Genomic DNA, 72,089 nt, shown 5'->3' on the forward strand with positions numbered 1-72,089 from the left:
TCTAATTTAAGGACATGTGTTCACATACACGTGGCTTTTCAGCTAATTCCTGCTCAGTCATGCAGTTCATAAGAGCTTCTCTTCACATCCTGTGGGGTAACTCCCACGTGAGCAGGTTTGGTCAGCCACGGTAAAATATGGTATCACAGCGACCCTGTTACGCTGTCAATTAATCACAGGCATTAATTACAGTGTCACTGGCTGAGCAAAGAGCTGGGTGTACCAACCAGCACCGTTCAGCTTTGAGGGGCAGGGGGAACAGAGCAAAATAACACAGTAAGGTCTAACTGAGGAAAACACTGACTTGTTTTCCCCAAACTGGCAAGTTCTTATTTGGATGCTCGTTCCTGCCTAAGGTCAATATTTAATGAAATGAATAGAGCAATTCTATAAATGCAGCTTCTTGAGCATCCCAAACGCTACATCTATTTGTGAAGTACTGGCAAAGGATATTTAAAGTACTTACAACTATTCAGTGATAGAAGTCCCTGCAGTAGCAAGCTGTTTGCTTCTATAACTGCCATGTGGAGAATCAAAGACTAAGCAGAGCTTTCCCTGCCTTCAAAGGTTTATGATCACACTTATTTCTCATTTTGACAGAATTTTATACAGTAGATGGCGTGTGCACTGTGTATTTTGGGAAATGAAAGCAATTACTTCTTTCATAAACATCAAGGAGAATGTGATTACTTAAGCACACCTGCAGGTGATGTTTTCAATCCCTGATGCCAGCAGTTACAAAGATGCTCTAATCACCTGCAGGAAAAGCAAAACAAACAAAAGCACAGCAGAAAGAGCCTATTTCTGGTTTAACCCATGGAGCTGAGATCAGCCAAAGCAAGCTGTGTGATGTGACAGGAAAGGCCCGATGCTGGGGTAGGGGTAGTCTCAGTGAAGTTACTGGGGTTTGCAAGTTAATTTGGATCCAACATGCTCTTTGTTAACAACCTGTCCCAGAATCCTCAGAGGTAAGAAAAATAACCTGATTACAGATGGGATTGGATGCTGTGGTATCTGTTACAACATCTGTTTACCTGTTCTGTAACATTTCCTGGGTTAAAGGAAGACCACACATGTTCAGTCTGGGCAGGTTGTCTGTATTGGTTTTGCCAATCTTGGTATTTTCTTCAGAATTTACGTTTGCATGTCGCTACAAAGATTTGTGGTCTTATCCACCATATTGCTAATTTACTGGCAGTATTTACATTTGGGACTGTGTGCTTAACTAGTGCCATGAAATAGTATTGCAAGGGCTGCCTGAGTCATGCTCATAGCTAACAGAAGCCTTAGTTTGCTTTTTATTTTGTGATTTTTCTTCCTCTTTAAATCATTTTTTTGCGATTTCTGTGTCTTTGCACTGTGATGCTGCCGAAGTTTGGAATAGAGGTTTGTGCACTGATTTAGTCTGTTCTGACAAAAGGTCTGCAGTTCATTTTGATTCAGCAGTTGTTAAATTTTAAGCAGGCTGTCGTCTTAACATCCCTAAAAGCTACCCTAAAGCTTAAATAATTTTAAATTAAAAAAAAAAAAAAAGAGAAGAATTTTACAGAATATCCCCAGTTTTTAACAAAATAGAAGCTAGATATGATCCATCCTTTCTTATTACTGCTCTAACCAACTGAGTCAACAACCAAGAAGGAGTTAAAACTTAGTAGCACACACTCTTTTGGAAAAAAGCATAGGGAGGAAGGTTGTGGTACCTGATTTGTTTATTTTTGCAGCTGAGGTCTTTCCCTCGGACTTGCCAGAGCAGTGCTCAGTGTGCAGAAGGCTCATTTCCAGTGGCAGGCAGCTGTGCTCTGAGCTCTATTTAGTTTGTGTTGTGATGGATGAGTTGAGCAGGAGACATGAAGAGTGAATTAACAGCTTTAGTGAACACACAGCTTGTCTCCCCGTTGCCTTTCCACTCAGTGTTACTTTGCTGTCACAACTCCCTCGGGTCGCTGCTCTCTCCTTGTGTCTCCTGCCTTGTCTGTATTGCTGGGTTCCTTTTCTATTTTTTTTTTTTTCTTTCCCTGTTTTCTTTCCTTTTTTTCCCAAGCTAGTTTGCTCAAAGCAGTCAGGCATCATCGCTTCTGCTGCTTATGGTCTGGGTGGAATCTCACTTCCCAGCCACTGTTCTCAGCTAAGACCTCAGGAATCCAGTAATGCCCCCATGGATGAACAGCTGGAGGGAAAGGCACCTCCCAACACCTTTTCCAGCTCTGTTTGTCCTAAAAGGTGGCTGAAGGAGGTCGGTAATGCCTTCTGCTTGCTGTTCTTCCTGTTGCAGAAAAAAGTGACTGCCGTGCAGAGAAATGTCCTGTTGGATTTCTGTTGTGGTTTAACCAGCAATGCAGCCACTCACTCCCCCCCACACCGTAGGAATCAGGGAGACAACTGGGAGCATAAAAGCCAAGGCTCTGTGTGAGCACTGCTGAGCAATAACCAAAACATCTCTACCTTATCGACACTGTGTTCAGCACAAACCCAAAACACAGCCCCACACCAGCCACAGTGAAGAGAAACAACTCTCCCCTGGCCAAAAGCAGCACAATTTTTGTTTCTCTCTTTTTCTTTCTGTGTACTACTTCAACCTTCCCTGTACGAGGTGGTTCTGAGTGAATTACATCACCCCTAACTTGAGATTTGTAGAACTGGAAGTTCTGACTTCTAGTCTTATATTGTTTTGGTTTGGTTTTGGTTTTGTTTGGTTTTTTTTTTTGTTTGGTTTTGGTTTTTTGTTTTTGGTTTTGTGTTGTGTTGTTTTGTTTTGTTTTGTTTTTTAAAGTGTTGAATACCAAAGAAGCGTAAGGCTAACCTGGGCCCTGATATATTCTGTGATTTCTTCCCCAGTGCAAGGCCAGGCAGCCTGTATTTATGAATACTCACAGCTGTTTTCCTGCTTATTCTTAGATATCCTCACGAATGAATGCACTGTAGGCTGATGCATTCTTGACTTGTACTATGGCAAAAAATGACACTTTGCTTAATTTTCTTAACCCTTGAGTGTCTGGGGATGAAATGTAATCCCCCTCCTTCTTTTATTCGTCCCACATCTTGAGAATACATTTCCTTTTCTTTCTGCAACATCCTTCTATTTAATGTTCTGTAAGAATAATCACCATTTTCACTCTTCTGCAGTTTTCTGTTATTATTCCTCCATAGATGAACAATTCCCAGGCGGCTCTGAGGCTTCCCAAGTCTTCCTCAGGTTTTTTTTTTTTTATATCTTAGCCTGGGTTAAAACTTATCTAATGTGATGGGATGACCTTGGCTGGATGCCACGTGCCCACCAAGCTGCTCTATCACTCTCCCTTCTCAGCTGGACTGGGGAGAGAAAATGAGATGGAACACGACTCATAGGTTGAGGTATGGCAGTATCACCTAAAATTGCGACCTAATTATGTTTTACCTTCTGAATTTTAGTGTATTAAATGGCTTTAAATACTTCATTCTTCTCAGTACTATCTGTCAACTGCTCCTTATTGGCTTAGTGGACAAGCATTCTCTCAAAATTCCTCGAGCTACTACTGTACTCAATAGGATGTGAGGTGTTGCTTGATAAGAACTCCTTTACATCCTCCAGGATAACAAAAACATTATTTTTTTTCCTAATGAAAACTAAACTAATAATGTATTTGGGAGCCAAGCTTAAAAAGACCAAATATACCAATATTAATGAGAAAAAGAGATAATTTGCAGTTTTTATGCATGATGTAGAAATGTATGTATGTAGACTAAATTAATATCTGGAAAATAATTCTGTAGCTGTGTGATGTGTCAGTTTTGGAAACGTGGTGGGATTCAATTCCCCTAAATAAGATTTGCGTGGAAGCAGAGGTGGGCTCTGATATTTTTAATTCATTTGTAGACATTGACATGCAGTACAGAATCCTAAAAGATGAGAACTAAAGTACCACTTTATGCTAAGCATAAGGGTTTACCTGAGGAATGAGGGTGTATCTGAGGCTACAGCAAATGAAACATTGGTTAAATTTTATTATTGCCTGGCAGGGCTTGGGTGTCAATTTAATAACGAAGCAGTGAAGTAAACAGAAACTACCAGTAATGTCTGTGAGGGAGAAGTTGTACAGCCATCTAATTTTCTCATTAGTGATGCAATTCCTCTTGTCTTTTACTGAGTCATTTTTGCTTCAGCTGAGGGGTGTGCCTCTACATGCACATGTGGTTAGGCTGGAAAGAGAGCAAATGCATCATTAACAACCCGAAATAGAGAGGATCATTTTTGGCAGTCATTTGTGAAGTGACCAAATCTTATGAGCGTCGCCTGCTTGTATAAGATGGTCTTATGTAGTAGTTGAAATACTAAGAATGAACTGGTTTTCGTTTCATTTTTTTTTTAATAAGTCTCACACGAGACAGTGATCAAAATAAAGTTATACATATATACATATATAATGTAATATTTATATAATATATAATAGAGTTATAGTCCTACCATTTTCAAAATCTTTGTGGTTAAGGCAAAAAGATATTAAAAAATGAACTTTCAGGTCTTGCTTTTTTCCCCCCTGGTTTTTAAAGAAGCAGAATAGATAGATGGCTTATATTTATTTTTTTGTTTCTTCTTTTTACAGCACTGGAGAGATGTCCATATCTTCAAAGCAGTAGTGTTCTCTCTTCCAACTATCAGTGCAAGCTTTGTGAATTGATTTTGTGAACGTGGAAGATGTTTGTCCAACTCGTTCTTGAAGGCCCCCAAGGATGAGCACTCCACAGCTTCCCAGGGCAATTTAATCTAGTGCTTTCCTACCCTTCCTGTTAAAGAATTTCTTTCCATCATGTTTCATATAAATTTCTCTTCTTGCAGTTTAAGCTCTTTGTTTCTTTCCCCAACCACCACAAACATTGGAAAAGAGATTATTTGCTCTGTCTTGCAGCAGCCTTGAACACTGTTATTTCAGTTCTCCCTTCCTCAGTCTCATTTTTGTTTCTGGCTGGATAACAGCATTTCAATTAGGCTCTTCTTGTGTCTCTGCCAGTCTGGTTTTCCTCTCCTGCCTTTCTCAGAAGTCTTCCTAATGGTTTTCCTTCCATGCCCTGCACCCAAAGTGGGATGCTGTTCTCCAGCCAGTGTGCCACCAGCAGATGAAGGGCTGTGGGGTGCCTGCACTCCTGACAATGTTCCAGTGAGGTGTTTGCTTTTTTTCATAACCAATTACACGGCTGATTCGTGCTCAGCTGGAGCTGGAGGTCCATTGCAACCACCGAGACCTATTACGAAAAACAGCAGGTCTAACCCTGACTAATCACTCCCTATTTTGAATTTGCGTTGCTGATTAATCCTACCTACTTTTTGTTTTGTCAAGAGAGGCTTAGGGTGTGTTTGGCATCTACCAGAGGGTTGAGGTGGGGAAGAATAAACTCGCTTAGGCAAGATCATACAAGTAGTCTGGGGAGGAAGCAGGAAGCTTTTCTCATCTGCAGAGTCTGCTCCCTGATTTTAGTGGAAAAATCATAGGACTGAGCACTGAAAACATGGCAGGTTCTCCGTCTGACTCATTTTCACTGGTTTTGTGGACCTCACTAATGAGACAAGGAGGAGTCTTTGCAAGCCTTCTGTTAGAATTTGCTGCGTGTTTGCTCTCCACGTGGCATTGTTTACAACTGCCCTCTGAAACAACAACAAAAAAAATAGAGTTGTTCATTTTGCAACGTGTAAATGCTGTGGGGATTGGTTGCTTAGCAGGCAGGCAGACAGACCACCAGCCTGCTGGACAGCAGAGCTTTGTATTTCATCTTCTCCTGAGTTTAACAGTCATTCTACTCTGCTTTTGTTAATGACCAAAGCAGACAGGCATGCAGAGCCAGCCCTTGGCATTCATCATGCTCCTCTCCAGCTACACGTGAAGGAGGAGAGAGGAAATATGGAAATACAAAAAAAAAATTGCTAAACTAACTCAAGGCTGGTTGGGCCCAGGGTTTTCCAACGGAATTTCCCCAAAGGATATTTCAGATGATTGTAGTCAAACACTTTGTAACTGGCTGTTTCACTGATTTGTCTGATGGTACCAAAATCCTTTAGGGAATCTGAGCAGTTATCTGAATGTGAGCTGCTGATTTTAAAAACACAGTGCTTAAAATGAGAGTTGCAAACAAGGAAAAGGAGTTGGTAATAAGTGAGAAAATTGGTGTGAGGGGGGGTGAGGTGGACATAAAGCAGAAATGCAGTCTGCTGGGTAGGACTCTTCAGCATATACAAATTTATTGTCTTTGGTGGTGTGGTTTAAAATGTTTAGCTGGACTCTGATGCTGGTGGTTAGAAACATGCTGGTTGTTACTAGAAGAGACAAATGCACACTATTGTATTCTCTTCTGGTTTCTAAATGGCACCCATCATTGTGGTTACCAACTTCTTTCAACACTTAGAATACATTTTGAAGCATTTTCTAGCTTTATCTGTACAGTTACAAGTGGTTTCAGTTATACCTTCTGCTGTTGTCTTCTCCCAGAATACACGTGTGCTGGGTTTACAGGGTTTTATTTGGTTTCTGGTCTAGAAAATAGCTCCTCTTCCAAGTAAACCATTAATTTAAATGTTGCCTGGGTTACATATGACCTTTGGGGTAGATGTGCTTGGGGTTAGAGTGCAAGTTGAAGTGACCACTCAGGTACTTTGCAGTTTCTTTTCTTCCATATGTTGAGATGGGGCTTGGACTTGGCTTTTTGGGGGCTAAAAAACATCCCTGAGTATAAAAACATGCAGTTGGGTAAACGAGCAGATCTATTCCGCTACTAGAAGGATGAATCTTAATCTTGTTTCATCCTTCCATTAAAAAAATAGCACATGTTCGTGCTGTATTTATCACGCTAACAGATGAGGAAGCACTATAGGACCTGAATCTACTTTAAATGGTCAACTGGAAGTTGCTAATTAGGACCTGGAGTAGGAGATCCTATCAAAGAAAAATGCTTTATGAGGTGGACCTCTGGGATAGGTGGGACATAAAAAGGAGGGAGGGAACTTAGTAATTTGGGAAAGGTTTTCCTCCTGGGAGCTGAATAAGTCAAGAAAGTAATATTCTCTTGTAAAGGATGGGGCACAAAATGCACAAGAAAGAATGTAGCCTGCTTGATATGTACAGTAATTTTCTTGCTATTTTCAGTATTGGAAAAGCCTCAGCTGGACTCCTCTGGCACTGCAGTTCAAGAGGACGTGGAGCAGCTGGAAAGAGCACAAAGAGAGAAGCATCAAGAGTAATTAGAGGTCTCAGATGTGACCAAGGAGGTAAGAGCTAATCAAGTTACATGGTTCAGCTTCTAGAAGAGAAGACTTTGGGCAATTGCAGGAATAATCCTCAAGCACGCAGGAAGTAGAAGTGAGCTGTAAAAAGGACAGAAATAGTCTTTGTTAAAAGCCTATATTTTATTTAATAGGAAGTTCTGGTCTTATACTGGATGAAGAAGGTTAAACAATAGGGAGAACAGTGAGGATAATGAAATATTGGAGTTTTTGGCTTCAGGGCAAATATGTTAGGCAATTATCTGTCACAAATGATCATTACAGATGATCCTACCTAGGGCAGGGAGAGCAGCCAGATGACTTCTTGAGGTACTTTCTTTCCATGATTTCATGTTGAGGTTGTGCTCAGTAATGCATGTTTGGATCTGATCCATCAGTCTAGTCTGAGGGTCACATTTCAGGACAAGATTTTAAAAAGAACTTTGAAAAATTTTGGTGGAATTTAGGTGCCTACCTCCCTTTTTATCCTTTGGAAAATCCCAGCCTGTAAAAGTACTTTTCATCCAGACAAAGTTAGATAATTTTCTGTATGTTGATATTTAAATCCGCTGGCTAAATCAGCATTTCCCTGAAATGTTTCTGCTTGCTCCAACATGCTCTTGTATGTTAACTTATTATTTTTCTGGATGAATCATGCTGAGAACATTCAACATATCAAACTGGGTATAAAAATGTGCAGTCAGAATGTGAGCTAATCAACAGCAGCTTTTATATTTCTTCATGCAAAAAGGACAATTTCCAGATCTCCCAACTGGCTCTGGGTAACCCAAATATCAGAGCAAACAATAAACTGGCCCAGCCAGCAGACAGCCCCATGGGAAGCAGAGATTTGGCAAAGATTGACTGATCTAGCATGAAAACAGATTTTTAAATGAATAAAGTAAAGAACATGGTGAAATTCTGTTGATTCTTTCTTATGAGCTGTTGCATAATGCCTGTCCTTTTTACTTCATCCGTGCTCTCAAGGCAAAATGTTGGGACTTTTGTGTTGAAAATATTTTCAGAAATATTCGTGAAGGATTTTCCTCACTCAAAACTTGCAGTTAAATATCCTCCTTGATGAACACTTCTCTCTCTGTTCTGCTGGGCACACAAACTAAATGAGGTTAAGCTGTGTATGGATTCTGGTGTCTTGACTTCTCTGGATGTTCACCTAAATCAAGCTGTAAGCAGTTTAAAAAAAAGCATCTGTCTTCTTGAAGCAGAGTGTGTCTTCATCTGCTTCTTGACTCCCAGCCTTTCAGAATATAGCTCTTTTCTGCTTTTCCTTTGGGTGTCTTCCAGCCCCACTGTATTTTCCATTTCACCTCCTTCAGCAGTGTGACTGAGCACCTCTTGAGGATTAATCTGTGACACAGTCAGTTCATTTGAGTTGATAATTTCTGAGAGTTCTACAGCTGGACTCATAGTTTTCACTTTCCTTTCATCCTGTTTTTAACTCCCCCCATTGGAATGGTTCAAGGAAATGAACACAAACTAAAATCTACGTGTTGTTTTACTTGGAAGGCTTAATGGGAGGTATTGATCTATGTGTCTGCTCTGTTTTTACAATTAGAAAGTTATTCTGAGTTCTGTGCAGAACTGCCCTTATGGATGCAAAGCTGAAGATACTGGGCAATTACTATTTCAAGTAGAAAGCAATGTCTTCTGAGCAGTTCTGAAACATCACACATATGAGCTTTCCTCTTTCTGCCATCCAGATTCTCTTTTAATGAAGGAATTATCTTGGTGGTCATCACTCATGTTCTTAAGATGCATTTCCTCCCAGAAGCTGCTTTTATATTCTGTTTTAGGCTTTCTGGCATGTTAATTCATCAGGAATTAAGTGTGTTTTCCTTATCCATATCTATAAATCTGATCATTTTAAGTAGTTGCTTCTCATGTTTCTTAATCAATCAGGTACGTGCTGTATTCTTAACCTGAATGAAAATTTACCGACTGCTTTTGGGTTTGGGTCTGGAAAGACACTCAGAGGGTTTGGCTTTTCCTGTTACAGCTAATGAAGAAAGGTCCTGCCTGTTTAAAGTCAGCATTAAATGCTTATTGGCTTGAATATATCAAGAAAGTTTGTGTATTAAAGGACTTTCCAGGTTGTTCAGAGCCAGAAGTGGTTTCAGTTAGCATGCGATAGAGTTGGCTTTTCATGTAGGCTGCTGTGAGGTAAAGGAGGAGACTGAGCAATGTGTGAAATGTGGTCTATTTGTTCTTCCAGAAAGGGCTCAAAATAGCAATTTGTGTTTTGGAGGTGAAGTGTGAAGAGGTTATCTGGCTGACCTGGGGTCACACAGGGTGTCTCCAGCAGGGCTACAAAACAGTTCTCTGTCTTTCAGTGTGATGCTGCAGCCAAGGATGTATGAAACAGCAGTGAACCCTGAAGTGACCTCTATTACAAACCTAAATTCTTATGTACATTTATCTTTTTCTGAGTTTTCGTAGGCTTCTCTCCCCATACTCAGGGGGTATTTTTTTTCGTAGGAATCCATACACTAAAAAGAAAAAAGGATGCATTTAACTTTGAATGCTTATTAATGCAGAAATCCAGACTTCTGAATCTTGGGTATGAAAGGTATCAAAGTGAATATATTCAACAAGAACTTGACCACCTTTTCCCTAAAGTTTGATGTCAGAAAAGTCTAAAACTAAAAGAGAGACCCCCTGTAACTCCCCTATGGCCAGTCTTGCAAGGATGCAACCACAGCAGGGACCGGCTGAGGTGCGAGCCCTGAGATTGTCTGTGACAGAGTTATCAGATTCTGGTTTTCTCCATTAACCTTTGATCTCCAAATTCCTGTGTTGGAAGTCCAGCTGTAGCAAGGCAACATCGTTTGATAACGCAAAGGAAATCCAAGGGAAGTTGAAACTGCACTCCCAGCTGTCGTCACCTTGTTTGCCGAAGGTGTGTGGTGATGGTCAAGGGGCAGGCGTGGAAAACACGATGAAGATTTTTTTTTTCCCAAGGAAAAGCTAAGCATGAGAATAAGGGGGATGTGTCTAATACTCCACTGGTTTTAGGTAATTTTAGAGTCCCCTGATTTTTATAAAAAAAAATTGTTTTGTAATTCCCATTCCTCCAACTTGAGTGAGGTGAGAACACAGATCTGAGTAATTGGTTTTCCAGAAATTTTCTGAAGTATTAAGAACAGCAGTAACATTTTTCAGAAAGTGTCAATACCCTGCAGTATTGTTTGGGAGAGGATGTGCCAGTCTCGAGAACTCCTTTCATGTTACTGCTCTTTCATCAAAGCTTCTCATTATCCAACAGTTCTGATCAGCATGCCATCAACTTTATTTTCTTCTCTTTAAATGCCGTTGCATTTGATGCTGGAATTAATGTACAGTGCCACTAAAGCTCTCCTGATTTCAAAAAAGCAGCTCTCATTTTTGGATGAAGATGTTCTTACAGTTATGTCAAGTTTTGTAGACATCTGCACAGCAATCACAAAAGCAGGGGGATTGGAGAGATCAGATTAAACCCCAGAAGCTGCAGTTAAAACTCACTACCATTGAGGGGAGGGTCTCTAGTGGTCCATTATTCTCTGCATCTGCCCTTTTATGCTTGGGGAGTTTGGAGTTTGCTGAATGGTGTGCCCTGCACCTCGGGAATGAGCAGCATTCCGGAATGACAGCCCAAGCACCTCGCCCCTTATCTCCCGTGTTTGTCCCTTATCACTGTGTCAATTGTCAGCACTGCTAGTCTGGCTCATGTTTTAGATGGCCTCTGGACCTCTGGCTCTTTGAGTTGACACACGGGCAAATACGATGCCTCTGGTAGAGTTTTGCACACCTGGGATCTGGGAGAGAGGAAAATCGTAGGGTCTGGGTGCAAGGGAGTGAAATCAGTTTAATTTTATTTTTTTTCTTCATCAAGAGTTCTTTTTACTCTGTATGAAAACGAATGGAAGTATATATTTAAGCTTTAGCTCTGAACAAACCTGCCCAAGAAACCTCTAGTAAAGATTGCATGAAAGTAAGCTGATGAGCTTGTTTTCTCTTCATGTTTCTTTAGCACGGAACTGATTTCTGGATTTTTATTTCTCTGGGTGAGGTCTGATAATTTCCTCGAATTGGAGGTGAAGGTGTTAACATTGCCTTTCAAGTGTAACCAAATCTGCACCTCTGAGGTAGCCTGCTTTCCTCCAAGTCAAAAGGAATGAATCATTTAACAGCTGCTGGTTTTTTCTTTTACCATCTGCTCCATCTTAGGTGAAGAGTTTCAGTATTTTGTTCCGTATTGCTCAGACAAATTCTTGTATTTGTTCAAGTTCCTGTACTGGAGTGAACTGTGTTCCATTCAAACACGTCAGTTTGTGTGACAGTGTTTGAAAATAAATACTTTAAAGATATTTCTGACTGTTTTGAGGCATGCAGTATTCAGGTCTGTTGAGGGTGTTGTATCACTGACAGTTGTCTTCCGGGGCCATAAAATATTTCAGTGATGCTACTGCATGGAGAGGTGGGAAATAGTCGTGTTTTGGAATGATACAGTAAGACAGATCTGATTTTAAAGGATAATTTAAAAACAATTTCTCAGTGATAGCTGTAGAGGATATCTTCTGCTTAGGCATGGTGCTATCAAACGTGCCAAAGCTTTTCTGCTGCTTTTCTTGTTTGAAAATGGAGATTAAAAAGCATGGTGTGGCTGAAGTTCTCTTTGTAATACGCTGTGAAACACGGCAAGGGTTTTGTGGGTTTGGTGGGGTTTTTTTTTTCTTATTTGGGGTTTTTTTGGTTCCACTCCCCCCGCCCTCCCCAACTTTTTATTACTCCGTGGTTCTCACCTGTTAGAACTAGTCATTTAAAGAAAGGAAATTGCTCAAAAACACAACTTAAACTGGGTCTTTAAATGAGCCAATTTCAGTGTTGAGAAAGCGAATCTTGAAATATTTTCTCTTCTTGAAAACCAAGAAGACAAAACCACCACACAAATGAGTTTCGAGACAGAATTTATCTATCTATTTATTTATTTATTTATGTTAAAGCACTTCTTTTCCCCCAAATTACTCCATGGGAGAGTCAGTTGATTGTTATTGCTTCAGGGAACTTAAGGTAAAAACACTGAGGTTGTTTTAATGATCTTGTTGTTTAAATATAGAACAACAGAACCATATATTTTTGCATACTGTCCCAAGGAAGTTTTGATGTATTGTGAAGAGCAAGGTTATTACAATTAATTTCATTGGAATTTTGCTTTATTACAACAGTTTTTTGAAACTATGTTTAGCCAAGCAGGAACCATCATAAATTTTCATCAAGTTTAATTAAACTCCATTATGTTTGTTTCTCCTTGCTGTATTAATTTTTCCAACAGATAGTATATATAGATAAATATAAAAATATTTATGCTGTATCTATATATAGACATGCAGATGTTATCAGCAGACATAATTTAAATTTCTGGAAGAGTTCTGGTAAATAATTAACACATGTGTAATTATTACCACCCAGGTAAAAACATAAGAAATGTTACTGAAAACTACTGGACAGGTTGTTCTATGCTGTAGTAGCCTTATATATGCAGTTTTGTCCTCTGATGACAGCTGCATATCACATATATATAACACATATCACTGCCCATACTGCTGACTGCTATGTCCTTTTCTGATGATAAATTACCTAAAGGTAGGAGTGGTTGCAGAGATCCAAATGGCACTTCAGCAGGGGGGTTTGTAAGGGCAGTGAATGCCCTCCAGTGGCAGAAAAATAGGGCTGGATCATCGTTTTCCATGGTTGTTATGGAATTGGTGTTCACAGTTTCAAGTTCAATCTGTAGACTGAACCATTAGGGAGCATCCCTGTCTCTTGACTTGCAGTGCACAAAGAGATTTTTGTTCCATCTTTTTAGCTTGTTTTGGTGCACCTAGTGCCCAGTCTGCTCTCTCAGTGTGGGCCAGCAGCCTGGAAGTTGAAAACTGGCCCAGCCTATTTTCACTCTGAGCTGCCACGGAGTTTAAACATTTGGAAACTCTATTACCATGTGCATCTTTAAACCAAAATTAAGTGCTTTTCTTTTTTTCCTTTTTTTTTTTTTTTTTTTCCCTTCTTTTTTGCCATGTGAAGCTCAGTCCTCAAGGGAAAGTGCCGGATTCTGCACCTGGGATGGGACAACCCTGGATGTACAGACAGACTGGGGGCTGAGACGCTGGAAAGCGGTGCCACGGAAAGGGACCTGGATATCCTGGTCAAAGGCAAGTTGAACATGAATCATCCAAACCCTTCCAGGCTTGACTGCTCTGTGGTGAGAAGACAGGGGCCTTGACCAAGGGTTTTCCAGTTGTCTTTGACAACGTTTCCTTCTGGGGTTTAATCCCAGCCAGCAACAAAGCACCACACAGTGATTCACTCAATCCCCCACCAGCAGGGTCAGGGAGACAATCAGAAGCATAAAAGCTAGGAAAGCTGTGGGTTGGGATAAAGACAGTTTATTAGAGAAAGCAAAAGAATGAATTCTACTCCAGCCAAAATCAGCACACCGTTTTATTTGTGACTTTTAAAGTGAGCCTTTCAAACAAAAAGTGATACCCTGAGCTCCAAAGTAAGCTCCAGAGTTTGGGTGATCCAGCAGTTGTCCCTTTGGAGAAGAGATCAAACCGTGCTGCACATGCAATGTGAATATTGGCACAAGTAAAAGAAGTAATTTGTACTTTAAATGACCCTGGATGTTTTCTCTGGAAACACTGCTTTTCCAGAAAGAGTCTTCTGGGTTCATCATTATTTGGTGACAGCCCAGGAAGGAGAGAGAGATCAGAAATGGGTGTGGCTGGTTTGCTATAGAAGTTTACTACAAGTTATTTAGCATTTTCCACATCTCCTTGGGCACCTCTGTATAATCAAGCACACAGAAGTTTTCTGTTTATTGATGCACTGCTCATGAGGCTTTTACTTAAAATATCTATAGGATAATTCCATTAATAGTCTTCCTATCACTTATGCTGGTTCTCAGCTACAGTAAGAGGCTTGATTTCCTTCCTTATTTTGGCAGGTCACTGATTTTACACTTCTTCAATACTTTGTTCAGTTCAGCAAGCAAATACAGAGGACATTTTTTTTTTATTTATTCTACAGAATGCAATAATCTATTGGGTTAAATAAATTGATTACAAGACATATGAAGTAAAAGCACTGGTCACCCTCCTTTTGATTTAGATGACCTAGCAAAGTTGATAAAAACACTAAGAATTGTATAGGCATAATCAGAGATAAAAAAAGGTGTGTTTTTTTTTTTTTTAAATAACTTATTATTACTTTTTTCTTTCTTTATCTTGGGGGCTAGTATTACAAGCACTTATAACATACATAAATGTATATATGAAGACAAAGGATACCATGAGCAATTCAAGGGCAGAAGAAGGAAAGGAAAACATATTTTTCTGCCTTTTTTTTTTTTTTTTTAGGTTGATTTCCAAAGACGATTTCCACCTTGATCCAAATGATGTCTGTCTGCTGTTGAAGGGTGTTGCATCAGAAGTCTTGGGCAGAGACGTTGCTCGCAGGAACGCGCTAACAGAGCAGCCCAAAGGTAAGCTCTCAGTTTTCAAGCACAAGTTACAACAGTCTGTTCATTCATTCTTCACAGCTCAAACAGTGTAATTGTCCAAGAAGTAACTCCTGTTGACTTTCCTGTTGCAAACCCGTGTTCTCAAACTCCGTCGGTCAATATTGCCTTGTACGCTTGTGTGTACTGACAGGGGGGCGGGCTGGGAGATGTGAGTGCGTGTTGACACAGTGCTGCTGGGAGGAAAAGGTACACATCTGCTGGGAGAGTCGTGTTTAACCAGAGGAGTGGCATTTGACATCATGACTTGTTTGAAATCAAGTGCTGCAGCTGATTCGTTCAAACGGCACCGTGTGAGATCATCACCCCTGTTCCCTGTCTTTGCCTTGCTTGGTCCCAGCAACCCCAAACTAAGGGCTCCTCCTCCAGCATCCACCTCCTGGGCAGAAGGATGTCCTCTCACTGCTGAGACAACACCACAGAGTGCTACAGGTGTCCTTAAATATATTATATCCTTGTATTTCCCGCAGTGGGGATCGCTGGGATCAGTGAAGTCTGAGCGAGTTCAAGTGAGTGTTTATCTGCACATCTAGCCAGCTTCAGGACTGTGCTGAGGACCCTGCTGCCAAAGGTTGTGTTGACCCAGAAAGGAACTGGAGTAGATCCAAACTCCTTTGAATCCAGCTCTCTGATGTATCCAAATTAACAGGGCAGCTGCAGCAATGGTGAGTTTTGAACACAAGGTTTTTTATTCTTGGTTTAATATCTGTGCTTGACACTGTGACACCCATCTCTTGCACAGTTTTGTGGTTTATGGTGTTTCTCTTGCCCTTTACTGCACAGTGTTATGACTCTTGGGTCAGTGTCTGTAGAGAAGGGTATGCAGAAGATCTCGAGCAGTAAGAGGAGGACTTGTTTCTCTTTTCCTTTTCTTTTCCTTTTCTTTTCCTCTCTTCCCCTCTCCTCCCTTCCCCTCCCCTTTCCCCTTTTTCCTTTCCCCTTTTTTTTTCCCCCTTTTTCCTTTTCCCTCTTCCCTTTTCCCTCTTCCCTTTAATATTCTGAAACATGTCCTGGAAAGGAAAGGAATCCATGAGCTCACGCCACTTCTATGTTCAACAGCTCTGTTTGAGAGAGCACTTTCCCCCCTCCAGGAAGGGGGATGAGGGATGTGTTTATGGGTAAGGATGGCTGTGCACGGCAGCAGAAAATGTGAGCTCATCACATCTTTCCTTTCTTAAACAAGGGCCTAAAAATACTTCCAAAATCCCTCTCTGGGAGACACAGAATACAACTCCTTGGCCACACAAGAGCTGAGTGGAGCTGTGCCTCTGTCCAAAATGCTTTCAGATTTATAGGCCATGTGGACGAAAATACTTGGAAGGAAAAAGGAGGTTTTCAAGGATTATTGATTCTTTGCCTTATTCTGGACAGATAAACCCATGTGTAAGAAGAGAATAGAAATGTGTTTACTCAGATGAGACATTTGACGTGACAGGCAGAGCCAAACTCACCCTACATGCTGTCCAATCTCTGTTTAGAATTAAGATCTGTGATATAGGTAGTAGCTGGATTCTAGAAGTTGAGCAGAGGGTTTTCAGCCACAAACATAGTGTTGATTGTACATCGGGTTTGTGTGGGTAGTCTGACCCTTTTCCAGTTAAACTGCCACAGCTCATGGAGGTTTTACAGGGATTAGATTTGTCATTTGTATGTTCTGTTCAAAGCTGCAGGCTTTGTTATATCTTAACTGTTTGTTAAGTACACAGGACAACCCTGAATGGATCCAGGTTAATAATATTTACAAATGTTTGTAACTGACAATAATGACTTCATATCTGTGTGCAGGATGTTACATGTGAGGTTAGATACAAGCCAAAACCAGTAATCAGTTCCAAAACAGCTTTTAATAAAGAGAAATTTTTGAATTAAAGTGTTTAGAAAAGTGTAGAATAAAGGCAGAAAATCTTTTTCCTATTAACAAATGATATAAATCAGAAGATATAAGTAAGTTGAAATCTTCAATCAATTTTTATATAGAAAATATTGCAGTTAAAGCACAACACTACTGGAATATAGGTATTAACTCTTCCTCAGCTTTTCTCTCTTTTATAGTAAAGAGGAAAAGGAGGCACTGAAAAATTAAATGACCCCTAAAAAAAGTTTTGTTACACTATGAGTTCATGCCATAACTTTGATAAAAACACTTCACTATTTAATAAAGAGGAATTCAGTGTGGCATCTGAATACAGGGAAAAAACCCACACTGCTCTGGCTGCAGTAAGTTGTACGTAACATAATCTCTAATCAGAATCCAGAGCAGAGGAAAAAACATCCTGTATACCTTTTGGAGGTGTTCTCTTTTATTTGGAGTAATAAAAATGGATTTGTTGCCTCTCTCTGTCATGTGCAAAGTCTGTAACTACCTCTTGTGCTTTGTGGTTTCTAGTCACCAAGACCTCAGGTCTGTGCACAGCATCTGATGGGATTCCTGACCCTACCTGTGACCTCTACACTGAGATTTATTTATCATCCTGATGCAGAGAAACATTAATAGGATGCATTCTCTGGTAAGTTAAGTCTATCATTTCTGAGCTTATGGACTTGGAAATGTAAGAGAAAAATATTTGTGGCTGTGATGGTCATGACATGTAGAGCAGGATATAGAGAATATGACATCTGTTCAATGAGATCATGTATTATATAGTGCAGTCCTACCTTGAAAGGTGTGTATTTAAAACCCACAGCACTGGGTTGTTTATTTTGATGGTGAATTTTAGTTATGATTTATTTTTCTCGTGCTGCCTTCCAAGCTTTCTGGGGAGGGCAGGTGTGTATATGTGGAGGCAAAGGAAGGCATTGTGACATCCAGTCAGCCCAGCAAAGTGACAATCTTCCAAGCCACTTTGCACACTGATTTTAAAAAGGCAAATAAACTGACAGAGGTGGCAATTCCATTTATAGAGCCACAGACCAGGGCACGGGTAGATTTTAAATTGTTATGAACAACACATCTCTTAGCTTATAGAACTCAAAAATATATTTATGATAGAATCACAGAATGCTTTGGGTTGGAAAGGACCTTAAAGATAATCTTGAAGGTCAGGGAGACCTTCCACTATCGCAGGTTGCTCCACCCAAGCTGGCCTTGAACACTTCCAGGGACAGGGCATCCACAGATTCTCTGGGCAACCTGTACCAGGGCCTCACCACTCTCACAGTAAAGAATTTCTTCCTAATATCTAATCAAAACGTCCCCTCTGTCAGTTTAAAGCCATCCCCCTTGTTGAATGACAAGCCCTTATCAAAAGTGATGTTAATTCCTGAAGACTCAATGGTTCAATGTCATCGTTGTTGTTGTCATCGAGGTTAGACAATCTACATTTTGTTGCTTCTAGTCCCTCTTCAGGACCCCCTTCCTGAGGAGCCTGAGCCTGGACAGGACCACATCCCAGTCTGCATAGGCCCCTTCCAGGTGACGTGTCACCTCCGAGCCCGAGGGGTAGCTCCGGCGCCCGTGGAGCACGCGCCAGTTATCAAATGTCACGATGTCACCTGGAAAGAGATGGCACGAAGGTCAGCCACTGAAAGTTAGGAAATCACTGAATTAAGGCTGGAATGCCCATTTAATTTTTCTCCCTTGTGATAAATCTCTCATTAAATAACAGCACAGTCTTTCTTTGCTTCTCCCCGTTCCCTCTACCACCACTTTGGTGCATGAGTCGACAGGATGAATGTCACTAATGGGATGTAAGGTGCTTTGTTTCACTGGATCTTCCACATTATTTTATTGCATCTTTCCTCATAGACATTTTAAAGACATTAATTTTATAGGCATTAATTTCCCCACAGACATTTTAAAGACACGTCACAGTACGAGGCAGTCAGATACACTCATGAATTTACTTTCCTAACATCTCTTGAGAGACAAGGGACTATTCATATCTTTATTTTATAGCTGGGGAATGAAAGAAGAGATATATTTCCCATCTGTGGTGCTATTGATATATTAATTTCCATTACTGTATGTATATAAAATATAGTTTTGGATGCAGCATAAAGATACGCTGGATTAATCATCAGAAAGACTCTTTTCTCCTGCTATTTTTACTTCTTTATAATGTAACAATGGCAAAAGAAATCTATGAGATGGGCATAAGACTGCAGCATGAAATAAAACAGTCGATAGGAGGACTGAAATTTCCTCTCAGTTCTGGTGCTAACAGTGCTCAAATGTTTTGACAGCTGGGAAAAAAAGATGTGAAAAACTGTCGAGAGGAGAAGCAACTTACTGACCTGGTTCCAGCTTGTAAGTAAACTTGTGTTCTGCACTGTTTAATAAATCATTAAATTCCTTTAGAGCTGCATAGAATGGCCTCACTTTTTCAGCTGGGATGTCAAACACGGAGTCTCTTGTTGCATTGTTATAATTGATGCGAACTGCTTGGCCTCTGGAATCTATGCTGTGAGACAGAGGCCAGGAAAAAAGGCAAGGAAGGGGAAAAGGAAAGAGGAAGGGGAGGGGAAAAAGAAAGGAAAAGGTATTCTGTTATTACTGAAACATTGTAACATGGTTAAACAACAACTGAGCTTCTAATTACCACTGCTCCTTGCAAATAAGTGGTACAATGCACAGAACAAGTCATACATTGACAAAAAAAACCAAAAAACCAAAAAAAACCCCCACCAAAACAAAAACCCCACCAAAATCCAAAACTACAGACCCAGTTAAACCAGTGTTTTCCCACAAGGTGGCAGGAGCAGACCTTCTTCTACCGGAATGCAACCCACAACACAACAGAGATTTTCTTTTTAGGTCTTGTTAGGTCTTGTTTAGGTCTACTCACTCTATAATCCTTTGTTTACCGTGCACAGCAAAATCACAGTAGTCCACCCCAACGTCAGTATAGTCTACAGCAGTAGAGGACAGGATCTGATACGCCTCAGGATTTTGTTTCTTCATCTTGTTGCATACATGGAATCCATCTACCACTTCACTTTCACCTCCTGCAGCCGTTTGCTTTATACAGTGGAGAAACTGAACCTGGAATAAATTAACGGCTCATTTTAAAAAGTAATTAGCTTGCATATTTAACAGCTCATTAGTATCAGTTCCCTCATAGCTGTGGTTCTTTTTTTTTTTTTTTTTGAGTTGTTATTGTTTTTTTCCCAGTGAAAGCCTGAAGTTCCCATTTACTGCAGCTTCACAACACTCTGCCACCACTACCACAAGGGAAGAAAATTAAAGCAGCATGTTCATAAATCCATCCCCTTTGGGATAGGCTCTAATGGTTGCAACCTGTAAGTCAGTGGCAAAGTGGTCTTGCTTTTTCCTTTGAGTCCCTCTTTGTGGCAGTCACACAGTTCTAAATGCATTGCTGTCTTATGTCAAAAAGCAGGATTAGCTTTGGCCTGCAAAAAAGATGGAGCAGAAAGCCTAAATTGGGCTCCAGGTTGCACTGGTGGAAGCCTGAGCTTCTTTTTGCTGACACAAGCAGCAAAACTCCCCTAGGAAATCCTAAAACAATTTTTATGGGACAGTTCTGAAACTAATCACCATCCATTTAAGCACAGCTCTCCACGTATTTGTAATAAACACGTTTAAGGAATTCAAATATTGCGTAATAGCTGGATATATAAAGAAAACTGCACATTTGGGACAATGTCCATAAACAATTCGATGTACTTTAATACTTTTATTTACTTACAAGCATGTTTGAATGAGAAATGCTACGTTCTTTTTCCCATGTTTCATAGTAGAGTGTGAGCTTTGGCACAGACAGGACAATGAGATAATTCACATCTGCTCTCTATTAATGAAGGGCTGTTCCATTCTTACTCTACATCAACAGTATCTAAATGATGAAAAGGTAATTTAGTGTGAAGTATTTAGAACTCACCTGCGGGTAAATCACACTGGCTTTGTCTTTGAGCACAGAAACAACAAAGTACTCCCCAGCAAGAGAAGGGCAAGTTTTATAGCTGCAAGCTTTTCCAGCATTGTCTTCGTTTCTTTTTACCTGTTCCTACTACTTTCCAGTTCTCTGGAATTATGTGAATTATGTAGATTACACTTTGATGAGACAGAGACTGGGTGAAAACATTTTTTTTATGGTTGTCCAGTTTTAAAGAATGGCCCTTTTTTTTTTTGGTCTGTTATGAAAGGGCAAACAAGTGTCTATCTTGTATCAATTCACAGAAAACAGAGTATACCATCTTAATATTTCTTCCACTATTCCCCTCCTGAACTGAACAGATGACTCCTAAAATGTCACAACTATAGCATTTAGACACCTAACTTATACAATATAATGAAAGCAGTATTCAAAGTACATACAGGACTCTAAAGTTTTCTCATATGGTAATATTTTCAACACTTTGTGAATTTAATTTAATCACTACGGGACATATAAGGGGCTTATTGTGCTGAACTTACATCATACTGCATATATTGCATGCCCTTGTGTATATATTATATATTATATTGGCCTCACACTAATACATTGTTATTTTTACATTCCTCTTTTACAAAAAAAAAAAAATTTCAGAGTCAATGAATGCTCACCATATTTCCTACTGTAGTAACACTTCCCTTTCCCCTTCTGTGGGCTGAAAAAGAACTCACCCCAGGTGGATGATGCAGGACTGGGTAATCGGTGTGGAAACTCAGTTTCCCAGTTGTATAAGCCACGTTGTTGGCATCTGCTTTGTCTTGCACTTGCCACGTTGGTCTATGTAATGAAAAGGGAAAAGGAGAAAACATGTTGGAACAGCGTGCCAGGCAGTGCTCACTGCAACTGTGAAATCACAGTAGGAAAGAGTAACTGCAGCTTTGAACATGAAAACATTTTAAAGTTATATAGAAATAAGGATTTAGCAGTGTCCCTCTACCCCAACAAAGGCTTTTATTTCAGCAGTCCTGGATAAACTTCGCTGTGCCAAGGGATATCTGCCCCCAGTGTTGCACCTAGAATAATGATGGCTTTCCAGTGCTAAATATAAAGCTGAAGACATGAACCAAGAGGCTTCTGCCAGGAGAAATCATCATCTCAGCACTGAGGCTTCAGAAATAAGCAAGTTGAAGTTGGTCCATTTTTTTTTTTTTTAATCAACCTTTCACTTTCCTCTGTCACATGTAGCACCTTATCAATGAAATATTAAATTGAAAGTGCAGGGTATTTATCCTTGCAGGGTGATCTTTCCTTTAACTCAAAGACTTGCTGCTGGAGGAAAATGTCTGGATGAAAGACTTTGAAACTTCATCCCTTTCTCTGACAGTCTCTAACCCCTTTTTTTTTTTTTTTTGGGGGGGGGGGATACATATAATTATGAAACTCATTTCCCCTTGTGAAATACTATAGACCAAATATATTATGTTTCAGATGGTGTATGTCTAGCTTTACTTCTTAATAACAGTTTAAAAAGAGAATATGCAGAGAAAAATTATTTATATACAGGATGCAAACGCTTCTGTTTGTCGGTTTTGAGTGTTATTTACTGCAAAAACTATGCAAAATGCTGAAACTACACCTCTTCACTTGCCAGAGGGAAAAGCCCCTTGAATATCTGCAAATCTGTTTAACTGCCTGGGAGAAATAGTTTTTATTATTTGGTACAGCAAATATTCATCACTACATGACCTCACTACTCAAGTATGATAATTTCAACCATACTTTCACAGTTCCCCAGTTTGACAGCCAAAAACCTGCCCCCTATATCATCCTTGTCCTTAGTGTTGAAGGCAGCTAGGTTTGCTCCATCTTTAATTGAGAAGCTGGAGAAATTAATTGTGCTACGACTGGAGTTCATGGAGTTGGGCCTCCCCAAGGGAAAGAAAAAGGTTAATTTAAAAGCATGGAAACCCTTTACATGGCTGGTACAGAGAATGTTTCCACTTTTTACAGTAATGACATTTCAGGGAGCTTGCACCAAGCACACATCTAGACAAGAAAGAAGGTTGTTTTTTTTTTTTTTTTTCCCCTATGTGTCAGAATTATATTCATTTCTGTTACATTTCAGTTTAAAATTCATGGCCCTGAGGTAATGTTTTATTTGGCAAGCTTGCCAATTCCAGGTTTATCCTTTTATTTATAATATTTGGTAGGCCTTGTATTTGGCTGCCAGTGAAATAGCAAGGAAATTACCCAAAGTTGTTGTTTTATTACGGTTGTAAAAACCACCCTAGAACTGGATGCCAATAAGAAATTAAATTCTGCTCCAGAGCTGAAAATTATCACAAATATTAGCTAACAGCACTGCTTCTTTACTCAGCTAGAGGGAGGTCACTGACTCAGCTCAGCAAGACGTGAGCTGCCATCATCATTTATCTGCTCACCTAGGAGGTGCTTGAGGAGGTAGAGGTTCAGTTTACCCCCTCTTGGCATCAAAAGGATGATTCACAAGTTCCTGCTTGCCCTCCTGCAGCTGAGCTCTGCTTTTTGGGGTCACAACAGCATCATCTAAGCCTTACCTATTTCCCTGACTCAAAATCAGACTAAGAAAAAAGTCTCAGTACAGATAACTTCCTCTTTTCAGGAGGGGAATGGATTAGGGATTTTTGGTTTTATTCCATGATCTAGATAAGTAAGTTTCTCTTTTTGTTATCTTGCATTTGACATCTGTTTTCAGGGGCTTTTCCTTCTCTCAGCAGTTAATGTTATTGCTGCCCTTTTTCACATCTTTCTGCCCTGCCTGTGACAACAGACTTTCTAATATACAGAGAAAAAAAAACCCCATACACCTTGCTTTAATAGCTTAACTCACAAAATAAATCCAGCAGGCTTAAATGAAGAAAATTAGAGGTGATTACAAACCTTGAGAGGCAAAGACATTAAAAAAGAAACTCACCCATAAAAAGTGAGGCGCAGGAACCCAATCCTGTGGCCAAGTTTAATCAGCTCTCCCTGCCTTGTGGCAGCTCCTGTCAGCAGAACGATTCCGACTTTCTTTAGGGTGCACAGCCACTTGTAGGCACTTTCATCACTGTGCATGATTTCTTCAAAAGGCATTTTGGGAAGCTGAAGGTCTGAGCCCCAGTATTGGCGTTCTGGAAGGGAAGAAACAGAGAAACAAGTGCTTAGCTGTTCCAGCATCAAAACTCAGCACATACTGTTACAATAAAGATACATCAATCACATCTTTATCTGGGTTTTTTTCCTTGCTTTTATACATTTAGTCTGAAACAGCTAATTCTTAGGAGAGTGCACTATAAAGCAGGAAAAAAAAAATATTATCTATTTCATAGAATAATTGCTTTGTTTGAATCACAAAACCACCTTACCTGGCATTTTAGCTAATATACAGTTAACTTGCCCAATCATCAGTCACAGAGATTACACACTATAAATGAGACCATAAACACTTGAGAAATGCAGATGGCACCCTTTATAAAACACCTATAACCTTTCTTTATGCCAACATCTCTTCAAGGGACAGGGCCAATGAAAATGATTACAGATTCCAAGGAGCTTTCGAATGAGAGCTCTGGGGAATTTCACCTGCTGACAGAGGGACATAATACACTTCAAACAAATGTGGAGGCCAGGTTTGGGGGTTCTTTTTTATCATCTCTTTCCAGATATAGGCAGCAAATACAAAATACAATTTGCTCATAAAAAATTGAAGCCAAACACCGCACAATGACAGCATTTTTCAACCACTAGTGCTCCTTTTTTCCCTTGGCCACTGCTAGTTAGGGACAGTCCAGGAAACTATTCACATAGACCATCTTCTATACTCTACCTGTGGTTCAAAAAACCTGAAGTATGATTGACATGCTGTTGAATTTTTAATGTCCAAAAAATGAAAAATGTGCAGTCCTTGAGGAATGACATAAATCTTCCCTCACTGCTCCACCCTGTTTAATCCAATATACACACTTTCACACACTTGAAGATGGTGAAAAGATAAAATACGAATATTTTCTCTTTTCTCTGTTAAAAGTTATGAAATTGAAGTAGCTCTAGGTATGCTGTGTGAACAGCCACAAACACCCTTTGAAGGACAAATTCAAGCTTCGCTGTCAGTGCAGGTGAATAGTTACATGAAAACTAAGATTCCTCTCTTCCATCTTAGTTTTCTTGCTGCCGTCTTGCTAATAAATATTTTCTTTATCTTCCTGAAATGAGTAGAATTTCAAGGAATATACCAAGAGATTTTTCCTCGCTTTGAAAAATATATATATATGCCCCTGGAATTTAACTGCAGCTCCAGTAGTCCCAGGGTACATGGACTGTCCTCTTGTTCAAGTTCCCAATGCCTGTTGCTCTTGTTAGAAGTTCCACCTAATGTGGGATGGCCCTTACAGTACCACTATGATGTGGAAATTGTAAAATTCCCAGGAAACTGAGCTCTTCTCTGATATTCCCCAACCAGGTACTAAAACTGAGCAACTTTTTTTTTTTTTTTTTTTTTTTAATGTGTAACTACCTTGCATTTAAGAAACCTCCACCAAACAAACAAAAAAAAACCCTTCAAAACACCAACAAAACAAACAAAGCTAAAGAGACATAAATACAGTTCAATCCTGCCATAAACTGTCCTTCAGATTTTCAGTTTTCTGATGTAAATTCCCTTCTAGTGACACCCTCAGTAGTTTGGGGTTTTTTATCTTTTTAAAGGTGCAGGCTGGTACACAAATGCTTTTAAATCCCATTTCATGTTTCAGACAAGAGAGGCTACAAGTTCCCAAGGTCTGCACTAAAATAAGCAGCATTTATAAAGATTTCCTTCTCCTCAGCTCCAGATGAAAGTGTTGTATTCTGTCTAATACTTACAATTTGACAAATTATAAGGCCCATAATTATTTGGACCAGTATTTCCTGGTGGTAATTGCTTCCACTCATGCTCTTCATTATTTTATCCAGCCAGCATAGGAGGATTTTGCCTACTGCTCAAGTGCAGTTAATAAAGTTTATATTGTACTACAGTAGAAATATTACAACATAGTCTCTGAAAGCTGAGGAGGCAAGAAAGAGAGGAATGAACCATCAGCATTTGCGTAGCCTTAGGTCTCACTTGCACAACACAGCAGCACAGTGGCCAAATTAAAAATCTTTGTGTTTACAAACGTAGCTGAACAGCTCAGCAAGGCATAAAAACAAAGGCCTTGTAGAATTAGTTACTTTTTGGTTTTATTATGACTGCTAAACCCCCAGATTTTCAAACTGGGAAAGAATTAAATACTTCTGAAAGAATTAAGGCCTCTTTCAATTTCAGAACAATAATTTGTGGGGGGAAAGGAGAAAAAAAGAATCCTATTTCTTGACCATATCAGGTCAGCCATAGTAAACCACCTACATTAAAATCTACACAAAAAAATCAGATGTCGTCCTTGGCCCAGTCCCTGCTGATGGTGTGCATGCATCAACAAGCACCTGGAATTATCCAGCATTTACTATGCAGCCTGAGACAGTGCTGATCAAAACCTTTTTATGCTGGAGTCATACAGGAAAGAAAGTCTAGATATCACAGATCAATTTATTTCATCTAAAATTATTTTGTGCTTTAATGTTTGTTGAAAGCTAAGTGCATTTTGCTGTATTGTTATATGTATATGTCAGCCTAACTCATGGCATTAAGCTCTTATTGATTATCACTGCAGAATAAATTCAAATGACCGAACTCTTGGAGTAAAAATATTACATTTAATTTCGTCCTCTTAAAATTATTATCTCTCAGAACCTAGCAGAGAAACTGAAAGCATCACTGATGCTGTTAACATCCTGATTTAAAATTCAGTGGGAGCTGGATATATATCCAAAATCATATTATCACATTTTAAAGGACAATCATCACCTGAAACCTTTAAACTTATGCTAAAACCTTACCCTACCCTAGGGTTAAAAATAGTAAGCATCACTAGGTGCACTACCTCTGCACAGTCTTTTCTTCTACTCAGAAGGAAAACATCGTCATATTAGCTAATTTTTTTCCCCCTCACATCCTGCTGTTGGGAGATGCCAGCACCTTGGAAAATGAGCAGTGAGAGACTGGATACTGGCACACTCAGTGTCTCTCACAAGCACCCTCCACTCCCCACAGCATCTGAGTCACAGCGGTGCTAAAACACTCCCGTGGCATTTGCCGGGGAGAACAGAAGTAAACAGGAAGGAAAAGGAGGGTATCTTTGAGGCACCGTGGCTGGAGAAGTAGAATATGGCTCTTTTGCTGTTTTTTTTGGGAGTATTTTGTGATCTGGGCTGGAATGAGCCTCGATGTACACAAACAGCAGATTTTGCAGATTGCATGACGGGACCTGGCAATGTTTGAAAAGGAGAACCTTGACATGTTGCCACACAGCTACTTACAGTCACTTCCCCGTGCACTGAAAATCTGACCTACTCTTCTTTTTGGGTTTAATACAACTAGGCTTTTTGAATCAGAAGCTAGGATGGAAAAACATTTAAGAAAAGAAAAAAAAAAGGGAAAAAAGCAACCTTAAAAGCAAGTAATCACTTGCAAAAAGAAAACAGAAAAATAATAGCCACTGCTGTGATTATGTCAGCAGTGAAGGTTAACCTTTAACTACAGCAGTCTGCTGGGCTTGGGTTTCTATTTGTTGAAGCAGCATACAGGGCTGGCATTCCATATCATTGTCTGCAACACTACACTGCTGGGATGTGATTATTTACTTAAGGGCATGTAATTTGCACTGACCACAAGGAAGAGAGTTCTAAACTTACCCCCAGTACACAATGAGAAACAGATCTTAGCCAGCCAGCAAGTAAACTTACAGGCTGCAGCCTTTTTTTTGCAGCTGAAACCTGGGAAAGTTGGGAGAAGCTGCCCATTATAATGAGCCAAGACTTTTTTTGAGAATACGAGGAAGAGCAGAATTACACCACTAAAAAAAAGCCAGTTAATCAGTGTAATTTTTATAAACATATTTCTTCAGATCTACAGAATTTGAAAAACCATTGCCCAAAAATAAAGCAGATCTTTGGTGTAGATTTTTTTTGCCTGGTTGGCTCCACTGAAGAAGAGCAGTGGCAGAGGGGAGAACTGGCTTCCAAAACATGAATTGTAGTTAGAAACCAAGAGTAAGCACTGTGCAAATGAATGAATGCATAGGAAGGCAAATCACAGACAATTAGAACTTCATAACAGGTGAAAAAAGTAGCATTACATCTGAAATACTGAAATCTCAGCTATTGATATCTTTGCTAACAAATATAACCAGAGATCTAGATTATTTTGCCTGGGTACTGACTAAAGCAATGTTCAATTTACGTTGGTCCCTCAGAGGCCACAAAACATCCTGCTAGCTTCCACAGCATCTTCATTTTTACAAATAAAAATTCAACTCCCTGAGAAATCAAGCCTGGTTTCCCTGAATGAGGTTTGCATCTTCATCATGTCCCGTCTGGAAACATGCCCAGCCTTCCAAAATAGTAAACACAGCAGTTTATTGTTGCCAAAACTAAATCAGACATAAACTTTCATATTACCAGGGGAAAAAAAGTTCCATTTTGAACTGGGAAGAGTCTGTTATAGGATCCACTAAAATGAATGGAAATATTACCCATCACTTAAATTTTAAACCAGATATAAAAGGCTGGCTTTTGTTTAGGACAACGGGTGCTGGGGAATATTTGACCTGCAGAAACTGGGAAACATAACTGGCCTCTTCATCTGTCCCTAAAACACCAAACAAAGCGCAGATGAAGGATGAATTTAGGGCCACATTTCTTATCTTTCAGGGAAAAAAAATCACAACACAAACCAACTTTCTTTTATTTGTTAGAATAGAAACCTCCCCCCCCCCAAAAAAAAAAAAAAAATTAAAAAAAGGGCATAAACCAACTGTGGATTTGCCTTTGCTAAGCTTTGAGGAAACTGATACCTGGATCTGAGTTTCACACCATCAGCCAACCTCTAGTTTCTTTTTCCTAAAGCGATATCCTATTTTAACAGATACTGTCTTAACCCTGAATACAGATGCACAGCTTTCTGCAGCAGCAGATCTCACAGGAACGCTGCTAAGAGCAACAGCAGAAATCCTGCAAGTTTTCACACGTTTCATTCTCACAGTCTTGAAAGGCTGTCAAAGGAATGGTGGTGTGCATCGTGCCAGTCCCAGTGGGTTTATAATTATTCACTCAAAAGGGTGAGTGATTTAGAGTGGGTAAATGTCACAGACAAGTTGCACAAAATGCTTTGTGACCAAAAGACTGTCCACTACTGACACGTGTATGGGATGCAAAGCAAACACAGCCTGAACTTCAGCACTGCACACTGATACACTGCACAGTTACTTTTTAACAAGGCAGCCAAGGAAAGGGGGAAAAAAAAATAGTTCAGCTGTAAGTCGCTTGCAATTCTAAATAATCTTTCTTTTTGGAAAAATTTAGAAAAAAAAAATTAAATAGTTTAAACAGCACACGTGCCCACACTTGCATCGTCACAGAGACCACTGTGGGTCCACAAGGCTCATTTGGGAGGCCTACCAAGCCTGCCTTGGAAATAAAAGGCTTTTAGGAAGGTAAATGCAGCCCAAGCAGTTCTACTTCTCTCAGGGTCCCTGTTGTGCACGTACAGCCTGGCACTGGGCACCAAGGGGGGCTGACACTGCTCCAGCTGGGTAGACCTCACACAGGCACCTCTAGCCAGGACTGTTTTGCACTGGATACAAGCATGATAGACAAGGATTTAATTCCTACCTGGTAAAAATAAATCTGCTTGCATTTCTGCTCTGGCCTCTTCAGAGAAGCATCGTTTCTTCAGCCACTCGGCTTCGTATTCGCTCGCGTGTTCATCGGGCCACGTGATGGAGATCTTTCAGCACAGAGCAAAAGACAAGTTTAGAAGGAAAAAAAAAAATTAAAAAACATCACCTAGAACTACAAAAAATCCTCTCAAAAAATGCAGAAATTTTAATATTTAGAGCTGTAATGTTACAATCCAGCATTCCCTGGAACGTGACAGCAAACAACTAATGAAAATGTAACCTGAACATCATCCAAATTCTGACACCTTTTATAAATGCTCATTTTCACATGAATCCATGACCTAATTTGCTGTTTTGTGTGGACTGCTTTCACTGTGTTTAAGAGGAAGAAGGAAAAAGGAGAAGCTGGCACATATCTCTGGGGAGAGCACTTCACCACAACTCAGAAGAGTGAAAATATCTTGCAAAACAGACAGCTTGTGAGAAAAGAAAAAGGAGAAGACAGACAGAAAAAAAAAAAAAAATCTAGGAGAGAAAATCCTCGCCTACTTCTGAAAAATCTTTCCTCTTTCAAATAAATTTTTAAAAAGTGTTGTTCTTCTTAATTCCTGAAAAAAACAGGGAAAGAAAGGATATGGCTTTACTTGCCATGAACTGAAAGAGCTCAGTCCAGCACAGATCCTCAGCTGAATTCTCAGGGCTGTTGAGTAGATACCAATCCCCATTTCACGTAATTCTGCTCTTTTCACATGATGGTAAATCACCACTACCAGTTTAGGATTAGTGCTGTGCTTTCCCCTGTCCCTGAGGGGAACAGACAATCCCTAATTTTCCTAATCGAATAATGAATTTACACTGTGTTAATTCTGGTAACAAAAAATGACCAGGGTTGACTGCTGCATATTCAACACATTTAAAACATCTTTAAGTGTAAAATGAAGGAAATGAGTTTGCCAAAGAAGCCAGATACTTCTTTTGATGAAACATATAAAATCTAAATGATATATTGGGGGTTTATATGACAGGAAATATTAAAAATCACAGAAAGGGCAATTCCTGTCTTCTCTTGCTCAATAACCTCCCCCTTTTCAGAAACAAATGTTAATGCAGATGGGTAGATACAGACACCAGGCCAATTTTGACTATTAGATTCAACTTCAGTTTGAGTGCTTCTTCTAAGATGAAAACTTTCCACATTGGAAATTAGCTAAAAAACTAGTATTTTTGCTACAGATTAAGTAGTTGTCACTTTACCATCTGTTTTTCTAATTTTCAAGCCATTTACTTAAAGAACAGAGAGGAAAAAAAAGCCTAATTAAATGTGGGGGAAATGTCTGAATTTTCAACATCTGGGGATGAAGAAGCACATGGTAGAATTTTCAGAAGCATTACCATATGATAAAAGCTGAATCCTGGGTTTCTGCAGCCTCTGTAAAGTGACGTTTCATTGGAGGGCGGGGAGATCCGAGTTCCCCAAGTTGCCTTTTTTTTTTTTTTTTCCTAAAAGCTTTGCAAATTACCCGGTAAGGTTTGCAGAGGAGCAAACCGTGATGATTAGAGTGTAAATTGGAGTCGTCTCTAATTTGGGTTAATAACCTTATTAGACAAGTTTCACAAGAAGGTGAACGACGCTTCAAATACCTTTTTTCCATCAGCCAGGGCAACCTCCTTGGCGGCGATGCTGACATCCAGCTCCTCCAGGGGCATCCTGCGCGCCCCGGCGGAGCTCAGGAAGCACAGGGGACACCGGCAATTGTCCCTCAGCCACACGCAGGGGTAGCGGCTCTCCCTTCCATCCTCCCATTCCACAAGGACGAAATGGCCCAGAGCTTTCACCTTCCGTATCGCCGGGCTCATGCCGAGCTGCTGGGGGGGTGTGGGATCCCCGGCACGGCTCCCGGAGGGCTCCCGGAGAGCAGGATCCAGCCCTCCGCCTGCAGGGACTTTGGCCCTCAGCAGGCTGTTTTCACCCCCGCCCTCGTTACCAAACAGGTTATTCTCCTTTAGAAAAGGAGTGTGTGCGGCAGTGAGGGAGGGGGAAAACGCTGAGGGGATGTCTTAATCCGTGAAACGGCCAGCAGCTGATGGGAAAGCTCCGGGTGATGTCAGGAAAAAACAAACCGGATTTTTTAGGGCTTGACACGCGTCGGTGCTCTGAGACCTGGGGGAGGGAGTTAACAAAGCGTGGGGGAGAGGGATATAGCTGAGAACTGGACACCAGGAATGCAGAATTCATATAGACTTGATGGACGTTTTGCAGAAAACAGAGAAAAACTAACAAAGGCAACACAGCAGTTCAGTTCTACTGAAACTTTCCCTATCTGAGAAAAAAAGATAATAAGAAGACTGGAAATGTGGATTAATTACCATGAGAGGTGAGAAATCACTAACGAATACAAGACAGAATACTAATTAATAAGAGAACTACCTTCTAGCCAATCCACACTCATTCCTTTGTTTGCCAAAACCATAGTTAAAAGTATAAATAGTTAAAAGTTTTGATAATTGGTGTACGTGCTAGGTGGAGCAATCCCCCGTGTACCTCAGTGCTGAATAAAGATTAACTTTCTAACCTAACTAACTGGTTGGATAGTTTATTTCCCAGTGTTTGGTGACAGTTCTTTAATGAAACCATCAGAGGGAGAACCTCATTGCAGAGTTCCTAAAACACCACGAAGAGCAACTCCTTACTGAAGGAGTAAGGACAGCCAAAGGACAGTATAAAGACAATTCTCCTCTGCCTTCCTACTTCCCTAGACCTTCAGGGACATTCATCATCTGCTGCTCATAAAGGGTGTACTCAGAACCATCTATTCAAAAATCCTCTCAGTGTCATCCATCATCTTGGCTGCCTTTTGTTTCTGTGGTCTAACACCCATCACACAAACAGTTTCTACAGAAAAGACACCTTGAAACGAGCTCCACAAACCAAAAAGTAGGAGCCACTACCAACCACGTTCAAAAGGTGAAGCTTTAAAGTACACACATCTTAATCCCAGCTCTGGATTCTATAGAATAGAATTGGAAAAGCTTTGTAACCCTGACTTTAGCTACAACAACAGAGTTCTCTGAGAGTTCTTTTCTCCTTTCACTTAGACTGCTTTCTATAGACATACTCTTTTATTTAAAGCTAGCTGCACACTGTACTGGAGAAAGATGATGCCTCCAAATCTTAAAAACATGAAAGTTCTGGTCTAATGTTCTTCTTATTCAGAAAAAAACTGGGGGGAGGACCCCCTGAATCAGTAAGTCATCACATACATATTTTAATAGACTTTACCAGCTGCAAATATTGCATATTTATTCAGCATCTTTTCCTTTTCTTTTTGTTCTCAAGCTCACAGGGCAAAATATTGATGCTGCACCAGGACCAAAGTCTCCCCATCTGTCTTTGTGCATGGAAAACTTCCTGGGCTTCAGTGTTTTGATTCACAAAGGCCTTCTGGAGTTAATTTTTTCCTTTGCTACAATTTTGAATTAGGTTACACAGGGCCCTTGGGCCTCCTTTTGTTTTTATTTCATATGATTGAGCACAGCAAAGCAGAATACTGATTCTTTTTCTTGCTCATGTCTGTGCACAGCGGTCCCATTGGAACAAAGTAATTACCAACCTTCACTTGCAGTGCAGTCAAGCTAGTTTTGTGCACACAGACCCAGACACCTTTTATCCAAAAACGGGTTCATATCCAGACTGAATGTATTCTTTTTTACACAAATATGTCCAGAATATTCACATGTAAATGCATATGTGCGTATTTCCACCACAATTCTAAAGCACTGCCCACGCACTGCAATTTTCCCCTGACTGTATAAATATTTACACTGCAAGAGGGCTGCAGTGTCCTCCTGAGATTTCTTGAACAAAGTTTTATTACATCTGATGGCAAAGCTGTGTTACGTTTTAGGGGTTATAAACAAAAACAAACAAAAAAACCCCAAACAAAATCACAAAACCACAAACAAAAAAACTAACCAAACAAAAAGGGATGACCATTTCAATATGCCATCACATTTTGCTACATCTGTTCGAGGTAGTGGGTTACCTGATGGTAATGGGTCGCAGTGCCTGACCCCTGGCCAAAGCTGAATTATCCAGTGCAAAGCATGGCACTCTCACATCCACTTGATTTTATTAACATGCTACAAAGCACGGGAACAACAGAAATGGTCAGATCAGTTTATTCCACCTGTTTTTCAACATATCCAAGCATTCTCCCCAGAACCAGCCACCCAGTTCCCTTGGGGATGCAGATGTTTTTATCTGTGTGCTAAATACCTGTAGGTACTCCTGCTTAAGACAAGACCATGAGAATCAGAATTTGTTTCAGAAATTTAAGGTCAAGCTCCTCTGGTTTACTAGAGCAGGGGGGGCAGGGGAAGTCCAGATATTTGAGTATACATATTAAACCCATCTAAGTGTTTAATTTCAAAGTTACTCCACAATGTGGTTCATGCAGTGATTACATTCTTCTATCCACATAGTCCACATAAATTTCTCATCTTAATGAAGTGGCTTACCAAATATTTTTAGTATTATTCACATGCTTAGTGTTTAACCTAAGCAAAAGGCTCTTCTTTAACTTTAGCATGGCAGTTATAACTAACTGGATTTTGTATATGAACTTATTATAAATATTTTTCTTCAAAATGTCAAAACAAGGGACAAGAAAAAAAACATTAAGCCTTTACTTTTTGAACGTCTCTCAGGGAACAATTCACCAATAAGTTTAAAGCCCTGTAAGAAGCTTGCCAGATTTAAAGGGCTTTCAGAAATCTATTTTACCATTCAGTTAAGAAATCTGAACTTAATTCGAAGACAGTGCTAATAGAAAACCACACTGGAATTTTATTTTATGGCAATCAACTGAGGTGAGTTTACTGTCTCCTTATCACAAATGTTACTTAATTGATATTTGCTCGCAGAGTAATAGGTAACTCAGTCACACAAAATCTCTTTTGTCAGGCAAAATCTCTTCTCTACATCTGTGACAATGAGTTTTGTAAATGCTTTGTTAACAAAAGAAACAAGATGCAACCAATCCTGATGGGCAAAATTTCCATATTAAAAAACAAATTAAAAAAAACCCCAAACAAAACAAAAATCACACACCAAACTTCTGAGGGAGTTTCTGAGGTGAGATACATGTAATTTAAGTTACAAACGTGAATTGCCACCATTGCTTGGATGAACAGCTGGGTTCAACTCACGTAACTTCAGAGATGAACAATCGTGACTTACACCCGAACATCACAAGGAGTCCCAACATTTCTGTTATCTGTATGAACCCAGAAGACAAGACATGTAACTCTGCTTTCAGTTATCAGATCTTAGATTCGCAAAGTTTAAAACAAACACAACCAGTAGCTCCTGTAAGTCCCAGCATCTCATCTGAACATCGTCCCAGGCTCATGGATTTTCTGTCGACGTTGTCCCCAGCAACATGTCAAGGGGTCAGCCTGAACACAGACAGGCAATTATGATTTAAGGTGAACCACATTACCTGGAGGCTTAACATTTTTTTTGTTGTTTGTTTTAATAATTAAATTGAGAATCCAATGGATTGATTTGTTTAAAGTGCGGAGAGACAAATCAAGTTGTGTCTAAACAATATAATTACAGGTTTTCAATGAATGAAATCTGTTATTAAAGTAAAGCATGTATAAATCCCGACCTGGCTGTCAAGAAAAAAGAACCAGAAGTAATTTTCTTTGGACCTTAGGAAAAAAAAAAGCTGTACATACACCAAGAATAGAGTTTTTTTTTTTTCCCCAAGCCAAAAGGGGAACCTATTGAAGTATTATAAGCTTAATAAGGGTGTGAGAATTAAAATACTGCTAAGTCTCACTCAGTAACAGGAGCACTCCAAGGTGTTTGCAAGGCTGGGTCTCTACTTCTATAAACAGTGCACAAGTGGAAAAGTACCTCATCCAAGTGGAAATAAAGATAAACCAAACTGCCTTCGTGGTAACATAATTTAGTAAAATCTGAATCATTAAGGTTGTGCTTGTATTTTTTGTGTTTCTACAAGAGAAAGAATTTTAAAAGAGGCACATTGGAAGTGCTATATAATGAAAATATTGACCTTATTTATTTTGCTGTGCATTTATGTGCCTTTTTACTGTCACAACATCATTTTGCTGATCTGAGATCAGCACAGTGATCCTTCTCTTCGGGCTTTACTCTGTCTCTATCATTCATGTGGGGACATACTAGGGGGGTTATGCCACAGGTTTTCCATGTGACTACAAGTGTTTGCAGCGAGTTACTGCCACATAAATATCAGCAATTAGTAGGGGAAGAGCATTGCAAAATTTAAAGTCACACGCTCAGATGCAAAGAGCAAACATCCTCAGGAGGCAAACTGTGTTTGTCCAATAAATTTGCTACCTTGAGGTGACAGTAAAAGGCTACAAACTTAGACCAGTATTCCCAGTGGAGTCTGACATACCAACAATAAAGATATTTTCCTGGTTCTGTGAGCTGGAGCTCTGCACATGTGCTGGGGGAGATAAAGGCAGCAACTCAGAGCAGGCCTGAGATGTATGCACAGTGGGGCAGACTGAAATGCAGCTTAAAAATGTAGAGGAATTAAGGTCAGTGCAGTGTGTAAATAAATAAATGCCAGAATCAGACACAATGGAAAGGGGATTAGGATAGGAGCTATAAATCAATATAAAATAGCACGAGGGGATGGCCAGCTTTTTGAAAAGCCTAATTGCCATTAAAACATAAAAGTGTTAGAAATGAAAACTGGACCTGGTTGCAAATTAGCTTCACAGCCTGAACTTCAGTTCGTTCTCGATGTACACGGTCAGATTAATTCTTCTGCACTTGCATAAGGAAAAAAAAAAATCTGAGTGAGGTTTTGCATTCATTTTTTTTTCTAGGATAACTCTTCTGAAACCAGAGAATATGCAAGACGTAATAAAAATCACAAATCTAATAGCACCCTGACTTGTGTGCTGACCTGTTAACGAATTAGCTCGCATTTTCTTGTGCCTCTGTTAGAATCTGGAGTTTAAAAAGTGCATTACTTTGCAAGAAAACATCAAAACATAAAACCAATTTGTAATATATTTAACATACACCTTCATAGTGCTCTGAATTGTAATGAAAATCTCATTAAATTAGAAACAAAATCATATTAATAAAATAAGGACGAAGCTTGCTATTAAGAGTTGACTGCTCTTGGTTAACCAAGAAGCTGTCAACGCAGAAAGTGCCTGGGAAAGAATCTTTATCATTACCCAGGCAAAAGCACCACAAATTTCAGTATAAAACCCTGAGAACCTCACGCTAAAAATCCACTGAATTAATTGCCTCAGACCAAAAGCTAGCACTAAATGGAAAATCATTGTCACATTATTTCTGAGAAAAGATGGCAAGTAGACAGAGAAAAAAAAAAAATCTTGCAGTTTGGAGTATGTGTCTACAGTAAATCTCTATTATTTACACTAAAACTACCCTAGGTTGTCAAAGCAAAATGTTTTGCAGAGTGGAAAAAGTATGGAAAACATGATGAGACACTAAGTAGGTTTTTTAGTCCTCCTGCATTGACAATACCTGTGAATCTCTCCCTTTGCCAGCCTTCTCTGAGGACTTTTTTTTTTCTCCCCCCCCCCAAAGAAAGTTCAGACACGAACAATGTCTACTACACAGACAGTTTCTAAGCACTTAAAAGAGGTATAAACATAGCCCAAGGAAGGTTGCTGTCTGAGAAAATATGACACACTTGGCACTGTCTTCTCTTGTGAAAGAATGTTAATGGCAGGTTGGAGACTGCCAGCGATACCTCCCCAAGGTGAGGCAGTTTTCGGGGAGGAATGGCTCTACAAAGCCATGGTTTACTCTGTCCAAGCCACGTCATTAAAAATGTAATGATTATGGAGACCATATGGGTTTTTTGTTATAGAATTAGTCATTAAGTTCTGCCTTCTTTCCATTTAGAAACCGGTCTCGTAGGCAAGATGACAACTTTACGAAGAAAATAAAATAAGCACAGTTATAGTCTTTTTATACACATATATTGTAATAAAAGCCTTTTAAAAAAGCATGTTGGATGTTAATGTTTTTTTGCCAGTTTCACATACTATAAGAATGAAATACAGACCCACAAATTGTTCAGTTTTTCACTAACGGCTCGCCAAAAAAAAAAAAATCTAAGTAATAAAAAACAAATCCCCCAGTGGGCTGTAAGTAAAAAAATACATTTTAAAAGACAGAAAAACGCCAAATTTCGAACATACAGGATTACTTCAGGAATGGTGCCTGTGAAATGCACTTCACTCAACAGCACTTCAGTGCTAGCTGGAAACCTCTTCACTTCCAGGGATGAGGCATCCACAACTCCTCTGGGCAACCTGTTCCTCTCCATGACTCAAATCACCGGTGGAGTGGCAAAAAAACCCCCTTAATTATTAAGTAAGCTCTCTCTGACTGTTCCAGCTGCAGGGCTTATTTTTTTCCCAGAAAATACTGTCTTTTGCTTTTCAGAACCATCGAATCTTTGATAAATTTGAAAGCAATAGGTATTTTGAAAATCTTGAGGAAACTACAAAACAATCCAAGGCAGCTTGATTTTAATTCTGCATTCTGGAACACTACTACATTCTGAAAAACAAAACAAAACAAAAAGAGCCTAATAGGAATGCAATATTTTAACACAACAGGAGGACCTAATGGGGTCAAAATAGCTGCTACAATCATCCTTCTAAAGCTCTCTGCTTAAAAATCCTTACCAAATTTTCAGTGATAAAAAGGCCTTTATCTCTTGAAATAGGCTGTATAAACCCAGTCTTCATTTCTTTCAATTAGATAAGTTTTATCAGGCAAAAAAGCAGAAGCAGAACATTTCTAAGATTGCAAAGAGGATTACAATATAGTTTTCATAGTTTTTAAAGAACAAATTTTAATTTAAAACTATTGGATATCACTAAGCACTCAGTTCTTGTAGGCCTTGCAGTTCTACAAAAACCATTTAATGTATCAGCTCTGACTCAAAATATATATATTTAATGTATACATTTGCTTAGACCAGCCAAAATTATGTAAATCAAATTCCAGAAGATTTAAATGTCCTAAAGGATTTTTGTACTGGCTTGATTGAACCCATGTAAGATTGACTACTTTTACTAAATGTGTGAACTCATGCATAGACCAGACCCAGATATCTTCATTTTCTTTTTGAAAAGAACATTTAAAGCCTCTCATAATCAATGATACTGAAAGAAAATCAACATTTTGCCATACCTCAAATATAAAAATGTTTATATTTTACTGAAACATAACCCAGTGACAGAAATTCATATTTATTATATGAAACATTAGCGTGAATTACAAAGTACCATAGTTTTGTTTCATTAGGTGATGATTTACAGGGTATGCAGTGGAATGAGTTAATACTCTAAATATCCTCAGATCACAATCTCCTGCTTTGAAAAGTAAGCATTCTGCAAACATTTACTCTTTCGGTATGCTGCATACATTGGGATTGTTTCAGCCTGACCAAAAGTTTGCTGCTGCAAATAGAATGGTCAAGCTGCTTGAAGCATATTCAAGAATCTGCATTTTTACACTATTACTACTATTCTTCTATTAAGATTTGAATACTGCTCTCACACAGCTGAAAAACTAGCATGGTCCTGCCATTTCAGCCTATTTACTAATGTTTACAATGTGTGTTACAACCAGTGACTCAGAAAGTGGGTAGGCAGAGACTAAAATCTGTTTTGGAAAGCAGCTGGGCACAAATGGAACTGGATGACGTCCTTGGCACCTCCTCCTAAAGTGGTCAGGTTCAGAAGGGATGCTGGGTATGAATGAAACCCTCAGGCTCTTCTGAAGCTTGGTCCAGCCCAGAAATGCTGTATGGTTTGCTGTGACAGTGAGCAGACAAGACTCAGCGACTCAGATGGCTCTTGTGTTGCTCCATCCACCCCTATCAGCAAGGAAAGCGTCACAAATAAATTAATTTTCAAGAGCTACAACCTGCCATACCTTCTAACTTGACAACAGGAAAGTAACACTGAGTAGTTCCACCAAAGTCACTCAAATAAGAGTGACTTTGATCTTTTTCAGCAAATCCTCAGAGGTACTTGGGACCTAAAGGTGAAAATTGCCATCTAAAGTGTCCTGCCAGCAGCTACACCTCACTGACCTCAACAGACAGCACTGAGCTGTCTGGTTCTCTAAGCACATACCTGCGTCAGACTTTCCTCGTGCCTTCAGCACTCTGGTCCCAGGTGACTTATGCTTCTCTTGCAGCGCCACGAGATTGCTAGATGCTTAAAAAGGCTTACAGAAAACAAAAACAAATGAACAAAAAACAAAACAAAACAAAAAATCTGCCCTACAAGCCCTTCTGTATAACGGCTTTTAATGAAACTTGCTTACCTCTCGAGTCTGTGAACTTTTATTTGCCTTTACCAAAAAAGCAAGTTATTTCACTTGGCAGAAGCCACAAATTTGCAATTTTTTTTCTGAAAAGGCATAACAGCATGTTTTAAATTAAGAGTGTCTCATGGAAATCGGTAAAAGAACAAAAATGCACAAATGAACATTGTTTTCAAATATTTATTAAAACAACATACGAACATTTTTCGTCCAAATAGTGATTCTGCCTGCAGTATCTGTAACTTACCCCCAGCTGTCAGTTAAATAGCAATTAGTCTAAAAACCCAAACAATCCTCCCCTTCCTTCCCAATAGGCACTTTTGCTATTGTCTAGGACCACAAATAGCTTTATTAATAGCTTAGCTAGCAAAAGTACAAAGTCACCAAAAAGAAATATCACTCTGCTAGCACAGACAAAACCTTTTTGTCTGCTTTTAGAAGCATGCTCCTGGCTCTCAGATTTGGGATCCGAAACTCCAATCACCGCTAGGGCTCATTCCTTTCACTATAAAAATCTCCATCAGCATTCTCAGGGTCTGACATAAACCTTTTTGGCTGGTTCTTGGGGTTATGATAGCTTAGAGTCACAGACAGGCAGGCCTGGAAGAGTACAAATCCCGCCAGAATAATTCCCATCTTTCCGAGCACAAATGAAAAAAAAAATCACAGCTTTAAGTGACGTGGTAGAACAACGTTTAACGTGCATAGAATACGAACCATTACAAAAGCTTAAGAAAGTTAACAGAGGGCCAGAGGTTTCACCCTGAAGGAGTAAAAACAAACGCAGTTTAAGTATTTGCTACACACGAGGCTGGAAAGGGCTGCCGAGCACCACACTGCATCCACGCTTGTGGCAGATGGAGCCACGGTGGAACAGGTGATTTATAAACAAACAACAGGGAATCGGAGACGAGAAAGCCTACTTCACTTTGGAACCGAAGATGAATGATGTAACAGAGGTCAGAGATTTCTGAATACAGGATATTAACTTAAACGTTTACCTCGAGCGTCCTGGTTTATAGAACTGTGCTATTTGTTTAGAAAAAGTCAAATAGAATAAATAAAGGTGGTGCTTTTTTTTTTTTTTTTTTTTTTTTTTCCACGAAGAAGGATGCATTTTGGTGGAGTCACTATTCCTGGAAGCGTCCAAAAAATTAGCAGATGTGGCACTTCGCGACATGGTTTAGTGGGCAGGGTGGCGGTATTCAGTCGAAGGCTGGACTCGGTGATCCCGGGAGGTCTTTCCCAACCCAGGATTGTGTGCAAGGAGGTGCTCCTGGGGCTGTGCCGTCCGGGTTGGGGGGGTTGGCGGCAGGGCCGGGGGTCCCGTTTGAAGGCGGGGCGGGCTGCGCGGCTCCAGCCGGGGCGGGATGCGCTCTCAGGAGCGCAGATAGTCGTTCTTGAGGCGGCTGAGGCGGGCGCCGTGGCTGCGCACGGTGAGGGCCAGCAGGTCGTGCTTGTCGCGCAGCCCGCTGGAGATGTGGCGGGTCTCTCGGAGCAGGGCGCGGGCGTGCAGCAGCAGCCCCAGGAAGCTGTCGCCCAGGCGGGACTCCTCCCGGCCGCCCTGCTCCTGCCCCTGGCGGAACTTGCCCTCCAGCTCGCTCAGCGAGCGGTCCGAGCTGGAGTACGCGTCGCTGATCTGCGCGGACTCGCGGCGCAGGTAGGCGCCGTAGCTCTCCTCGCCGTCCAGGTCGTAGGAGATGCTCCTGCCGATGCCCTCCAGCACCCGGCCCGCGTCCTCCACCTGCCGCCCCAGCACCGTCAGCTCCTCCCGCAGGCTGAGCCCGCCGCCCGGCGCCGCCGGCCCGCAGCGCCGCTGCTCGCTCACCCGGAACAGCAGCTGGCACCGCTCGGGGTCGTCGTTCTCCTCGTAGTCCCCGTCGGGCACGAAGTAGTGGTGCAGGGTCCCGTTGGACATCTCCGGGTACAGCGGCCCCTCGAAGTAGCCGCGGCAGAGGCTGCAGAGCCAGAGCAGCCCCAGCAGGCGCAGGGGGCCCGGCATGCTGCGGCCGACGAGCAGCCTAGGGCCGCCCGCGCCCCATGGGTGTCCCCGGAGTTGTCCCCGGAGCCGCTGCGGGCCACCCGGGCCGAGGGAGGGCTGGCGGCGCTCTGGGCCCGGCTCCGCCACGCCGCAGTTTAAAAGCGGGGCATACCGCCCAGGGGGAAGCGGCCCCCGGGCAGGGCAGGGCCGGGCAGGGCCGCCCCCCGCCCCCGGCATCGCCCCCCGCCCCCGGCATCCCCACCCGCATCGCCCCCGCGGGGGCATCCGGCGCGGAGAGGGAGGGCGGGCTGCGGGAACGACTTTCTCTTCTTTTAAATAAAGAAACTCTCCCCCTACACCCGACGCGGCTCGGCTCAGCTCGTTTTCCCTGTTAAAGATGACTGCTTCGCTAGCAGCGCGGTCTGCACACAGCAGCTCGAACGCAGGGCTCGGGGCGGAGGGACTTGACGGAGTTGGCTCAGGCCACGTCGTTTGTCGCTGGTTGAAAAGTCAGGGGGGAAATAGACGAGATATCAAGTATAAAGTGTAAAGCAATAAACCTCGATAGGGAAGGTGGGGAAATGAAATGCAAAATCTCTCCATAAACAAGATGTCAGATGTGCTTGAGGAAAACCCCCAATACAGTGCATCCAAGGGAGCTGACTTTGGATTAATTTGGAGCTGAATTTGAAGTGTTTCTCTTTCATGAAAAAGTATTTTGGGTGAGTCTCATAGTGTGATTGTGTCAGGGTCGAACCGTGCACGCAACTTGCAGAAATCTCTCTTTATTATTTCTGAGTTGTTAAATCAAGGTGAGATCACAAAAAGAAAGGGTCTGTAAAGTTACCAACCCCTTTCACCATCATCTTTCCTCTTCCATGGGAAAAAAAATCACCATCTAGCGGAGGTTATACCAAATCCTGTAGTCATCCAGAGTAAAACTTACTGAATTGTTTTTAAGTAGGCTCTCCAAGCCCATGAGTCAGTTGGGGCCACACAAACATACACCTACATCCATACACACATTCATGAGCAATGTTTGTCAACTTCCTGTTGACAATCCAGGCCAGACAAGCTATCATAACAGAAACACTCTACTCGTTTGGAGACATTTTAGGTTTGTAATTAAGTTCACAAAACACTCATGTACACAGGTAAGTTTGGGCTAAGCTATTGTGCTTCAGCTTTCTATAAAACGTTTAAAGCTTATTCAGCTGAGGCTGTTTGGTGTTTGCCCTCGATCTGTGTTTGGCAACAGGGGCTTTTTGAAACAATTTTATTCGCAGGATGCTCTTGTTTCAACGAATATTTTATTTGGATACCGATTCTTTGTTAACCACAGTACATTAGTTTGCACCCAGCCTGGTTTGCCTGGCACTTGGTTTGGGGTGGACTCCACTTTTGAGGTCTCTTCGTGAAAGTACTGCCCTGTAAATTACCCAGCTATAGCTTTGTCTAGCATGGTTATGCTTTTGTCAGTGCCACAGAGGGTAAAAATCCAGCCTTAGTAAATATTTTGTCTCCTCATACGTTTAGAGATTAAGAGGTGTCTGCTGCTCCCTGCTGCAGCCGCTGACTCTCTGCCACTGCTGTTTTCAATCCAACATGCATTATCTGAGTTTAATTTAAATTTTACATCCAAATAGTCTCTCCCCAAGTAACCCACTTGGAATGTCTGCTTTCAAAGGCAGTCTGCAGTACAGGATCTGCAGTCTTGGTGACTCAGTGGGCATAGCTTTGGTGAAAACTGGAACTTGCTGAAAGATTCTCAGCATCCTGATCCAAGGCAATACCTATTAAGGGTCAGGATTAAGCACAACACAATTCAGATTTTAAACCAAAAAGCATGAAACAGTGGGAAAGATATAGGCTTACATTGACAGAACAAGGCTGTGCCTGAGTAGCCATTATCCATTCCAAAAGTCTTAAGACTGCAATGAGATAATATAATATGTATACCCTTAAACTGACCATGAAACCATGTGCACACAAATGAAAATCAGATTATTTTTTTATGAAAGACACACACTGAAAGTAACAATTGCCTTTATCCACCAAAACTTGGGTTGAAGGGTCAGACAGCTTCATCACAGTTAACAGCAGCAGGAACAGAAGACCACAGCAAAGGTTGCAGTAACAACATAAAAATCAGTGTCAGTGTAGAGTTTCCTAAAGTAATTTCTGGAGTTATCTGGAAGTTCAGAGGGCAGTAAAACTGAAGGAAGACAGAAGGGAATTTTTCAGGAATACCGGAAACCTGGGGTGCTGCGAACCAGGGAGGAGAGCAAGTCATTTTTCTGCTGAATGTTGTATTTTCCACTGGGAATCCATAGGGGTAGTTGCATGAGATCAGATATCTGGGCAGCTCTTGGGACACATCCAAGAAGCAGCTGTTCCTTGAGGCATGCTCCCATGAAGGCCCTCACTGAAATCCTGGCCTTGTCAAAAGAACCCATTGATTTCAGCATGACAGTACTTTATCCTCCATGCCTGCTTAAGCATTTAAAAATTCCCTCAGAATAAATGAGGAAAAAGTACTGGAGGCAAAGCTAAAGTAGCATACTGATACCGATACTGTCATCTCACAAATACTTGGCACGACACACTCTGCTGTGGTAAAGCCATTGTTTTTCCACTGAACAGCTGTAGTTTATAGTACTATAAAGAACTGCAGAATTTACTCTGCATGACCTCTTATGCCACAGCACCAAAATCAGGCTCCAGCCAAGAAAATGCCCATAAACTCACAGCAAATGCTGTCAGCTCAGCACTGGATTTCAGGTGACGCTTGTACACATCTTCCTCCATAAGCCATGCTTTATCTTTGGGGTTTGGCTCACACACTCTTGCTATTTCTGCTGCAGGTCGTGGTAAACTTTGCAGCATCATAATGTTTCAGGTGTAAATGGTCCATTAATTTGGAGAACAGATATATGGTGTTTGGTCCTGAAGGCCCCACAGGCTTAAAGGTATAAATGCTCTCTGACTACTGGCTTCTGTTTTCCTGCTCTGAACCGTTCTGTGGCTTTACATAAAGATACCTTGTTTAAACACGAGACTAACAAGTATATGTGTGTGATTCCTGATCCTAGGGTGCAGTGCTGAATGCTCAAATGGCATCAAGGGAGGTGGGCATGAAATAGTCCGTAAAAGAATAATGCCATTTTTTTTTTGTAGGAAAATTGCCATAAGAACATACCAGAAACTCTGCAGAATAAAAAAAGACTTGGTGAATGAAACCTTTATAACACACTTAATACTTATCCAGTATAACTTTGCAATACAACAGAGATTTGGAATTAATATGCTGAAGCACAAACCACACTGAATGTTCCAGGACTAGCACGCTTGTCTGGGATTACACTGAAATTTTCAGTTTATCAGAAAGGCATATTTAATTCAGCATTGAAACATCTGACCAAAATGCAAATTTCTAGAGGAAACAGCTTTACTGTTAGCTTGTTTAATCTTACTGATTCTGATAACCCTTTTCTTCATCACAGGCTTCAGGCTGAGACCACAAGTGTGTCTGAGCACAGAGTCCTCTGAGTCCATCAGTACTGGCCCTTCTTGGACAAGCAATACAGAAAACAAAATTAAAAAAACCGCACAAATAGCTATAGGAAAGATTGGGTATGAGGCTGAATGTGAACACAACTAATGGAAAGGGTCTGTCAGGCTGGTTGTCTCAGCAGAGTGTGCAATTATTGAACCTACTTCAGCTTTAGCCAACACCAAAATGAGCTCAGCTTTTGCAGAAAAATACGGAAAATGATTTTACCACAGCCCGTCTCTGTAGTGGATGCTGGTTTACTTTATGGAAATACTTTTCCTTAAATCAAAAAATTGAGGATATGCTCAATTTTTGGATATTTTTGAAAAGAGAAGTGGTGCGTCTGGTTGCTTCCTAAGACTGGGAAAAGAGAGATGAGGCAGAATGAATATTTACTGGTGTTTTACTAGTCTAGTTTCTGTCTGTTGACGAAAAACCTGAAACCCCAAAAGGGATATCGCTAGCATTTCTTCAGCAAGGTTCCTGAAGTGGAAATAATAACACTTCCTCAGTGGAAATGAAAACATTTAAAAAACCATCATCACTGGCCAGCACACAGAGAAGCTTTCCCACTACTGTAAATGTGGCTTGTTATAGAGACGGCATATTATGCTTTTAACATGTTGACTTGATTTTCAATCCTTTCTGTGTTATTTTTAAAGCTCGACATGAACACGAAAAAGTTGCGTATGAAAACATGTATTTTCAAGTTGTTACAGAAACACAGTTCACTAATTATTCCTGGTAATGCATTTTCATTCCCTCTAACCTGTTGGCAGTAAAATAAGATTTGGTTTAGGATTTTAAAACCCCACAAATTTTCTCTTTCCTTCTCTTCCTGTCTCACAAAACAGAAAAAGCTTGCAATTCTAACGTGCCCTGCTCAGCGGGGTTGGCAAAGAATTTGAATAAAAGCCCTGGAAGAAATCTAGGAGAGTCTGGTGAGGAAATGCTGATGTAACTTCCAATGGGATTAATCCTTTGATACGGTTTCCCCGGATTTGTATTCCTGTCATCTAATGTATTCATTTCAGGCAAGGCCTTCAGAACTGAAATTTTCTGAAAGCTGGATTTCATCAGGTCTGTTCTTTAGGCTAATTCCCCAGTAATTTAAAAACACCATATAATTTTCAGTTTTCCACGTTTATAAAGATGGCCTTTTCTGAGTTACACACACAGTCTTATGTGTTAAGATCAGGGATGAACTCCTGAATAAAAGCTAGATCCTGACACATTTTATACAAGTCAGTCATCAAATTTCCTCTTCTCACCTTTAAAGTCTCTGCCCATGAATTTGAAGGGGAAGCCTGCTTTTTGTAGTTTTATTAAACAAGTCTCCACAAAGGGTTAGACTTCCTATTCTCTGCTTCAGGTAAAAGTGAAATATTTATAAGAGTATCCCCTGTGCAGATAAAAGTAAAATAAGATGGGAAATATAAAAAAAAAAATCATAGGATTTAACTAGTTTAATCTCCTCTCGTCCATATCTTTCCAATTGTAGCACATAAAGAATAAATCCCCCATGCTTCTATAGTAAAATTCACTTGTATTCCCAGATCTGATTTTTAGCGGTTGAAAAATGTCCTTTTTGTATCCTAACACATTCACTCAGGTTTTATTTAGCTCTTTTTTAACAGTTTATTAAATTTAAAACTAGTCAGACTTTGTATCTGAGCAGAGTAAACCCAAACATGTGGTTTCAATCCAAATATACCAAAATCTCCCTGTTAAAAAAAATTAAAAAAAACCCTCAAACCCCAAACATTCCCTTCAACAAACATTCTTATAAAATTCTACTTGAAGAAGCAGGTGAAAGAGTACTCCTTACAGTCAGCTGTATATTTATTTTTGTGCAGTCACGGTTGACTGTTCCACGGGTTTTTAATGACCTGGTGCACACAGAGCACCCATTCAGCAGCCTGAACACTGCGTTATTCTGCCTTGCCTGAACGTCGATATGGAATTTATACCTCCTGCTACAGTTTATGGCTTTGATTTGGAATGGTCTGGCATTCGAGATTATTTCCTTGGGGCTCTGCAGCCCCTTCTGCAGAGGACACAGGTGAAACTTTGCAGCCTGACCTGCAGCCCCAGCGTGGCTGTTTGCCCTGACTGACTCCAAACCACTTCCACATTTGCAGTCGAGAAGCAAAAAGACTTCTAATGGCTCTCTCTAATGGCAAGAAGCTGGATTGAATAGGGTTTGCAGGCTAATTTAGGCTTAGGAAATATTACAGCTCTCGGTTGCCTTGGATGAAAAAAGGGCCTCTGAACACAATGTTTGGTCTCACATGTTGGTTTGTTAGACAGGTGATGCCTGAGTGCCATCAGTGTGCTGAAGGATCTCAGTGCCCAAACCCACAGAAGAGCAAATTCCCTCTGGTAACAAAATAAATGCTTCTGTTTCAGCTTTGGGGGCGTTTAAAACACTCTCTCATTCAGAGCCCTGAGACAGCTCAGCCAACCAAAGCAATGCTGTGACTGCTGTCTGGAATTAAAGTTCAGAGGGTGTGTTCAAAAGCAGGAAGTGTCTAGAGGGCAAGGCAGGACAATCCATCTTCCCCACAAGAGTAACCCAGGGTCAGAACACCTCTGTGGGTTCAATGTCTGCAGCGTGCTCTGCCGATCACACAATAGCTGAGGTTGGAATTGACCTCTCAACCCTCACTCTTGTTGGAAGTGATGGATATGATGGATCCTTTACTCATACCTTGCTGGGGCAATGTCATAGATGAATCTTGGAAATATTTTGCCCTGTACTGTAACTGGTATGCTTGCACTTGGCTTACTTGCAAATTACTTGCAGGCAGTAGCCTTTTCTATTTTCTTTTTTTTTTTTTTTGGGGGGGGGGTTGGAGTGGGCTGCAAGTAATCTGGGAATTGTCACGATGAATAATACAGGACACCTTTTTTTTTTTTTTTTTTTTTTTTTTAAAACATGTTTTCCAAAAATATTAGGCATTTCCAGATATGAGTTGTAATTTTTAGATTGTTCATTGTGTTAATTCCTGATGATTAAAAAAAAAAAAGAAAAAGAAAAAGACCATGCTTTCTGCTAATCCATTTCTTGCACTAATTCTTGGCCATGCATAGATCTAGAAACACACCATAGCAGAACCTCTTCTGTATCTATATGTAATAGAACCACATTTCTGCTTTTTCCATGCTGCCTGTCTTTTCCAACAAGTTTCTGATATTGCAGCCATCTACTGAGTGTGCAATCCCCTTCCATCATGGATTCTGTGTTGCCATAACCCCAGTGTTGCTGTTACTCAGTCCAAAAGAGAGCACGAAGAAGAGCTGAATGAGATGAGAGATAAGGAAGAAGTTTATTACAGTGAATGTGGTAAACCACTGGAACAGGTTGCCCAGAGAGATGGTGGATGCCCCATCCCTGGTGGGATGGTGGACTGCTCCACACCCCTGCCCCAGAGCATCTAGGCCAGCCCCAGGATGGCTGTTAGCCACTGGCACACCGAAAACCCCACCTGAGAGACCAGAACAGATGAAAGCAACTGCACAAAGATACGTGTGGTTGCAGTCCATCTTTGAATTTTATAGTAGATGAGATCACGCTGGAATTCAAGCAGTGACTCTTAATCTTTCTCTGTCCCCTTTCTTTCTCTTTCTCTCTCTCTCTCTCTCGTCCTTCTCCTAATTTCCTCCTCTCAGAATCTGCGTAACCTAAACTTGGATGGGTTAGAGTTTGCTAAGTCAATGCCTTGTGACATGCTTTATTTTGACTAAATGTTTGCTTTAAAGTTTGCCAAGTTCCCTTATTTTCTAAAGTTTGCCAGTAAAAGTTTGTTGTTTAACCCCTCCCGGGAACGTTGTCGAGTTTCTCCCTTATGCTGCCTCAGGGTATAAAAAAAGCCCTAAGCCCCTTTAAGAAACTTGTCAAGTGAGTCTGGGGCTTAACAGCTGTGACATAAATAAAGGAAATAAAGATGTAGGTCTTTGGTTGCATAATAAAATTCCCTGTGGACTCATGAGCTCATGGTAACAGTAGCACTTCCCTGTAACAGCCTAGCCTTTATTTCTTATAGTTACTGTCTATTTGTCTAACTTGCAGTTACTTCTCTTTGTCCACCTCTAGGTAGCTAAAGGCACTTTCACAGTTCCAGTGCTGCTGGGATAGGAAGCAGGGACAAACTGAAGGAGTAAAGACTAGACTATTTGTCATACTTTTCGAATCAGGGGGGAAAAAAAGTCCTCGAGACAATGTAATCCTATGTTTAAAGCATCAGCTGTGAAAGACAGAGCTTCAGCAAACATCCAGTAAACAAAACAAAATGAACAAAAGATATCAGGTTGAGGTCTGAGAAATGTTCAGTTTTCCCAGCCTGTCTCTGACTCAGTGGGGGCAGCTTCCACCAGTCAGGATTGTGAAGCATTTTCTCTGTAAAGGTCAGCTGTTTCAGGGACCTAAACTCAGTTTGCCCTGAAATTTGGTATGCAGTGTTTAACAGTAGTGTGAGCCTGCCCAAGATCAGACATTTGGCCGAGAGAGCCTTCAAAGATACACATCCCCAAACCCTTTTTGTGTTTTTTATTTCTTAAGCCTGACGAATTACAGCAATTTTGGTGCATGTAGGCTCAGTGATCTTGTTCAGGCCACCAGAGAGTATCCCCATCAGCAGAGTCAGGGCAGGTCAGCACTACTGTAACTCATATTCACAAAAGGGCTTTGTAAGCTGCAAGTCTCAGAGCCAGAAACTGGCATGGTGTGGTATAGCTGGGGAGATGAGTCAAAAAAACCTATTTCATCCGTTTGAGCCTGAATACCTTCCGTGTTCACACAGCACAGCTTAAAATCGGCTCCAGACAAACACCTTGACACAAAATTTCTCATCTCGGTGAAATTTCTGTGCTTTGACAGTGGGCACATACGATAAAATACGTCTTTCCCTCAGCAAGATAACCCTGCCGTTGCTATTTTGTTCTCACTGCCTTATTTTGCAGGAAATGTTTGGTCTGTTTGCATCTGTTTACGGAAAGAGAAAGAAGAACAGCAAACTGGGAAAAGGCTTTCTCTGTCAGCACCACAATATTAATAGCGCTTGCCATTTCGCTCAGCAATAGCTGACAACCTATTTCTTCCTTAGAAAAAAAAAAAAAATTAAAAAAAAATAAGGCAGCAAGAACACACCCTTCGCCAAAACCATCCCAAGCAGAAAGGGCCAAGTTTCCGTAAGTGCAAGACCACATTAATTATATGTCTAAACAGTCCTCAGCGTTTGGAGAGACCAACAGATTTCTTTCAAAGCTGTTCCTTTCAAAATGTATTTTCAGTGCTGGGCAGAGCTGATCAGCAAAACAAGCACGGTTCTCTTTTTTGGTGGGGTTAGGAATGCAGAGACATGGAGAGCAGGACGGGTCCCACGTGCCTGACCAAGGAGCAACCAGGGCACCCGGCTCAGGCTCAGTTTCCCAGCCAAAAAACTATTCTGCCTCGAATTTCTGGTTGATAGAAAAAAACCCCCACAATTAGTTTTTGCTAATTCATAGCTGTGAAATATTGCTATTCAAGCTTCCTGGGCTTAAGTCTCTTTTTAAAATCCATATATAGTTACAGCATGTCTGCCCAGAAAACTTGCTGATCCAGCCTGGCTCCTTCCTTTTGAAAGTCTGACATAAGAAGAAGTTCTGTAAAAAGTCAGAGGCAGTATCAAATGGACCTGCAGAATTATTTTATTTTTATATTTGTGTTCACTGATGGATGCTAATATGGAATAGAATTTCAGCCTGTAAATGATCTCCTTCTTTATGGATCTGTCCTATTCTTTAGTAAGTTAGTTACTTCAGTGTTTAACTCCAAGAAAGTGCTCTAAATTATGCACAAACTTCTTTATGTTATGAAATTAGGAGCAATTGTATTACAGGTTTGTTGTGGGGGTTTTTTGTTGTTGTTGTTTTTGTTGTTATTTTGGGGGTTTTGTTTGGTTTTTTTTGTTGTTTTTTTTTTTTTTTTTTGTGGTTTTTTTTTACTGCACAGACATATCAATTACTTTTGCAAAATAAAAAAATCCCTTTGGATTTCTGAATTTTCTACAGAAGTATATTACGAAGTTACCACATGAGTGTAATATATGCTTGTGCAATCTCAGATGAGGTGTGATGAAGTTAATAGTGGTTTTTTTTCTCAGTCAGAGCATGAGATTTGCTCTTGTTCACCTCAGCCAGAAGGAACTGATTCTGTTTTCAAATTGGAGCAATTAATCAGTGTAAGCAGCTTCTCCTGAAGGGATTTAAGTCTGAGGCACAGGGTTTGAACTAAACTGAATTCTGTATTTCTAACATGCCGTGCTTTTTGCTTCATGAAAAATCAGGCAGAAAGAAAACTTGATGGGAATGGCTTTTAGATGGGAATGGCTATTGGATGGGAATGGCTTTGAATGTAGATGAGTGATTTTGTGGCAGCCCTTCAGATTGTGAAAGCACTGCCAGTGTCACAGAAGCCTTAGATCTGATACAGAACAGTTTCCAATCAACAGAATTTTATCAAATTATTATTCTATTCACTCTATGCAGTTAGTGACTACAGTCACAATGGCATTTTCATCTTTGCATTCACTACCGCAGTGAATGCAGCTGAGAGTGGAGAAGAAATAAAGCAGAGGTGGCGAGATGAAATCAAGATATCTCAATGCTGAAAAAGTGTGCAGCCCAATTCCTGACCTTTATGTGTGTGCTTAGCCTGAGTGCAGGTCTGCCTAAATACCTACTGCTCAGGGAGACACTCAGGATCCTGCGAGTGGAAAAGAATCGGAAAGCTGTGGCGTTATCTCTTCTACCTGTGTCACCGAGCACCACATGGACAAAGACTGCACAAAGCCTTGTCCTCCTCCTCTGAAATGAGCCCGTGATTAATCACCTCCAGTGGCTTGAATGATTTAGCCAAGAGCCTGTGGGAAAGGGAACGTTTGCTGTTCTGCTCCTGCCGTGAACCGCTGATGACCTTTTTTCTGGGGGTGGGGTTTTCTTTGGTGGTGGGGTTTTTAAATTAGTTCTACGTTAGATTGCAGTGAAATATTTCACCAGATTGCATCCACGTGCATCAGTTTTCCCCCTTGCTTGCAAACAGATGGTTGTCTTCCTTATTTCAGGAATGAAAATCTGGCATTCCCGTAGCTCAGGGTGTCTGTGCTCTGCCACCAGTACATACTAGTTTTGGTGCTGAAAGACCATTCTTTTCCCCAGCATACCAAAATAGGCCAATCAGTTGTTTATCTCCCTTGATACTGATACAAACTCCTGATTTACTGACGGGCTGTGTCCCACACTCAGCCTTGCAGGCATTTGCAGATGGAAAAGTTTGAGAGCCCGTTCTGCTTGCTCAGGGGCAAAGGGTGGAGACTGCACGGCTCAGGAATCCCTCCCTTTCCCCTAACTTGACTTTTTCCTGGCTCTACCACCGATTTGCCCTATCCCTGTGTACAAGCCACCTAACTTTGTGTACTATTTACATTTTGAATATAACAGGACAAGTCTTTGTAAGAGCACAGCTTGTCTCATGCTCTTGGAACTTGCTTACACTCTCATGTAAATATTTAAGTTGTTAGTCTCAAGGTGTGAGAGGACCACGCTGGATGAAATACATCTTTTTTCAGGTATTACAAGGATCTCACTTTATGGAGTTCAGTTTCTGCCACAGAGCCCATCTCTGGTACTGTCATAGCTCATGGACATCATTGATTCTTCTGGATATCAAGGCCAGGTTGGATGGGGCTCTGAGATCCCTCCCAACCCAAACCATTCTCTGATTCTGTGGTGTGACTGGAATTCAAATAAAGAGTAACAGAATAACACTGTGCTACACCAGCCATGGGATAATTCAGGTGGGAATTCAAACGCAAATGTGAACACAGGAACAGAATCAGACAAAAATATCTGATAAAAGACTGTACCTGGAATGCCTCAGTGGAGTGTCTCAGCTTCACCACCTCTTCACTGAACTCAGAACAGGGATTCAGTTCACCAGTGCTTCAGGAATTGGCTCTCAGCTGAGATGCACACACTACAAACAAACATTTGCTCATTAGCAGCAAGTAAAAGAATGACTCCTCCACTGAGCAACTTTTCTAAAAAAAAAAAACAAACTTGAAACCTGGCTTCCCAGGGGCATTCAGAAGGGAATGTCAGATCCCTGAGGCTGGTCCTTGGCTGCTGGAGGGGCTGATGAGTGTCATCCTTTCCATTCCATGACTGCACACCTCCTTTTGCAGGATACAGCTGTCAAGGAATGACACCTCAAAATGCCCTGTGAAGAACTTCACAGGAGATCGGAATTTATTAAATCATCACTCACAGTTAGGAGCTGTCTAGCTTTACCAATAAACCACCCTTCAGAGGCAATTTTTTTTTTTTTTATCACTTCCCAGAATTCATGGAACATTCACATCCCATTTTTAGAGCTATTGTGATATTCCATAAAATACCTGTAAAATTCTGCTTGTGAAATTCAGATGGTCCCAGTTTCTGATTGGGCCACGTTGTTAATTTTCTTCTTACAGTGGAGGTTAACAAATAAAAAATAATTTAAAAAAAAACCAATAAAAGCCCATTATCTTACAAACAAGTAAAAATTAAAGTGTCACCTTAAACTAACGTATACATCAGGGGGTCTCTCTTATGTACATTAATGGCTTTCTGATAAGAACTAAAGAACCTCTCATTTTTTATTTATTTACTATTATTACTTATTGCATACCAAATCAGATTTCAACAGACCTAAAAATTGAAATTTGAACCCAACGAAATTATCAAGAGAGAATTTTTAATGACCCATGAGAAAGCTCTTGCATGCACTAAGCACTTTTCACAATGAAAAGGTTACGTATTGCAGGCTCTAAACTGACTTACAGGGGTGGCAGATTTCAGCTACAAATAACATTTTTTGTTAGTGGCTGATATTAGTCTTACTGTGTTTATCTCCAGCATAGTCATGCTGTCTCAACTATCCCAAAACCTCCACACTGTATTGTGAGGATTTTATTATTTGCTATTAATTATAAGGAAATAGTTATGATTTCAGGGGTAAAATTACTCCCAAAGTAACCAGCAAACCTTATATAACTCAAGATTATATTCTCCTTCCCGAAATTCTTAAGTGTTGCTAAGATTCAATAGCAGGTCCACAAGTGCTTCTACTGTATTAAAATAAGACTATCCACCTTGAACAAGATAATTTATTGTATTCTTCCCAAACTGTTCCTGGAACTAACATAATTTAATATTTTCATTAGTGGGTTTTGGCACAAAGACCTAGAGGATATTAACAAAGTATGATGGGGCCCTAAAACGAGAAGACATAATCAATATAAAGACAATGAAGAAGAATTCATTGCAATTAGAAACAGAATGAACTCTGACAAAAACATGTAAAGCAAAAATTTCTGCCTTGAGCTAGGAATGGCAGAAGAGGAGGAAAAACTTTGGATATTAGTTGATCACAGGATAACTAACACTCTGGAAGAAACTGAGTGGAGCTCATCCGATTTCAACCCCTATATTTTGGACAGAAACAAACACATCTTAGTGTGATTGCATTGTTGGACTGTACCTTGCAGCGTGCTAGCAAAAATTTCCTGCTAAAACCAGATTATTTCAAATTAAAAAAAAACCCCAAAACCCATAAAACCATCGAAACAGAAATATCTGTCTCGTGACACGGACTGGAAGACACCAACTGCTTTAAGCCTTTATTTATTTATATTCTATAAATACACTCTGAGCTAAACGTTGGGAACATGTGAGAGCCATTTAAGCTAAATGGCAATATATGTGCACATACAATTGGCATTAACCCGATGGGAGCGAGCCATCAAAGGAAAGAGCTCTTGAACATCCTCCCAGTAAATCAACACAGGCCAAGGACTGATAAAACTGAGAAATGAAGGCTGGGCAGATGCCTCGATTAACTTCGCTCCTCAACTGCAACTTCGACACTCAGAGCATCTTCTGTGGAAAACCCTCTCACAAAAGTGTCATTTCACATGTTTGGAACAAACATCTAGTTTAAGGATGCTACACTAAACACCAAAGTTTCTCACTCTTTCAAGTAGTCCCTTTCACACTCTTACAAGTCCCTGTATTCTGAACTGTATTTAGTTCTTAGGCTGACTTCTCAGGAACTCCTACTTAGCCTCAGCATAAATTACCACAGCTGAAGTAATTATACAACAAATACACAATATCTCATTTGACTGATGCCAGTCCTTACCTTCAGGGTCAGTATAGTGAGATAAGTCATTTATTTTCAGCAAAATCCTGTTGTGGGGTAGGGTGGGGTTTTTTTGTTTGTTTGTTTGTTTTGGTTTGTTATTTTTCTGTCTGTTTTTTGGGGGTTGGTTGTTAGTTTTGTTCCGTGGGGGTTTGGGGTTTGGTTCTGATTTTTTTTTTTAATATAGAAAAATATTGGAGGAATTTGTTTCTCTGCTGCCTTCTGAAAGACTGTGCCTTATCTACACATACCATTTTCAGGAGTCTTCTTTTTTAACTCCTGTGTTCATTGTCCATTCAGAACAGGCATTAGGGTGGCTTTTTCCCAGACTTTAGGTCAAAATTTGGTGCATCCATTATGGTAGCTGGTAAAATCTCTCAGTTAAAAATGTAGTCTAGACAAGTAAACAATTTCATATTTGTATTTGTGGAGGGCAGTTTAGCAGGAAAATTAAGGTAATATATTAGGAATTGATATGTAACACACAGTCTCACCCATCTCACTACCAGATCCCAGTTTCTCCTGCCTTCCACAAATGACAGTAGCTCCAGACACAGTTCCCCACCTTTCCCAAGAATGACTGAACAATCCTGCATTAATTACTCCTTTTTCTCCTCTGACTTTTTCTCCCCAGCAGAAAAGCCTCTCCTTGGCTAAAATTGTCAAATTAATGACATGATTTTGATTCGGCCTCGTGTGCCAATAATTAGGAATTTGGATTCTCATTTGATAAAGTTTGTGGGACTGCAACAATTAACCACTGACTGCAAGCTACTTTCTGTAATAAAATGTGGACTAGTTTTACCTGTCTGGTCAGCTTAATTAATTGGCTGCTTAAAAAAAAAAAAAAACAACTATAACCAAAATTATATGTAAGCTTTACCAGTGAAGCAACTTGGCTAAATTTCTTTGGTTGTTCCCTGTTTGAACATCAACATAGCTGGTTAGAAACTTCTCTGTGTGTACTTGTGCAGCTGTGGTTTAGCTAATTTCCAGTTTGCATGATTTTAGTTGAAACAAGTTCATCTGTGATGTCTGGACTTTCTTTCCCACATGACTCCAGCATAGATGATTTTTAGCAGCACTATCCCAACCTGTGTAATTTATACATCTGTACTGTATTTTCTTGGAATGCAGTCCAAGTCCCTGGGTAGGTGGATCTCTGCCAAAGAACTTTTCCAGCCCTTCTTGTTTGATCACTCAAACCATGATTCTAACACTGATTCGCTTATTACCAAAACCGACAGGAACCAAACACAAATTTGCTAGAAAATGTCAGCTGAAGTATAACAAAATCATCTTTCTTTTCGTTGTTCTGGTTCTATGTTTTTGTTGTTCTGGGTTTATGTTTTTGTTAGTTTTTTTTAATTTGCAATTAAATGTAAATTGTCAAGCTATTTCTCGATGCTAGAAGAACAAACCTCTTACATTTCTAAGTAGTTCTTTACTTCCTTCTGATTCCTTGCAAAAAGATGCATGGTTGTGGAGATAATTTAATTACACCTAAATATATGATAACATAAGATGAATCTTTGGTTCAAGCAGTTCTGCACAGAGACTCTTAAATGTGCAGCCAAAACCAACCAGGTTTAAAAGACACTTTAAAAAAACTGCTTTAAAATAAAGCATGGATAATAACGTCGTAAACTTTAATGCCATCTCACCTGTAGATTTTTGCCCTCATTTGGAGAAAAAAAAATTATAAAAGTACATAAATATTTTTTACAGTATTAAACTGATTGGCTTTGTGGAAAGCAACAGAACTACTACTCCACTTATTAATAACACTTATTGTTATTAGAGTACCCAGACAACCAACTTTTCACTTGTGACTGCACGTTTCACCCACGAGAAAAGGAGAAAGGCAACCAACCCTCCTGATGGTGACAATTTCCAGGGTAGCGAATCCTCGCTGAAGCATTACACAGAGAGAGAGAGAGAGGTGATGTGTATCTGAAGAAATGAGTTATCTACTCTGGGATTCCTTCCCCATCTGCAGAGCCAAGCACTGCATTCCAGTCCTAACGTGCCTGGCTGCATCTTATCAACCTTTGCTGCCAGATCTCTGAAGCTCCTCTGGGGCTCGGTGAGCAGCTCGGGATGATGAGACACAGCAGATGTCTCTCCTGTGAGATTCCTGGTGTCTTTTCAGAATCTGAGGAGTTCTGGGCCCCACTAACCCATTTTTGCTGACCTGAGAAAGCCCCATGTCCTACCACCCTCCCATCCTCTGTGTAGTACCAGGCACGAGCACGTTTCCCTCAAACATTCTGACTGTTAGGGCAGGGAAAGGTGTGACAGGAGGAGAGAGCCCTGTGGAGGTGGGGCAGCACTGTTCTGAGCCAACATCCTGCTCCAGGTTGAGGCTTGTGCTCGATCCCCCACCCTTCTACTCACTCCCTGGAGGAGAGCTCAAAGGGGCTGGCTGCTCACACAGCAAACAGCACAGCAGGAGAAATCTACTTTACATACTCCTTGGTACTTCATGATTTCCACACCTTTCCTACTTGGGAAAAGTAAGGGGTCAAATTCAGTCACAGCTCAAGGTGATGTAACTCAGATTAGTTCACTGTGATGACACTGATGTGCACACCTTTTGAAATCCTAAGACAACAGTTTGTAGTAGAGATTATTTCAAGCCATAAACCACATGCTCCTTCTCTGCCATGGGCACCCCACCCTCCAGCATCTTCTCCCTCACTACAGAGATCCATGGAATTTTCCCATTAGGGTGAAAGCTTATCCCCCTCTCACTGAGCCATAAAACCCTCCGCTTCTGGGGCAGCAAGGCTAGTTCAAAACAAGAGGATCCTTTATGTTTCTTGGTTTCAGTGGTAATGTATTCCTTTGGCACAAGGGAAAGGCAGTTTTCCTGTGGCCCCACTAATACACAGCTTGTCCCCACTGGCCTCACACAGAGACAGAAGGAGATTTCTTCCCCCTTCATGGAGCTCCAGCCAAATACAAGGGCTGCGCTATTATCAAATTCTTATTTTCTGTGGATCCTCTCTTATTTTTGAGTTCTTCCTGCGGTCTCAAGTAGGACTATTCTGGAGTTACCAGCTTTTTGGTAGAAAAGATAAAAATTACATATATGGAGTTAACAGATATTCATATAAACACAGACTTCCAGATATATTTGAATGTCACAGAAACCAAAGTTCCTTCCTTTCTTGGCCTGCCTCCAAACTAGAAGACAGTTTCCAGGAATAAGAAAGTTTTTTGTTTATTCTACAAACTTATAAGATACCACCACTGGAGTCAAACAAACAAGGACTCTCCTACAGAAAATGTGAGCTCATATTCTTAAAATGTTACTGTCTTCTGCAATAGTCATAGATGGTAGATTTAGAACTGGTCATCCAAAATCCACACAATATAGAAAATTGCCTGCATACACTGAGCAGTAAGGTTTGCTTGTGAGACAAAACTCCAGATAATACACATTTACCAGTCATTATACACATTTCTATCCATATTTGCATTCAAGGATTTTGACCACGATAAACCTCAACAACCAGTTCCCATTATTGTCCTCAATTTTATGTGTTGTTTGTTAATCCTTCTGCTCGTGATTGCTATTGCAGTGGTCAGTGAGACCCAGACAATATGAGCACTGGCTGAGAGCAGCCCAAAAGATGACCCCTGCCAAGATGCCCCCTGCCCAGAAAGTCACACTCCCAGCAGATCTGAACTAAAAAAAAGACAAGAGAGGCAGGATCTCAGCTGCCATTCTGCAGGGGAAAAACTAAAAAGATAAAAGCCATTCACCTAAAGCTCAGAGCACACCCTGGATCTTCTCCCTCTGCCTTGGACTTGAGCTTCAGGATTATTTTTATGTGGTGACAGAACGAACTCTGACAGCCTAAATCTGACTAATTCTGTCCCCAAGAATCACTTCTGTAACTGAAAACAATTGAGAGAACTACATAGTGCTTTCTTCTCTCTCCTCTTTCTTTTTTTTTTTTTTTTTCTGAATGAGTTATTTCGTGGTTAAGCAAAATGTTTGCCCTGCTCCAGCAGGAGGAAGCACGCAGATGAGTTGCTGCCATTACATCTTGTCTAGGCAGCTGAGATGCTCTGGGAAAACACCTGTGATGCAAGTACATGTCATGCACATGAACTCTGCCAAAGTAAACCTTTAATCCGTGTGAACGCTGCACTGCTCAGTCCTTTCTTCTTACCCCGTCTTTTATTACCAGGCCCCTTCTCTGCAAATTATAGAACAAAAAGCAAAGATGCACTTTTAACCTCAATGCAGCCCCACAGGCAGGACTTGCTCACCCAGGGGGGGAAAAAAAAAAAAAAAAAAAGGGGAATAAACATGCTCATACTCTTCTGCTGGATCACACAAATGAAAACAGCTTGAGCACGGGCTGGTGGCAACAGGCCAGGTCTGTGATACTCTGCAACTGGAAGCACTCACTTGTGATGTTCTGAACTTGAGTAACTCATTATTGCTGCAGGGTGGCAGCTCCTTGAGCAACTGCTGGGCTTTACAGAGGACATTCCTCGTCCTCTGAAGCTTGTTGGCTCTGCTGGGCAAAAAGTGCTTTTTGAAGTGAAGGCTTCAAAAGAAGACAAAGGGGTTTCCTTACCCCACCATGAAAGATGCTGAGGATTGTAAATGAAAAATAACAAGAATGGGGCATGTTCTGTGTCCAGAGACTGCAGTACCACTCTGCACAGCCTTGTTATGAGGAGGTGCCTGTGCCCAGTCCTGCCAATCCTGATCTGCCATAAACCAGCAGAAACTCTTCTGCACCACCGATGAAAAATTTATTTATTATAGTAAAAATAACTAAGGGAAAATACCACTTAAAAATAACATAAGAGTTCCAGCCTGCATCCCTTTCTCTTTTCCATGGAAGGCCTTGCAGGTTCACGTTATGGCCGTGGTTGCTGATGTGCTTCAAGGAGCATCAGCATTAGATATGCAGCAACAGCAACCCATCGTGCCAAATCTGACCACAAATCCTTGTATTCCTCCTGGATTGTTTAAAGAAATATAACTGAAGGGTGAAAAAGAGTTCTTGGAGGAGTTTTTAAGCCAGAGCCACAAATCTGGGGTTGTTGCCAAATAACTTTCAGGCAGCCTCTGCCCTGGGTGCACAGGACGTTTATCATCCCCCTGCCTAAAAAAAGCCCGAGCATACAGAATGCCAACGAAACCTAAACAAAGGATGAATGAAAAATTAGCATGAAGGGGCAGTGGGTTTAATTTATGGAAATGCACATAGTTTGTTTTGATTATGATGATGATAAAAGGTAGGTTTTAGAGGCTATTCTTGCAGCTAATAACAACAGTGAATGAACGAAGGACCGAGCTTAAGTGCCAAAGAAAGAAAACAGTGATATTTAGCAGAGGTGAATGCTTCGGGAGGAAAGAACTCTGCTTGAAAGCACTGAGGGATGTAATGGCTGCAGAATGTATAAGGGTAAACAAAGTCTTTCCATCTAACTTTTCAGCTACATCCCTCTGGAAAAATCTGTCAGTGCAACCGGACTTTAAACACATCACACGGACAGATGCAGGTTTAATTTCACACAGGAGAACGTCCTCGCTGACACCAGGATGGCCCCCACGCTGCTAGAAATGTTTTCTTTGCTCCTGCGTGCTGTGGCTGTAGAAGTTGCCCAAGCAAGGAGCACTCCCTTTTGGAGAGGGGAAGTTACAGCAAAATGGATGCAGGGGTGTGTGTGGCTGGTGCCAGGGTACACTCACGGCATGAGGAATATACGGGTTCCAAGTGAAACACGGGCTAAGCTGGCATCAAAAATAAGCATGGCCGTATGTGGAAACACTTAGCTGAATTTGCAATTATACGTAGCATTAGGAGGAAATTTAGCAAATTTCCAAAAGCAACACTACTGCTTTTCCTTTAAAAAAAGAAACCAGAAACTAATAGTCCAAATAAGTCCCAGAAACAGCTTGGAGAAGTTAATTAAAAATATCTCCTCTTGATGTCCTCTTCAAGACATTTCCAGATTATAAAGTTTTCCTGTATAAATGACTAGAAATGCCTACAGAAATATCCCATTATTGTCTCCCGAAACTCAAAAGTTTTTTGGATAACTATACATATATACACACTCCCACCCCCCCTGTACACATAACATATATATAATAGTATATATACTATACCAATGTATATAAAATGTATCATGTGTTATTTATATATACATATAAAAGAAAAATCTTTTTTGTCCTGTCGAACATGCTAACGTTGTACCAGATCTTTGAAAGGAGATGAAATATAATTTAAGTACTGCGCTTTTTATAGCAGCAATTAATAGAAGTGGTATCAAAAAATTATGTATTGTGAGTTCCAGTAGTGTGCAGCATATAATAATCAATGAGATTTAAAGACATGTCAAAAAAACTTTAAGTATTTGTCAAAAAATGACATCTCTAAAAATATATATTATCTAAGGGCTTTATCTTAAATGATATACTCCCATTTATTTTTCTCTGATCAAGGACTATCTTTTGTTCCTATTTTTTACAACATTAGGCATATATTTCATCTCTTTCTAGGGAAGAAAGTAACTTAAATATATGACTACATATATGACAACATATACAACATTTAGGCAGTGCAGCAGTTAGTATTGTGTGCAGCTGCTATTAATGTTTATTAAAGACAGCGTGTACAGCACGATGTACCCGTTGCCAAAGTGCATACATGTTTCCCTGAATAGATGAATGTGAGCATAACACCTACAAAATCTGTTGGCAAGTTGCAGAGTTCTCCAAAGCTAAAAAAAGCATGCTCATCTGTTTTCTTCATCTTTGGATATCTTCTGTGTTTTATTAAGTAATAGAACTGGAACATGTCTTTTTCTTTTTTTTTTTTTTTTTCCTTGTGTGTGTCTGAGTTTGCTACTTTGGGCTGCAGCTTTTTTTTAAAAAAAAACTGTATTGTGCACATAAATGAAGGAGATGGCATCTTTATCTGGGCAAGCAAACTAATGCATTTCAGCAAATTGGTTTCTGTTAGGAAAACACAGAAGCTTCTGCTCAAATTAACCAATGCCAAGCATGAAAAAAAATTTAAACCCAAGACTTTATCCAGAGCTGAGTATGTGAGCCATTTTCCTCCACTTTCAGCATAAAGAAAGGTATTTTGCAGATATTGGCTTGTCCAAATTAGTGGTACCTAAACCAGAGCTTGAGCTGCTCGGATCAGATTTAAATGATCATTTTCTTCATGCTGTATAGGCAGGAAAGTACAGCAAAACCAAAAACCAATGAAACAACCACCTCAACAAAAAATAAAAACCAACCCAAAATTTTGTATTCTTTCAAGTGGATTTCTTCCCCCCACACCCCCCAGCTGGAGCTATTTTTAAATCCTATTTCCTCGGCGTTAAATATAACTTTTCAAAGCAAAGCAAAAAAACCCTCCTCTTTGCCTACAGATTAAAGTTGCTTCCTCTTTATTTGCACAGGCCACACTAAACCATTCCTACGTTCCTTCTGCTTCAAAAAGTCCAGCCTGCACAAGGAACTATTATATCTGGATTACATCAAGTAATATTCACACCGGTTCACAGACAGCAATTTCTTTGCCAAGTTTTGTGTTATTAATCCCTTGGTAAGCTGAAAGGAAAAATACCTGGTTCTAAACTCTTCATAAAGTGAAGAAGGGAAATCCACTCTTGGCGGGGTGGGGGATGGGGGAATAAAAATCCAATCTATGGAATTTGAACCGTATTTACGGACGCTGCTGTTTAAAGCAAAAGAACAGGAGAAGCTCAAGGAAATTTCAGCTCCCAATAAATACAATTAATTAAAATATTTACTACAAGGTGGATGTTTTTAACATAACTTCTGGGTCGTTTTTAATATGAGAACACTAAGATAACTCCAGACTCACAACAACGTGTCTTAAAAAAAACAGTTTGCTCCAGATATGATAGATATTACCTTTCCTCTACATACTGTAAAATTCATTAACTAAACTCCTCTGGCTGAAGCAACATAAAACTGCTGTAGATGTATGTGGAAACAATTTGCCTCGGCTGAAAACGTTCCAATACAGGCGTGGAAAAACTGCTTAATGTGCTCACTTGCACTTCATGACAGGAGGCAACGCTCCCATCAGCACGTCGGGATCTCTGGGTGCAGCATCCTCACAGGGAGCCACAGAGGACACTGGCACTTCCCTCCCCTCATTGCTCAAAAAGAGGATCTTGGGTAGCATTTATATATATAAGTATTTTATATTCTTCGTGTGTCGCTTAAATCCTTCTGAGAACATTTGTGGGATTAACCCACGGGGCGAACGAGTTCCTGATAGTGACTTTACGAGCACTTTTATGAGCAAACTAGGAAGCAAACAGCACTTCAGTACAATGATGTTACTTCCCTCAGCATCCAGTGCTGTCAGAGGTCAGTCTGCAGTGGCAAACTCCACCCCACCATCCCGTGCTGGGTGGGTGCAAGTGGTGCTTGGCACAGCTGAAGGTAAAACCTGTTTCACTTGGCATCAACCAGCAGTGGATGCTTGAGCTGCACACAAGCCAAAAACAAATCATCCACTGAGCTGCCTGGTCAGTTTAGCTCCAGCAGGCTAAGTGAAAATGCAGGTTTAAACACTGGAACGCAGCACTCTGATGTATAGGATTTCAGGAAGAGTTAATTTTTCCTGGCATTCGCTTTTCTTCCATGTTGTTATCCCACTGCCACAGGAAATCTCTCCAATACCCTTCGGTGGGAGCAATGTGTCTACCAAAGCATTAGCAAGAAAAAGACACCTTTGCAACAAACAATATACCAGAATATCCAGGATAATCCCTTCAGGGTTTTCTTACATGGTACTCAGCAACAACAGTTAGACCAACTATATTGAAAAAATGTCCAGATGCACGGGATTGCATTTCATCTGTTTCCATTACTACTATCCTTCTAGCCCCCTGTGTAAACACATTAACTTATCTTTTTGAAAAATCAGTAAACCTCTTTTAACGTGCCAAGCCGCTTGTACCATGTGCTGATTTTTTTTGTTTGGTGAAACACACCACCCATCTTTTAACAGAAAAAGAAAATAAGCTTGGACACTGCTCAGGCAGCAAAATCTCTAAGTCTGAAACGTGACCTCACATCTCCCTGAATATACACACACAATATCTTATTTTCATTGCCACGCCAGACTGCTAAAGCACACAGTAAGTTAGAGATGAATATTCCAGATTTCAAAACCGTGTGAACCATTACTGAGACACAGGCACATCCCTGTGGGGCAGAGGATGAAACCTCCACACTGAGATGAATGCCATGCAAATCTAAGATAGCAGGGAGGTGTGGTGTCGCTTGAGGAGGTCCCCAAGTGCTCTGAATTCCACATTATGCTTCCTAATCATAAACAAAATACAATAAAGTCCTGGGTGGATATTAGCCATAGACCCCTATTCAGGCAGCCCTTCCCCTGAGCACATCTCTCCCTTCATTCAAGTACTCTCAACAGAATATGTCCTTAATGATTACAAGAACAATTTTTTAAGGTTTTACCAGATCCCAGTAAGGGAAAAGTTCCTTCAGAAGGCCGAAGCATGTAGTATATAAAAATAAGGGGCAACAATTAGAGAAAAGAGAGGAAAAAGAGGAAAAAACCCCAACTGTTAAGCAGTCTTCTTGAGCTGATCATAAATTGTTATTAAAGTAGCTTTACTGAGACGTAGGAGTTAAGCCTGTTTTATCTGGTTATGGGTAACAAGTTTTGCATAGTTCAAGTGATATTTTGTGTTTGGGGTGCTCCTCCTGTACCTTCTGCTTCTGGTGTCTTTCACACACTGCACAGGGATGGTTCATTCCATGGGAAACGCCTTTTTCCCCCACTGACTGGACTAAAAAGCAGAGGTACTCTTGCAGATTTTGTTTCATACAGCGTTTTTATGGCATTTATCTTTATGTATGAAATCAAATGGAATATTCTAAGCTAGTTCATTCCCATTTGTAGAGCAGGAAGCGGGGCTGTTACAGAATGCAGTAGCAAACCCCACAGTGCTGCATGGCAAAGGTGGGAGGTTCTCATTCACTGTGTTCCTACATGAAACAAAAACCAAACCAAGAAGACCTTTCTCCAACCACGAGTTTGCATTTACACTATCTGACAACCCCTTGAATTCCCTGAAGTTGGAAGGTGTTTTGCTTTGCTCTTAGCATTAAGTGCCTGCCCTGGCACAAGGTTAAGAAATAAATTTTGGTTTTTTGCATCTACCAGGGAGTCTCACAACAAACCAATGCAGCTGTTGCTTAGTTTGCCTCACAAGCTTTGGTTCCTTAATGAGAAGAAAACATATGAGAGAAAAAAGAATGATGCTAATATTGGTATTACTTGTTCATTTCAGTACCATCCATTTAACAGCAAAGTCACCCTTTTCTTTTCACATGCAAAGTCCTCCCCTGGCTTATCCTGGCAGTTGTTTAGGGTGCAGAATTTGAAGCCCTGCATATTCTGACTTTCTCAGTTCCTGATTCACTGGAGTTTAGAAACTCACATCTGATTAAAATGTGTCCTTAAAACAGCCGTTACTGTACCAGAAAAACCCCAACCCACCAAACACCTCCTCCCTCAACAAACCCCCAAACTATAAATGCGAAGAATACAAAGTGGAGATTAATGTGGTGATGGGGCCTTTAAATAGTTCTGTGTCACTTCAAATGCTAAGTATGGAATTCTCAGAAAGTGCCAGTGCAGTTGTATGTTTTCTGTTCCAAAAAACAATCCTGAGCCCCACAGCTATAATAGCAACACTTTTAATACTGAAATGCACATAAATCGTTGCTTTAAAAAAAAAAAAAAAATCACTGCTTGTGTTTTTCATCTTTGAGGAACTTAACTACACTTGTTTATGTACACTGCTGTTTTTTATTAAATTAGAGGTCCAGACAAATAGAAAACATTCCAGAAATATTTTCCCTTTTTGTTTACACCACAGGAAAAGTCAAAAGCATCCAAAAAAAAAGGAAGGAAAAAAATAAACCACTGTCGTCAGTAATCCCCTACTGTGCTTGTGACGTCTTTGAAAAGCAGAGATTTATTACTTCTATTTCTCTTCCATTTTCTTTATTGTTCTCTTTTACTTGATTTCTCCTAGAGATGTAAATTTACAGGTATTGCATACAAACCTGATGATTTTTATGAGAGTTGTTAAATTAATAGGTGAAAATACTCAGTGCTTCACTTTTACATTGCTTTATGCAGTTAAGTGTAATCTTTTTAACATTAATTAAAAATGTTTTTGGAAATCTATGAGCACACTCATCATCAAAGTTAAAGAACTAAGTTTTCCATCGGAGTATTTTCAAAAGGGAAATTCTGATGACTTCTTGGATTACTCTTAATTTTAAAAGGTGCTTTGAAATTATTAAATATGTATAAAAAACCTTATACCTACTCTATTGTTGGTATATAAATATACCAACAATATATAAAATTATATATTATATTAGTATATAAATATAATAAATATAAATATAAATATATTTATATAGAAATATAATCATATAAAACATTTATGTATGAATTAATGTAAACAGAGTTTTAACTTAGGAAGCGAAGCTCGGGAAATAGATTACTTTAAAAAATGAAAGTGCTAAGGATGTTAAAATTTAAACATTCAGGATAAAATGCTGCTAATTTCTCAGTAAAAAAGGGGAGTGCAAACATGCTGCCTGTGCATTTAACCAACCCTTGAGCTACTCCCCAGACCAGCCTGTTCCCAAAGTGCAGCAATGAATGGTTAACCAGCCAAGGGTAAAGTCCTGTCAGAGAGGAGAGATGCTTCCCATCCGTGTGGATGTTGAGATCTCCAACCCTCTTCCTCCTGCTCCTACGATTTCAGCCTCCAGCTCATTTGTATTCTTACAAAAGTCATTCTTCGTATAAAAGGCTAATTAGAAGAAAGTAAAATTTCCCTTAACCAACCTTCTAATGGTTCTTTCCATGAAACAGGATCTGCAGATCACTTGGGGAACGGATATATTAACATATTGCAGGCAGATCCAGCCTTTCATAGGCATTCCTAAAGAAAATGTATCCAAAACAATCCTTGTTTATTAATTTTGTTCCGTCAAGCTTTCAATTTTCCTGTTCTTTGGCGTTTAAAATAGTCAGAATTAATTCTTGGGACATTCTGGCTTGTCTTTGATCATCACATCGCCTGAGGCACGATAGAAAAAAAAACTTACATAACTAAAATGAGCCAGAATCTCACTCCAGAATAGCTTCAAAGGGAGACCTCCGGGGATGCAATATGATGCAACCACGCAGTTACTTAACAGGAATAAAAATGTTCAGTGCCTGGACACAACGTAGCTGCAAAGAGTCAGGGAGGGGTGGGTGAGGTTTAGTGGAACATGGTGAGGAATTCTTTCTCCTAGGCATGATCTAACTTCACAAAGGAGAGCACTGCTATGATCTGAAAGCCAAAAGGCTGAGGTTCCAGAATGAAAGGATGAAAGGGAAAGGAAAAGAAATAGCCAAGAATATCACAAAAGAAAGGAAATTTTGCATATTTGAGACACCATGAAGGACTACCCAGCAGGGGATACCTGAGGGATGATTTGGGGGGGGGAAAGACCAGACTAATCAGTTTATCTCGAGTTTTCCTGTCTCTGCTGATTTAATTTTCTATTTTCTTCAGCATAGACTTAAGGTAGTACATAGATAAATCAGCACTTTTGTAATATGTTTTTACTAAAAATGAACCTGTAGAATATTTGACAAGGGAAAAATACCTCTCTGGATCAGCACCACCTGCATGTCATACTCACACATCCCACTGACTTCAGGCAACTAAACTGATTTTACAGTGAAAAGGTACATTATGTATTTCACAGCTAAACAAATAGGAGACAAGAATAGCCAGTATGCACCTAGACAGACCACCTAAGATACAAATTGTTTGCATCACTCAGACCTGAGCTCAATGTATTTAGATTTTTCATAGCTTACTTGCTCAGATAGTGAAGTCTAGGCACTTAAAAGTATTAACTTTTACAAATTATTTGGCTTATTACAAATGATATATTTGACAAATACCAATTTTTATTGCAGATTTCGGTGTAAAAATAAAATCATCATCATCATAATAGTAACAAAAGTATCTTCTTGGAAAAATTAATGCAGACAGTAATTAAGACTACTGTGGGATTTCCAAATAGAAATCCATATACCTGTAACCTTAGGCACAACAACAAAATAATTTATTTCCTGAACCAAAAAAACCCACACCTGTCAATTTTGACTCACAATGTGTAGCAAATTGGTACCTGTCTTATTTACAGTCGTCTGTACAGATAGCTGAGACAGGTAGCCATTTTCTCATTTGTTTACTTCCTTTCACTCAAATGACAATATTGGCAAGAATTTCCTCTTGCCAATTTTCACGAGATTATTTTCTTGACAAAAGGAATAGTTTCTCTAGGTTTTGTCTCTAACAGCACCAACGACAAAGGTCACTTGGTCAGAAAGTGTTGAATTATCAGTACAGAAGATGACATCAAAAGCACAGCTGAATCATGGCTCTGAGAAAACACTGCAAAGCTCTGCCAGACTTTTGGAAAAAAACCCCAAAATTTTCAGTTTTCCCTTTCCAAAAAACCACGATGGTTCAACTTCTCTTCCTGACTAGAGACAACCACAACACAGCTCAGGAGAGAGAAATTCTGCATTTTGAACGTGACTGACCTGGGATCATGTGATTAAAAAGTTAAAAAGAAGCATTGTTTCCAGCCTAGGGAATCTCCTTTGGAGCTGCAGCTCAGTAGCAAATGCTAAGTAGATATAATCCGATTATTTCATCTGGGACGATGGCCATTTATTTTATTTATTAGACTATAAAGAGCAATTTAGCTTTAATTTATTCTTTTTCATCTAATCTATGCTCGAGTGTTCTCTGGCCCCATGTTGTGAAGAAAGCTGAGAATAAATTCTAGTTTCCTCGCAGATATAAAACCACCTTTTGGTTTTTCTCCTCTCCTTATAGAAGGATGGAGAACAAGGCACACAACACTTGCATGAAAAAGGCATTGTGCATTTTTTTTGGGGGGAGGGGGTGGCATGGGAGAGAGTTGTGGTGTTGGGTGGTATTTGCCTTTGTTTTTTAAAAGAACAATCAACATGCTGGTTTAGGGAGTAAAATTTTAGAAAATTCTGGTTGCAAAGCAAAGGAGGTATGTACCTGTTTTGCTTATTATTAATAGCAACATGACAACATAAAAGTGTGAAAATATCACTTAAGGAAGTACATAAGGAAAAGAAGAGAAAGAAAGGATGAGAGTAGATAGTGGAGAGGAAAAATAGACAGTGGACAAGAAAAATATTATTACCATGAGTGGATCCAGCGACAAGACTTGGTTGTTGCACACTGGATGTCCTGTTGGTCCAAGCGATGGTGGAAGTTTTGATCTGTTGGGTGTGGGGAAAACCCGTAAAACAAAGAGTTCAAGAGGTTAATATGCATCCAGGCTCAGGTGTGAATGCCCAGGTACCTCCCCTGGGGGGAAATTTTAAGACTGTGGATCATGCACAGTCTGATGGTGGAAGTGGTGGAAGGCCCCAGAAATGTGTCTGGGGACACTTCAGTGGTCACAGATCCCATCCTGTCCCACAACTTGGGGTGATGTGTGCATGGGCAGTTGCCTCCTTTCCTGTGGTTTGCCTCAGTGGGAAATTTTGTCCAGGTGCATTAATCAGGATGTGCTAACCAGATCTCATCTTCAGCAGGCCTGGAATTAGCACCTTCCCGTCACAAATTCCTCCCTTCTGTGCTTATTTCGAGCTCCTGATGGGGTGGATTATCTTATGGCAAGTTCCTTCTGTGGCCTTGACAGTGTTTGAGACAGGCAAAGGTACTCTTTGAGTCCTTGCAGGTGAGGCTTTTGAAGTGTGTTCTCTTTTGCAGCCCTTATGAAGCACCAGATGCAGTTTCTAATAGCCAGTTCCATCATTTTAAACAACAGTAGGCAAACTATTGTGTGCCCTTGTGTCTTCATTTTCTTCTTAAAAGGGAGAGGAAGGCACTGTGGAGAGGGTGAATAAGCCACAGAGAAAACACACCAGAGGTATAGCCAGGTCATACTGGAAATTAAGAAGTATTTTTCATGTGATGAGCTCACGTCACTTTCCAAACCCTCAAGATTCTCAGCTCTTCCAAATGTGGTAAAGCAATCACAGAATGATTGATCACAATTAAACCAGAACTGAATTAGAGTTTTCTTTATCCTTTTTTCCCCCTAACAGCTAAAACATATTTATGTTATTTACATCTCTGTTCCTGTCAAGAAGCCTACTCCTGTATAGTCTTTCTAACTTATCAGGCTCCTGCATAAACGTTGGCCCTGATGGCTTTTCTGTAGCATCCTCTTTTGAATGTTGGAAGCAATCTGGAAACAGCAGGAAAAGCTGCAAGCTGAGGAAAAAGTCTCAGTTACAAGACATACCTTGGCACGTCTCAGTGCAATGAACATCTGGTAAACATTGACTCGGCCAAGCTAAACACTGCTCTTGTTTGTCAGATAATACCATGGGCAGGAATCACTTGTTTAGAGGGGCCCTTTCAAGACTCAGTAATTTGAAGTTTAGCTGAAGCTGAATACATAGAAAAATTGAAGCTTTATGCACAATGAAAGATTTTTTATCAGGAACCTGTAATTTTAGTCAAGATTGGAAGAACTCTGGCAAGTTTATATCTCCATTTTCAGTGGCTATTACCTCCATCTGAAGGACAAAAGACTGATGACTCCCATTTAGGTTTATAACATATTTTTAAAAGTGTAATTACTTATGCCAAATGTTTATCTTTGTCCTTCAGAGTTTATATAAACAGCAAGAAGGACCTGATAGGACTTGGCATCGACCGGCAAGCGGACAGTCATTTGGGATCCAAGCAATTACTGGAAAAGTGGCAAGAAAGTAAACATCAATTGCTAATTTTTACTTTCTTCTGGAGGGAATATATTCTTTCTTGAACTCTTTGGAAGAACTAGAAAAATCAGCCCAAGGAATTATTAGCACATGGAGAAACTCAAACTGGCTTTATAACTTACAGCGTCATGTGGTGAGACAGGCTGGAATGTCAGAAACAGCACAGTGTCTGGGCCAGGTTGTCTCTCTAGAAAGGTTCAAAAACTGCAACCTCAATCAAAAAAAAAATCCATAGATGCCTTTTGGAAAGCTCAACAGAGATCCCTTTCATTAAGGGACCCTCCGGGAGCTTCACACAAGCCAATAAGAAAATAACTGAAGGTCACACAATCACAGATTCACCCAAGTTGGAGAAGACCTTTCCTATCATCAAGTCTAACCATTAACCCAGCACTGACAAGTCCACCACTGAACCATGTCCATAAGAAACACATCTGCACATCTTTTGAAACCTCCAGGGGTGCTAAATCGTGGTTCTCTGCCCCTCTCCAATGAGTCAGCCTGACAGAAACCTTCACCTGAACGTGAAAAGTATATGAAGTTTCTCTGTGTTGTCTCCTGCACCTAGCAGAGGAGCAAGCCAGGATTTTCTAGTGTTAGAA

General features: G+C 40.4%; 2 protein-coding genes across 2 annotated transcripts; both read right to left on the minus strand.

The window, feature by feature from the left end:
- Positions 1–18,117: 18,117 nt before the first annotated feature.
- Positions 18,118–31,290, minus strand: BBOX1 (gamma-butyrobetaine hydroxylase 1). The gene is made up of 7 exons (XM_027901756.1): positions 31,045–31,290; positions 29,396–29,510; positions 23,583–23,781; positions 21,361–21,466; positions 19,583–19,779; positions 19,032–19,198; positions 18,118–18,290 (listed from the first exon to the last, which is right to left on the minus strand). Exons 1-7 carry the CDS (start codon positions 31,258–31,260, stop codon positions 18,130–18,132), a joined length of 1,161 nt encoding a protein of 386 aa, XP_027757557.1. The 5' UTR covers positions 31,261–31,290; the 3' UTR covers positions 18,118–18,129.
- A 9,600-nt stretch (positions 31,291–40,890) lies between these two features.
- FIBIN (fin bud initiation factor homolog) lies at positions 40,891–41,869 on the minus strand. Its single transcript, XM_027901757.1, has one exon. The coding sequence runs from the start codon at positions 41,796–41,798 to the stop codon at positions 41,175–41,177; it is 624 nt and encodes a 207-aa protein (XP_027757558.1). The 5' UTR covers positions 41,799–41,869; the 3' UTR covers positions 40,891–41,174.
- Between the last annotated feature and the right edge of the window lie 30,220 nt (positions 41,870–72,089).

The sequence above is a fragment of the Empidonax traillii genome, unplaced genomic scaffold, assembly GCF_003031625.1.
Source record: "Empidonax traillii isolate 1590-97213 ecotype Southwest subspecies unplaced genomic scaffold, ASM303162v1 scaffold810:size284574, whole genome shotgun sequence".
NCBI lineage: Eukaryota > Metazoa > Chordata > Aves > Passeriformes > Tyrannidae > Empidonax > Empidonax traillii.

What these genes read in the sequence shown, in the direction of transcription:
- BBOX1 (XM_027901756.1), bottom strand. Translation starts at nt 31,260, where the DNA reads ATGAGCCCGGCGATACGGAAGGTGAAAGCTCTGGGCCATTTCGTCCTT. An exon ending in CTGCGCCTCACTTTTTATGG is followed by an intron (nt 21,467 to 23,582) that starts GTGAGTTTCTTT and finishes TTCATTACATAG; the next exon opens with ACCAACGTGGCAAGTGCAAG. An exon ending in TACTTACAAGCTGGAACCAG is followed by an intron (nt 18,291 to 19,031) that starts GTCAGTAAGTTG and finishes ATCTCTTTCCAG; the next exon opens with GTGACATCGTGACATTTGAT.
- FIBIN (XM_027901757.1), bottom strand. Translation starts at nt 41,798, where the DNA reads ATGCCGGGCCCCCTGCGCCTGCTGGGGCTGCTCTGGCTCTGCAGCCTC.